Source organism: Mytilus edulis, chromosome 7 (assembly GCF_963676685.1).
Source record: "Mytilus edulis chromosome 7, xbMytEdul2.2, whole genome shotgun sequence".
NCBI lineage: Eukaryota > Metazoa > Mollusca > Bivalvia > Mytilida > Mytilidae > Mytilus > Mytilus edulis.
The window spans coordinates 57,827,049-57,899,137 of NC_092350.1; the positions used below are offsets into that span (position 1 = coordinate 57,827,049).

General features: G+C 34.0%; 6 protein-coding genes and 1 long non-coding RNA gene across 7 annotated transcripts in view; 5 read left to right on the top strand and 2 right to left on the bottom strand.

Moving 5' to 3' along the window:
- The first annotated feature begins 271 nt into the window (after positions 1 to 271).
- LOC139483248 (uncharacterized) lies at positions 272 to 1,594 on the top strand. Its single transcript, XM_071267278.1, has one exon. It carries the CDS (start codon positions 272 to 274, stop codon positions 1,592 to 1,594), a length of 1,323 nt encoding a protein of 440 aa, XP_071123379.1.
- An 11,528-nt stretch (positions 1,595 to 13,122) lies between these two features.
- On the bottom strand, positions 13,123 to 39,449 carry LOC139481869 (zinc finger protein 721-like). The gene is made up of 4 exons (XM_071265381.1): positions 39,316 to 39,449; positions 24,546 to 25,189; positions 20,878 to 21,147; positions 13,123 to 18,870 (listed from the first exon to the last, which is right to left on the bottom strand). Exons 2-4 carry the CDS (start codon positions 24,736 to 24,738, stop codon positions 14,348 to 14,350), a joined length of 4,986 nt encoding a protein of 1,661 aa, XP_071121482.1. The 5' UTR covers positions 24,739 to 25,189; positions 39,316 to 39,449; the 3' UTR covers positions 13,123 to 14,347.
- A 3,383-nt stretch (positions 39,450 to 42,832) lies between these two features.
- LOC139483249 (uncharacterized) lies at positions 42,833 to 43,648 on the top strand. The gene has a single exon (XM_071267279.1). It carries the CDS (start codon positions 42,833 to 42,835, stop codon positions 43,646 to 43,648), a length of 816 nt encoding a protein of 271 aa, XP_071123380.1.
- A 1,427-nt stretch (positions 43,649 to 45,075) lies between these two features.
- On the top strand, positions 45,076 to 45,594 carry LOC139483250 (uncharacterized). Its single transcript, XM_071267280.1, has one exon. It carries the CDS (start codon positions 45,076 to 45,078, stop codon positions 45,592 to 45,594), a length of 519 nt encoding a protein of 172 aa, XP_071123381.1.
- A 1,021-nt stretch (positions 45,595 to 46,615) lies between these two features.
- On the top strand, positions 46,616 to 47,893 carry LOC139483251 (uncharacterized protein F54H12.2-like). Its single transcript, XM_071267281.1, has one exon. The coding sequence runs from the start codon at positions 46,616 to 46,618 to the stop codon at positions 47,891 to 47,893; it is 1,278 nt and encodes a 425-aa protein (XP_071123382.1).
- Positions 47,894 to 58,769: 10,876 nt separating this feature from the next.
- On the top strand, positions 58,770 to 59,712 carry LOC139483535 (uncharacterized). Its single transcript, XR_011655020.1, has 3 exons — positions 58,770 to 59,028; positions 59,180 to 59,296; positions 59,573 to 59,712. It is a non-coding gene; the product is annotated as an uncharacterized lncRNA (long non-coding RNA).
- Positions 59,713 to 67,734: 8,022 nt separating this feature from the next.
- Positions 67,735 to 72,089, bottom strand: part of LOC139481870 (zinc finger protein 208-like) — a 14,302-nt gene continuing 9,947 nt past the window's right edge. The window contains exon 4 of the mRNA XM_071265382.1: positions 67,735 to 72,089. This exon is cut by the window's right edge and continues 1,645 nt beyond it. Coding sequence (XP_071121483.1) covers positions 67,949 to 72,089 — 4,141 coding nt within the window. The 3' untranslated portion in view covers positions 67,735 to 67,948.

The following is a 72,089-nucleotide window of genomic DNA, read 5'->3' on the forward strand; positions in this document are numbered from 1 at the left end:
AAATGTAGGGATCGATGTCCTGTGTTTTGAATGTACAGATCCTCCCAAAGATCAAGCCATGTCTCGACATTTAGTAGAGATGGATAAAATAACAAAAACAGTTAATCTTTCCAATAATTGTTCAAAGCATCAACATTTGCCTTTTGACTATTTTTGTGTCTATCATGATGTAATATGTTGTAAAGGTTGTTTGCCAAAAAATCATTCAGCATGCAAGAACATCACATCAATTGATATTGCGTCAAAGAATTCTAAACAATCGCAGTCGTACATGGATTCACAAGAACAGTCGCGCTCTATCTTAGAAGCTTTAGAAAAACTAATAAACAACCGCAAAGAAAACTGTAGTCGATTAGAAGAAGAAGAAAAGAATATTCTGAAAGAAATAGCAACAATTAAACAAAACGCTAACAGTCGTTTCGAATCTTCAAAAGACACACTTGTAAAGCAATTATCCGAACTGAAAGAAAAATACGAAGCAGGTATAAAACGACAAGAGAAAGATCTAGGTGATTTGGTAACATCTACAAAAGGTGTGAAGGAGGAATTGGCATTTGTTAAAGATAACGGTTCTGACCAACAAGCGTTTGTTTCAATTCATTCATTCAAACCAGTCCTTGATGAGATGGAATACAAAGTTGAGCAGCTAATCGAATCATTTGAAGACGTTTGTCTAGTGTTCGTCGAAAACATATCGAAGGAAAGAAATACAGATATCGGATCAATTGAAATGAAGGAAACACCCCTTTCTTTTTCATTCATCCCATATAAGCAGCGGCAGGCACAGGTACCAGTCACTGGGAGACGTCAGATTTCATCCTTCACCCATCTCTATGACATTGACATGAAAAAAGAAAAGTTGGGCGGAGTCACCGGCATCACGATATCAGATAATAACACATTGATTTTCTGCGATTTGAATACAAGAAAGATTTATTTTTGTGACGAATACGATATTTATCAATCATCTATCAAGTCTCCGTATGAACCATGGGATATAGCTGCAATACCAGAAACAAATATGGCGGTTATATCTGGTAGAAAAAATCCTTACATACAGTTCCTAGATATTGGAAGACGTATGATAACCAAGAAGGTAAAAATGGACCAGAGCGGAAGTGGTGGTATTGCCGTAACAAAAGATAACATATACATAACAATAAAACATAAGATACAGGTTCTAGACTTGAATGGAAAACTGAAAAGAACAATAAATCTTAAACAAGAACAGAATATAAATTGGTATATGTCTGTTTGCCCAAATGAGAACATTTGTTATTCTAATGAAAATGCAGTTCATTGCATTACATCAGATGGATGCCCAATGTTTTCATATGCTTCATCTGATATTCGTTATGCCAGAAATACGATAACAGATGATGTTGGTAATATATACGTCTTGGATTACTATTCACGTAACATACATAAACTTTCGTCTACCGGAATTTTAGTTGACAACATTTTCAATGATCGTTTGTCCGGAACTCTTGTGTTTTGTTTCAGTAGGGACTTTCCAAACTTTACATTGCAAATGGATTTGGAACCAAAATATCAGTTTTCACAACAAGTTAGTAACGTGTTGTATTTGCTTTGAACGTAGCTTATTGAAGTATGTCAATAAATTGCTTCAATTATAATTTGATTTTAAATTATGATGAGTTGTAAAAAGTAAAAATAAAAAAAAAAATCCGAACTACAAGGAAAATTTAAAACGGAAAGTTTCTTCAAATGGCAACTCAAAAACCGAGTGTCTTTTATGTATATAAATTGGTGGAATAAACCGGATTTTATAGCAAGTTTAACTTCTCAGTTGTAAGATAGTTGCATAAAAATTACATAATATTGACAATGTGTGAACTAAACAAGCAGACACAACAGGAAAAAGTTAATAGTAGAGGGTACGGAAGTAGCACCATGTTATAATTGTAATCATTATAAAAAAAATAAACAAATCAATGTTAATGAAGTAAAACATTTTATACCAGGTCAAGTTTTGTAATTATATAAACCTTTCCAGTAGTATTGTTTTTACACAATCTAGTACTTCAGGACATATTTATTTTGTTTAACATGTTTTTAAAAGTAAATAATTATCAAAGGTACCAGGATTATAATTTAGAACGCCAGACGCGCGTTTGCCTACGTAAAGACTCATCAGTGACGCTCATATCAAAATATTTATAAAGCCAAACAAGTACAAAGTTGAAGAGCATTGAGGATCCGAAATTCCAAAAAGTTGTTCCAAATACGGGTAAGGTAATCTATGCCTGGGATAAGAAAATCCTTAGTTTTTTGACAAATTCTAAGTTTTGTAAACAGGAAAAAATGATTACATTATTGATATTCATGTCAAGGTGTAACACCACTAATTCAGGCCCGGCCAGAAAGCACATACCAGAAAGTAGTACATATTTAACACAAAATAGTTCCTACACATGAGTGTAACTTTCAAAATATGTAGAATATTTAGGTATTTTTGGTATCAAATGAAAGCTGAAGGACTGGTGATCATTGTAGAACACTTTTGGACTTTTAATTTTGAATAGTAAAAAAACTGCACCAAATTTTAAAAAGAGGGTACATTTTGTCTGTTTGTCAGATCTGAAGTACCTGTTTTGGTACATCTGAAGTTCCGGGAACCAGTTCTTTCTTATATGCAATGTAAGGTATGTTGATTTTTTCAGTACAAGACACCATAAAGTGTTGCTTTGAAATGCAATGATTGCCACTTTATTTGAACTTAAAATAAAAGAGGTGTGCCTGCTTGAAACGGAGGAATTTAACATAGAAAGCAATGGGACCATGAATTAGTGGTGTACTTCCTATTACAGAGAATCACCAGAAATCCAATTTTTAGAAGTTGTACCTATTCCAATGAAAATAAGTCAAATAGGATGTTAGTAATCATGTCTAATCATCTTTTTTGGGTCAACCGTCCTGCTTATGGGAAATTTAAGCTCTTAAATTGGCATACTCAAATATGTTAGCCTTTTATGGTCATACAACATGCATGCAGTTAAGACTTGACTCCAAGTTCTCATTTTTGCATTTTTTCTGATTCAAATCAATAAAACATGTATTTTATGACTTGTTTGTGGAACAAAATAGCTCTTGGTCAAAATAATCTCATGATTTTTCAAGTTTTTTTGTTTTTCTTATGGTAGCCTTTTACAATCTAGGCAAATGGTATATACTCATATAAGAATTCTTAAATCTCACTGTACATGCAATTTTGGACCAGTTTAGCAAGTTATCTAGCTGAGGGATATATAAATTGCTCTTATTAATCTATGTTTTACCACAGAATTATAATTCATGCAAAAAAAAAGCCTTTTTTCAATTTCAAGAAAAAAGGGGGGATAATTTCTCATTTATGTCTTAAGTTTGGACTAATGTATTGTTATTTAATGAAGAACCTCTGATAAAAATATGACTATTAGTAAGCACATAGCTTTCCTAATAGAAATTAATAAATAAAACAATGATATTGAGAATAAAAAAAATATATTGGCCAATGGTAATATACATATGCAGTTTTCTTTGAATAACCCATATGTTACTACCAGTCCAATTTGAGCTTTAAAATAATAAAATAGTATTTGGACTAAGGCTTTATATGTTTTTTATTGCTTGAAATAGATCATAGAATGAAATAAAGTAATGCTCAAGTCAATATAGCAAGTTTGGTTCTGTTATAGGTGTAACACCACTAATTCAGGCCCGGCCAGAAAGCACATACCAGAAAGTAGTACATATTTAACACAAAATAGTTCCTACGCATGAGTGTAACTTTCAAAATATGTAGAATATTTAGGTATTTTTGGTATCAAATGAAAGCTGAAGGACTGGTGATCATTGTAGAACACTTTTGGACTTTTAATTTTGAATAGTAAAAAAACTGCACCAAATTTTAAAAAGAGGGTACATTTTGTCTGTTTGTCAGATCTGAAGTACCTGTTTTGGTACATCTGAAGTTCCGGGAACCAGTTCTTTCTTATATGCAATGTAAGGTATGTTGATTTTTTCAGTACAAGACACCATAAAGTGTTGCTTTGAAATGCAATGATTGCCACTTTATTTGAACTTAAAATAAAAGAGGTGTGCCTGCTTGAAACGGAGGAATTTAACATAGAAAGCAATGGGACCATGAATTAGTGGTGTACTTCCTCAACACCGATGTGTTGACAATTGGACTGGTGATAGGCTACATACCAACATATTCGTGTCAAGACAAATGAATTTTATATATATAAGACATTAAAAAGAAAACATAAATATATATTGTCTGTTTCCTTATTTGAATCATTGATAATAACCTTCATATAAAATGACTTTGATGTCAATTGATGATTACGCGTGATATATATAACAGAACAGAAACTATGTTTGGTGCATGTAGCGAAAAAAATCATATACGAGAGAAAAAAAGTAACAACTATGGCGTTATGATTACATTAATTTGGGATGGGTCAGACATTGTTGATTATGTTTTTGTCAAATATTCTAGCTCAGTTCATTATGTTCATTCTTTGTCAAATATTGATGAAAATTACTGAGTTCAAATGTAAAGAAAGTTATTTACCACCTTCTTAACCTACTCCTATCATGTTATCTTAAATACTTTGTCTTCCTAACAAAACTAAAAACGTGCTTTTCATCCCACAAAAAAAAAAACTAATTAAGCAACAAACAATAAAGAACGAGTAGCGTTCAAAGCGGACCCATTTGCTACTAGGAACAACCATATTGAAAAAAAAGAATGATAATTGTGATTCTGTATTACCAACTGGAACTTCAAAGAACCAAAACGGTTTACGGTACACTTTTCCTGACTGTTTTAGAACCTTTATTTATACCAATCGCTTCGAAATTATTAGGCTTTTAATAGACAAGGAAATACTGAAAAAAGAAAAACACAAAAGTTAAATATTAGTCGACGGGAATGAGGGATAACGATCTGAACGGAAACGCACATACATTCAGATGATCACAGATAGGGAGATCACATCCGTAAACTTTCAGCAAGTAAAGTCTGTGTATTTTCATTCTACACACTTGCTACAATCCCCTTCCCTTTCATGAATTTGACCTATCGAATTAGACTATTTACCGGATTTGTTATCACATAAGCAACACGACGGCCGGGTGCCAAATGTGGAGTAGGATCTGCTTACCTTTCCGGAGCACCTGAGATCACCCCTAGTTTTTGGTGGGGTTCGTGTTGTTTATTTCTTAGTTTTCTATGTTGTGGCATGTGTACTATTGTTTGTCTGTTTTTTTTTCATTTTGAGCCATGGTGTTGTCAGTTTATTTTCGATTTATGAGTTTGACTGTCCCTCTGGTATCTCTCGTCCCTTTTAAACGGACGCTGTGAATGAAAAATAATGGAGTCGCTCCCCTCAATCAATCAGGGATTAGAAAACATAGTTTATAATGTAATTTGACTCTTCAAAATTTAAAGAAAATAACCACTCAAACATAAATAATACATTTTCTCCTTTCAAAAAAATGAAAATAACACTTCAGATACTCTGTGCTTCCGAAGCGCTTTACTGGATTTAACCTATAGTAAACTATTAAAGGTAGCACGGTAGTATATTTGCAGTCCAGCATTTAGGTTGCCCTTTTGTGTACCCCACCTAAGTCAATGTAATACTATCTGAACCGTACGATTGGACTAAAATATAGTATTAACTGAAAATACTTTCCTAAACAGAGGGATGAATGAGGTGTTAAAAAATACGAAATATTTTACATATATGCGAAAATGAATTTTTGAGATTTTTTTTAATTTTGTATATTCACTGCATGATTAAAGACCTAAAAGCACTAGTGGCCTTAGGTTTTCAAAGTTATAAAAAAAAGTAATGATACATATTCAAATTCATTTCTGAATAGTATAATGAAAAATTAAACTACTTCAGCATGTTCAGTAAACTGTTTATGTAGAATTTTTTGCAGTTTTAGAAAGTGGTGAAATTGTTTAAAAGGCTATCATTATCCCTTATGGCCAGGAAATACTACCGTGCCACCTAATGCTGAATATTTAAAAAGCAAATGATGTCTATAAACACGGAAACTAGCGATAAGTTTTATATAAAAAAGAAAATGTGGTATGATTGCCAATGAGACAACTATCCACAAAAGACCAAAATGACACAGACATTAACAACTATAGGTCACCGTACGGCCTTCAACAATAAGCAAAGCCCACACCGCAAAGTCAGCTATAAAAGGCCCCGATAAGACAATGAAAAAAAATTCAAACGAGAAAACTAACGGCCTTATTTATGTAAAAAAATGAACGAAAAACAAATATGTAACACATAAACAAACAACAACCACTGAATTTACAGGTTCCTGATTTGGGACAGGCACATACATAAATAATGTGGCGGCGTTAAACATGTTAGCGGGATCCCAACCCTCCCCTAACCTGGGACAGTGGTATAACAGTACAACATATGAACGAACTATAAAAATCAGTTGAAAAAGGTTTAACTTATCAGATGGACAAAAATACAAGTTGATCAACAAGTACATTATCTTTATTTCTAACAAAACTATTCGGAACACCGTACGATCTTCTGTTGGTCTGTTTCTCCATAGCCATGTTGCTCTCAGTTTCTTTTTGACTTATGAGTGTCTTCAACTCTCCTCTATTCAGGGAAATACTCATCCAAATAACAGGTGTGGGAGCTGATATTCATACTTTCAAAATTCATACTGAAATCAATGCCAAATCAAACGTATACGATCAGTTATCTGATTACTCAATGAAATGGAAGAGGTTACATTGTATGGTTGGAGAAAGGAGTAGGAACCAATTGTATACCTTGTGTTAATCTATATAACAATTAATTCCTAAAGATTCGTAAGGGTTCCACGGAACCCAGTGTTTTGTCTACTTTAGCTGGTGTTTATGTTTTCAGTGTGATACGGGAATGCACAAAATAGATTGACAGTTAATGAAATACAAATCCAGGATGGTTTATGAATTTTATAATGATTTAAATACTTTCAATGCAGACTGTTTGTAAAGTTAACTGAAAAAAAAACTAAGTCTATTTATAAGTAATACATGTATACAGAAAAACAGGAAATATATTTTACAAAATGTCCTTCTAGATACTGTCGATAATGATCATTAACAAGCTTCTGTTCAAGTTCAAATCCAGGATCATCGCAAGAACGTTATTAAAATTTCAAAAACTTTAAGCACACAGTGAATGTTTGTAGCCGCCGCCGGCGACACACACGAACAATTTATTATTTTTTTTGGAGCAGTCGAACATTTAAAAAAGGAATATCCCGGTCTTCTTCCCATACAAGAGAAGCTTACGTAAACTAACAACGCCATGACAAAACAAAAAAGAAAACAAACATAAAACAAACAACAGTATACAAAACACATCACACATTTTGTCATAGGAAACTTAAGACTGAATACCAAAATTGCAAACATCAGCAGACGAATATGTTTATATACATAGTCAATCCACAAAAAAAAAAATCCTCCTCCCTCGTCCATGGAAATCAAATGGTCGAACCCTGCTAGCTCTTGAATGATACTGTTTAAGCTCTGTACATTCGAGTACTATACCATAACTCAAGGTGAGGGGTTCGTCGATTGCTTGTACTTTATATATTTGGCCTTTTTAACTTTTTTTATTCGAGCGTCACTGATGAGCCTTTGTAGAACGGATCGCGGTATTGGCGCAAACATAAAATTCCAATCCTGATATCTTTGCTGAGTTCATATGTTGTTGCAGGGAAATCAACCATATCCTCTTTTTTTTTTATTGTGGACTGAGATTGTTGAACACGAAACTCTCTTCCCTTCATCCTTATCGAACTTAATAAATGACACAAATTAATGCTAACATATTGTGTGTGCGAGTTGTGTGTAATAAACTGCTTCGCTGAGCGCAGCAGGATACGCCCACAGAGGTCCAACCCTGAACAGTTGGCGCAAAAATGGACACAATATTCAGGCTTGATACAGGTCTGAATTTGGATTGTAGTTAAATATTAGACATATTATAGGTTTCTGAATAAATGTAGTCAAAAGAACTAGAAATTGATTATATGAATTGAAATTTATATTCAATTAAAGATGTATTGCTGTTATGCAATACACTGTGCTGTCGCGCAATACCTAGTTAATCTGTTGTCAGACTTTAAACAAATAGAGTTCAATTTCTTCTCAATGTCATATTTGAAATTTATGAGAATCAATAGGGAGATTACATCGATAGCTATAAATAATTCACCAAAGTTTCATGCGAACTGCTGAAAGCATTTTTTAGTTCCTTTTTAATGAATAAAACCCCATAACTCAGAAAAGGAAAATATAAAATTTATAAAATTCTTAAGGGAGCTTACATCAACAGATATAAACAATTCGCATAAGTTTCATGAGAACTGCTGAAAGCATTTTTTAGTTAATTGTCCTAAAACTGGAAAATTCCCCTTTTTTATGAATAAAACCCTGTAACTCGGAAACGTAAAATCTTAATTTATAAAAATCGAAAGGGAGCTCATGTCAAACTTAACATTAACCAAGACAAGAGTGCACACACTGATATGTCTCGCCTTCTTTACTAATCATTGATATTATGTTGATAGTCCTAAGTATAAAGCGTTATTACAACTGTCACATAAACTTAACATTAAACAAGATAGTTAAACAAAGACCAATGAACCATGAAAATGAGGTCAAGGTCAGATGAACCATGCCAGGTAGACATGTACAGCTAACAATGCTTCCATACAACAAATATAGTTGACCTATTACTTATAGTTTAAGAAAAATAGACCAAAACACAAAAACTTAACACTGTCCAATGAACCGTGCACTTGAGGTCATGGTCAAATAAAACCTGCGGGACTGACATATAGATCATAATATATTTCCATACACCAAATATAGTTGACCTTTGGCTTATAATATTAGATAAAAAGATCAAAACTTAAAAACTTAACTTTGACCACTGAACAATGAAAATTAGGTCAAGGTCAGATGACATCTGCCCGCTAGACATGTACACCTTACAATCATTCCATACAACAAATATAGTAGACCTATTGCATAAATTATGAGAAAAACAGACCAAAACACAAAAACTTAACTATAACCACTGAACCATGAAAATGAGGTCAAGGTCAAATGACACCTGCCAGTTGGATATGTACACCTTCCAGTCCTTCCATACACCAAATATACTAGCCCTATTGCTTATAGTATCTGAGATATGGACTTGACCACCAAAACTTAACCTTGTTCACTGATCCATGAAATGAGGTCGAGGTCAAGTGAAAACTGTCTGACGGGCATGAGGACCTTGCAAGGTACGCACATACCAAATATAGTTATCCTATTACTTATAATAAGAGAGAATTCAACGTTACAAAAATTCTGAACTTTTTTTTCAAGTGGTCACTGAACCATGAAAATGAGGTCAAGGACATTGGACATGTGACTGACGGAAACTTCGTAACATGAGGCATCTATATACAAAATATGAAGCATCCAGGTCTTCCACCTTCTAAAATATATAGCTTTTAAGAAGTGAGCTAACACCGCCGCCGGATCACTATCCCTATGTCGAGCTTTCTGCAACAAAAGTTGCAGGTTCGACAAAAAATAAACACTGACCAATGAACCATGAACATGAGGTCAAGGTCAGATGAACCATGCAAGGCAGGCATGTACAGCTAACAATTCTTCCTTATAACAAATATAGTTGACCTATTGCTTATAGTTTAAGAAAAACAGACACAAACACAAAAACTTAATATTGAGCATTGAACTGTGAAAATGAGGTCAAGGTCAAGTAAAACCTGTGCGACTGACATATAGATCATAAAATATTTCCATACTCCAAAAATAGTTGACCTGTTGCATATAGTATTAGAAAAAAAGACCAAAACACAAAAACTTAACTATATAACCACTGAACCATAAAAATGAGGTCAAGGTCAGATGACACCTGCAAGTAGGACATGTACATCCTACAGTCCTTCCATACACATAATATACTAGACCTATTGCTTATAGTATCTGAGATATGGACTTGACCACCAGAATTTAACCTTGTTCACTGATCCATGAAATGAGGTCGAGGTCAAGTGAAAACTGTCTGACGGGCATGAGGACCTTGCAAGGTACGCACATACCAAATATAGTTATCCTATTACTTATAATAAGAGAGAATTCAACGTTACAAAAATTCTGAACTTTTTTTTCAAGTGGTCACTGAACCATGAAAATGAGGTCAAGGACATTGGACATGTGACTGACGGAAACTTCGTAACATGAGGCATCTATATACAAAATATGAAGCATCCAGGTCTTCCACCTTCTAAAATATATAGCTTTTAAGAAGTGAGCTAACACCGCCGCCGGATCACTATCCCTATGTCGAGCTTTCTGCAACAAAAGTTGCAGGTTCGACAAAAAATAAACACTGACCAATGAACCATGAACATGAGGTCAAGGTCAGATGAACCATGCAAGGCAGGCATGTACAGCTAACAATTCTTCCTTATAACAAATATAGTTGACCTATTGCTTATAGTTTAAGAAAAACAGACACAAACACAAAAACTTAATATTGAGCATTGAACTGTGAAAATGAGGTCAAGGTCAAGTAAAACCTGTGCGACTGACATATAGATCATAAAATATTTCCATACTCCAAAAATAGTTGACCTGTTGCATATAGTATTAGAAAAAAAGACCAAAACACAAAAACTTAACTATATAACCACTGAACCATAAAAATGAGGTCAAGGTCAGATGACACCTGCAAGTAGGACATGTACATCCTACAGTCCTTCCATACACATAATATACTAGACCTATTGCTTATAGTATCTGAGATATGGACTTGACCACCAGAATTTAACCTTGTTCACTGATCCATGAAATGAGGTCGAGGTCAAGTGAAAACTGTCTGACGGGCATGAGGACCTTGCAAGGTACGCACATACCAAATATAGTTATCCTATTACTTATAATAAGAGAGAATTCAACGTTACAAAAATTCTGAACTTTTTTTTCAAGTGGTCACTGAACCATGAAAATGAGGTCAAGGACATTGGACATGTGACTGACGGAAACTTCGTAACATGAGGCATCTATATACAAAATATGAAGCATCCAGGTCTTCCACCTTCTAAAATATATAGCTTTTAAGAAGTGAGCTAACACCGCCGCCGGATCACTATCCCTATGTCGAGCTTTCTGCAACAAAAGTTGCAGGTTCGACAAAAAATAAACACTGACCAATGAACCATGAACATGAGGTCAAGGTCAGATGAACCATGCAAGGCAGGCATGTACAGCTAACAATTCTTCCTTATAACAAATATAGTTGACCTATTGCTTATAGTTTAAGAAAAACAGACACAAACACAAAAACTTAATATTGAGCATTGAACTGTGAAAATGAGGTCAAGGTCAAGTAAAACCTGTGCGACTGACATATAGATCATAAAATATTTCCATACTCCAAAAATAGTTGACCTGTTGCATATAGTATTAGAAAAAAAGACCAAAACACAAAAACTTAACTATATAACCACTGAACCATAAAAATGAGGTCAAGGTCAGATGACACCTGCAAGTAGGACATGTACATCCTACAGTCCTTCCATACACATAATATACTAGACCTATTGCTTATAGTATCTGAGATACGGACTTGACCACCAAATTTAACCTTGTTCACTGATCCATGAAATGAGGTCGAGGTCAAGTGAAAACTGTCTGACGGGCATGAGGACCTTGCAAGGTACGCACATGCATACCAAACATTGTTATCTTATTACTTGTGATAAGAAAAAACTAACATTACAAAAAATTTTAACTTTTTTTCAAGTAGTCACTGAACCATGAAAATGAGGTCAAGGACATTGGACATGTGACTGACGGAAACTTCGTAACATGAGGTATCCATTTACAAAGTATAAGGCATCCAGTTATTCCACCTTCTAAAATATGAAGCTTTTAAGAAGTTAGCTAACGGCGCCGCCGCCGGATCTCTATCCTTATGTCGAGCTTCCTGCGAAAAAAAGTCACAGGCTCGACAAAAACGAAAGTGAGGCCACTTAAATAGATATAATCAATTCACCAAAGTTTCATGTATATTGGTTTAAGCATTTTTGAGATAATGTCCGACATTTGACGACGGCCGGACGGTCAACGGTATACAATAATACGTCCCGTAAACGGGCGTATAAAAATAGGATACGAGTAGACAAAGGTCCGATTTGTCATGTACCCTTAGGCTATTGCACATTCAGCAAACTCGTTTTACTGTTGCATTATTTTGTCCTTAATATGCATGATATATATGCAACATCTCTTTAAAGTAAATAAGAATCAATCAACCAATCGTGTTTAAAATTTCCGTAAATGTGTGGGTTTTTTTTAATTTATCAAGGTTAGTCATAACATATTACTTTATTTTTCAAAGTTATTTATAATTACTAAAACATAAAGTATATATTTTTAACATTTTAATGTGATAGCACATTTCCTGAAGAAATTACGTGAAGAAGTTTTGTTTTTTTTTTCTTCATTGTTTTGCCATGGTGTTGTTATTTCAATTTAGCCGTTCTTGTACGCGATTATTTCATGCACTTTGTAATTCAGAATATTTGTTTTCATCTTGTTTTTTCGCAAGGTTAATTTAAATGAACGCTGCTTTGCGGTACAGACCATTGAGGAGACCCACACGTAGCCTCTTGCTGTTGGCAATCCTCTTTAAATAAATAAAGAATTAAATTAAATGCGAAGATCCCATATATATACCAAAATGAATTATACTATTATTCATAATCAATGAAATTTTCATACGACATAAACAAACTAAACAGTTGTCAATGTTGTTGCTGAACAATGAAAAAAAGGTCATGAACAATGTCAACAATGAACAAATGTGAGACGGAATCTTTGTAACATAACGTATCTGTGTACAAGGTTTCTACCTTCTGAAAAGTACAGTAAATTTTAAAATACAAATAATTTATGCCGTCCACAAATAATTATAATCCCTAAATCTCAAATTTTGCTGTTCTTGAAGGTGACAGTCAATGTAACACAATAAAACAATGCTTATTCATCCTGATTTTATTGAACTGAATATAAATTGTTATACTAGTATATATAAATACAAAAATGTTCTCTGTAGAAAAAAAAACATGCTATCATTAAAGGGTGAATTGTCAGCTGCTAACTACACAAGCAATATAATTGCAGTAAAACATGTCCATATCAAACTAGGTATATAATAGAAGCCCGTCTAAACTGAACCTAAGAATTTTAAATTCTTTCTTAAGAAACAATAAGTTTATCTTTTTGCCGTAGCCGGCTGTGTAAATTTACTGAAAATAAAACATTGTGTGGTACCATTATTGTTCATATTTTATAAAATAAAATTGAGAATGGAAATGGGGAATGTGTCAAAGAGACAACAACCCGACCAAATAAAAAACAACAGCAGAGGGTCACCAACAGGTCTTCAATGTAGCGAGAAATTCCCGCACCCGGAGGCGTCCTTCAGCTGGCCCCTAAACAAATATATACTAGTCCAGTGATAATGAACGCCATACTAATTTCCAAATTTAATTCCACAAATTTAATCTTCTTCAGAAGAAATGCTGTCAAAACTAGTTTGGTATTACAATGAGTTGACTTATTTTAAGTGACTTCACAAGGTCACTTTTGATTTCTTTTAATAAAAAAAAACTTAATTTAACTAATCAATAATAACTTTAATGAATATTAAAGGGAAGAAATGCAAATATCCAAATCCTACATTATCTTTCAGTAGTTTTTTCCACAAACTTATAAGGTATAAGAAATAACCACAGAGTTATAATTATAGAATATCAAACTTTTTGTATGTGTACTTCTGTGTTCGATGTTAACTCTTTCTTAATTTATAGAATGTAATGTGAAAAAATTATGAAGGGAGGGGGGTGGGGTGAGGGGAGAACCTTTTTCGGGACGTCGGGATCAGGTGTTTTAAGCTCGGGGTTTCGGGATTGACCATTTCGGGTTCCGGGATTTCTTTTTTCGATGTTCGGGATGTCAGGATTTTTTTTTTAAATTAGGGAACTCGGGATTTTATGTTTTTAAGCCCCGGATTTCGGGATCAGGACACCTCCGACCCCCCTCAATTATAAAAATCTCGTTATGTCCTTCCCTATTTTGTATCTTGAAATAATGTTTCTGAATATGAAAAAAATAAAAAAATATTTTCATCCATCTATTTACATAGTTTCTAGATATCAATAAAAGCCGAATTTCATATTATTCTTTTTAAGTTAATACTTCTCATTTGTCATGTAACCGACTATGTGTATGTAGACTAGAGCTCTGGCTGAACCCTTTACCACACTCATGACATTTGTATGGTTTTTCATTGGTATGGACACGAAGATGTGTTTTTAGATTGCCTTTAAAATTGAATTCCTTTCCACAAACATCACACTTAAATTGTTTCTTCTCATAGTGCATCTGTTGATGCACGTTTAAACTACATTTTTGATTAAACATTTTTCCACAGTTAGAACAAGTATACTTAGGTGCTTTAAATTTAGTTATTTGTTTTTGTGTTTTTTTAATTTTCGAAGTTTTTGGAGCCGCTTTCTCATCTGTGACATCTTTTTGTGTTGACATCATCCTTCCATCCATCATTGAAGGAGTTCCTGTATTCTTTAAATTCATTGAAGTCTGATTAACTACTTTAACTTTTTCATGAACGGACTGTGCTTTATCCGATTCAGCTGAGCGGGATTCATTCAGAATCAGGTCTTTCTCTTTATGTTTCCTTGAGTTCAACTCTTTCTTGTGTAATCTGTAATGTGTATTCAAACTACTGCTTTGAGTAAACCCTTTATTACACACTTTACAAGTAAACGGCCTCTCACTTGTGTGTGTTATCATGTGCTTTTCGTAATTACATTTAAAAGTAAATTCCTTCCCACACTGTTCACAAACATATTCTTTAGATAAAGAGTGTGTCTTTAGATGTGTGCGTCGACTTCCTGTCTGGCTGAAACATTTTCCACATATATCACAAGCATATGGCTTTTCTCCAGAGTGCACACGTAAATGATCTATTAGTGATTTTTGTACACTAAATTTTTTGTTGCATAAATCACATTTAAAGGGCTTTTCACCAGTATGGGAACGTTTATGCTGATTTAAATCTTGATTTGACACAAATGTTTTCTTACACATCAAACAAGAAAATGGCTTTATTCCTGTATGAATTTTCATGTGAGATTTCAAAGTATCTTTGAAGAACTCTTTACTGCATGTTTCACACTTCAGTTTATCTCTTTCTTGGTGAGTTTCTATGTGTTTTTTCAAATGTCGCAGTCTCTTATATGCTTTGTGACATATTTGGCACTTGTGTAATTTGATATCCTGATGCAGCGACAGATGAATATTCAAGCAAGATCCTGTGGAAAATTGCAAACCACATACATGACATAAATACGGTTTTTCTCCAGTATGTGTCCTTCTATGGAAAATTAGTGAAGTTAAAGAATTAAATGCTTTCTCACAAAATGAACACACATACGGTTTCTCCCCAGTGTGTATTCGCCTGTGAGTCTTCAAAGAATGTCCTCGACGAAATGATTTACCGCAAACATCACAAGAGAAAGGCTTGACATCTGAGTGTGTTAAAAGATGTATCTTATATCTAGCCATGTAATGAAATCCCTTTCCACAATGTAAACAAACAAACCGTTCTTTTTTCTTAGACATTGCTTCTTTGTTGAGCCATAAACTGGTACTGACTGGTAACTGTTCTCTACTGTTTTTGGATTCATACTGGATTTCTTCATTACATCTCATACTATTTGAAACTTTTGTTTGAGAACATACATGTTTGATGTGTTTATTGAGCGAACTCTTTTCACGAAATCTTTTAAAACAAACAGAACACCTAAATGGTTTTTCACCAGTATGGTCTTTCTGCTTATGGGCCTCTAGTTTACTTCTCTCCTTAAAACTACTATCACACTGGTCACAGTTAAAATAATTCTCACCAGTGTGTATCTGATTATGGTGCTTTAAACTAGATTTGTTCCGAAATCCTTGACCACAGAGATCACAATGTTGAATCTTAAGTCCTGCATGACTGCTCTCGTGGATTTTTAATTTGCTCATGCGATTAAAACCAGCAGTACATTGATAGCATTTAAATTTCCACCTATGTGAATGGGATTTTGAAGGATATTCCTTGTCACTGGTTACTGTTGTCTTTAACATACCAATGCCGCTTCGGCTTAGTTCTTTTTCTCTGTTCCTGATGTTTTTCTTCTGGTTATCTCTTTTAAATGCCTGGTTGTGATTATTCTCTCTCATATGGATATACAAATGCTTTATCAAATGTTTCTCAAAATTGAATTCTTCAGCACATTCATCACAATTAAAAGTCTTAAAATTCACGTGGGTCTCTTCATGAAGTTTTAAGGTGTCCTTATCTTCAAACATAGCATCACACTCTAAGCATTTAAAATTTTCGTTTAAAACATTTTTATCACTAAATTCTGATTGGCTGTCAATGGACTGATCATTCATCCTGATCGCATCTACATTTTTACCAGAATCTTGACATTCTTTTCCTGACTGCCTTCTCTCTGTTTGATGTGACAGCAGGTGAATTTCAAAATTAGACTTTTGAAAACATGATTTTCCACAAAAGGTACAAAGAAAAGTTTTTCTCTCTGTGATATCTTTATGTATCTCTTTATGAAGCCACAAAGAGCTTCCATATCTAAATTTTTTATCACAGAATTCACATTTATATGGTGTTTCGCCTGTGTGAATTCGTCTGTGCAATTTTAAATAGTACAACTTCTTAAATTTTCTAGAACAAAGACAACAGGAGTAAGGTCTTTCATCTGAATGACTTTTCTGATGCTCTCTGAGCCTACACATACGTTTAAACTCTTTGCCACATGGGAAACACCAATGAGTAGTTTTCTGCTTTTGTAAATTTGATCTGACACTTGTGTGAATTCGGGTGTGCGATTTTAAATAATCTAATTTCTTGAACGTTTTGCAACATACATTACATGAATATGGCATTTCCTCTGTATGTATTTTCTGATGTTCTTTTAGCCTACTCATACGTTTATACTCTTTGCCACAAGGGAAGCACCAATGTGTAGTTTTCTGCTTTTGTACTTTTGTTCTATTTGAACTGTGTATTAGGGCGTGCCGTTTTAAACTTCTTGAACACTTGAACGATTTGCAACATACATTACATGTATAAGGCCTTTCATCTGTATGTTTTATCTGATGCTTTTTTAGACTACTCTTAGATTCAAACTCTTTGCCACATGGGAAGCACCAATGTCTTGTTTTAGGCCTTTGTGTTTTTGGAATTTCGTGAGTCTTGGTGTGCTTTCTTAAATGTTGTGACTTGGTGAACCTTTTGTAACATACATCACATGAATATTTGAATTCTTTTCTACATGGGAAATGAAACTTTTGATTTCCTAGTTTGTTTAATTGTTGCCATTTGCAAATGTTTCCTTTCTGTTTCTGGTTATTAACTTCAGTTCTGGAATGGAAAGATTTCATGACTTTGCTAACTTTGTTATATTTTGCTTCTTTGTAATTTGCTCTTAAGCTGTTCAGACTTTCCTCATCTCCATTAAAATCATTACAAGCAGTAACTACTCTTCTATTTGTTGATACAGATGATTGATTGTTTGCAGTGTTCTCTGTTAATTCATTTTCCTTTCCAATGTCTTTTAGAACAACATAACATTCTTTGATGTGTGGGTTTAAATTAATAGTTTTTGCTGTATCTGTCCTACCATACTGAGTATCTTTTAGAATAACATTATATTCTTTATTTTGTGGGTTTTCAATAATGATTTTTTCACTATCTGTTCTACCGTTTTGTATGTCTTTTCGAAGAACATTACATTTTTTGATTTGTGGGTTTAAACTAATGGTTTTTGCATTATCTTTCCTAACGTATTCAGAAGTACCAAATTGACACCTCCCATCATTAATGTTACAGGATGTCTCCCTCTGCTGACAATTAGATTCGGTATCTATAACGCTCAATGTACAGTTTTCAGAATCAACATTATCATCTGATTGGCCACTTTCATTGTTGTTTATTGTAATAGAGTTGAAATTATTGAACTGATCTTCATTCAACTGATATGGTATATTTATTTCAATTTCACCTAATAAATCATAAACAGTGTTTTCTGTTATTCCGGTTTGAGAGTCAGATAATTCATTACAAGGCAAATTTTGAGTTGTGTCTCTCTCGTTTTCTTTAGTTCTTTCTTCAAGATCTTTACTCTCAGTTATCATTGTTAGTTTTTCACTAGTTTGAGTTTTTTTCTTAACACGAGAAGTGCTTGTGTCCCATTCTGTACTATTAAACATTTTCTCTACATTGCCCCTTTCACTCTTACGTGTCAATTTAATATCGTTTTTATTTACATTTTGCTTGTACTTGATTCTTACCCCAGATGTTTTAAATTGTGCTTTCTTATTTAATATATTGACCCTTTTATTCCCCTTTCCTTTTTTACTTGAAATTATCTGGTTTTCTGTTTCATCATTTTCTTTACTTGTTCTACCTAATGCGTCTTGATAAGTAGCACAACTTTTGTTTAGAAGTTGTGATCCTTTTGCTTTATCCCTGACACTATTTGTTCTTCTTTTAACCTCTGCAGTAGTCTCATAAATTGCATGTTCTGGTTTTTCAGAGGATACACTTTTGGTGATCACTGCACAGACATTGTCTTTACTTCTAATGTTTTGATCGCCATTTTTATTTAGGACACTGGCACATGTATCATCATTTTCTGAAATAGAACATGATATTGGATATAAGAAACTTAATAATTAAATATGGCTTCTCAGGGATGTGGAAATATTTGTTGTGGGCACTTGTCCTGGGCAAGTAAAACTGTAAATTTTACTTGTCCGGAAAAAAAATTATTTGCCCTGATGGTCCCAATAAATATTGTAGTATTTTATTGTTAGCTAATATATGATTCTTAGCACTGTTTTGCATCCCAAACAAATCAGTGAAATCAATTGGTTTATATGTGTAAAAAATTTAGGAATGTTGGAAATGGGTTTATAACATCAATGGGACAAAAACTCAGGTTTGCATACTTATTTTTACTCATTTTGGTTTCTTTTACATAAATTAAACATCTTTATACGTTTTGAAATTAATCCTATATTTTTGCTGAATTTGAACTTTGTCTTGTATATCATTTTACTTGGGTAACCAAGACAAAAATAATTACTTGTCCGGGTGTTAAAATGTACGAGTCGGGCGAGTCGGGCATAGCATTTCCACACCCCTGCTTCTTTTTCCTTATAAATTCTCACCTTACTACTCAATCAGTTAAATAACACTTGGCATTAGATGCTTATTGCTCTCTTCTCAGTTCACCATTTAGTGAACTGAGAAGAGGTCAGCTTTTAGTGACCATTCCACATTCCCCTAATTTGACCATCCTTTCTCTCATATGGTATTGAACTCTACTATTTTTGAACAAGTTGATTCTTTTTCTTTTTACAAACAAGAGTGTACACCCTGAAATGTCTCGCCTTCTATACTAATCATTGATATTATGTTGATAGTCCTAAGTATAAAGTTAAGCTTTATAACAACTGTCACATAAACTTAACATTAACCAAGATAACTAAACAAAGACCAATGAACCTTGAAAATGAGGTCAAGGTCAGATGAACCATGCCAGGCAGACATGTACAGCTAACAATGCTTCTATACAACATATATAGTTGACCTATTACTTATAGTTTAAGAAAAAAAGACCAAGACACAAAAACTTAACACAGTGCAATGAACCGTGAAAATGAGGTCACGGTCAAATAAAACCTGCGCGACTGACATAAATATCATAAAATATTTCCATACACCAAATATAGTTGACCTATAGCATATAGTATTAGATAAAAGGACCAAAACTCAAAAACTTAACATTGACCACTGAACCATGAAAATGAGGTCAAGGTCACATGACATCTGCCCGCTAGACATGTACACCTTACAATCATTCCATACAACAAATATAGTAGACCTATTGCATATAGTATGAGAAAAACAGACCAAAACACAAAAATTTAACTATAACCACTGAACCATGAAAATGAGGTCAAGGTCAGATGACAGCTGCCAGTTGGACATGTACACCTTACAGTCCTTCCATACACTGAATATACTAGCCCTATTGCTTATAGTATCTGAGATATGGACTTGACCACCAAAACTTAACCTTGTTCACTGATCCATGAAATGAGGTCGAGGTCAAGTGAAAACTGTCTGACAGACATGAGGACCTTGCAAGGTACGCACATATGAAATATAGTTATCCTATTACTTATAATAAGAGAGAATTCAACATTACAAAAAATTTGAACTTTTTTTTCAAGTGGTCACTGAACCATGAAAATGAGGTCAAGGACATTGGACATGTGACTGACGGAAACTTCGTAACATGAGGCATCTATATACAAAGTATGAAGCATCCAGGTCTTCCACCTTCTAAAATATAAAGCTTTTAAGAAGTTAGCTAACACCCCCGCCGTAGCCGCCGCTGGATCACTATTCCTATGTCGAGCTTTCTGCAACAAAAGTTGCAGGCTCGACAAAAATGCTTGTGTCACATGAAAAACACTATCAAACATTTTCTCTAGATGTTCTTGTTCAATCATATATATCACTTTGATAGCATGCTAATTCATAGAACTTTGGCTTGTGCTTGATAGTTGCCCTAGGATTGTTTTTTTTTAATCTAATACATTGACCTTTATCATGTTTATATTATCCTTACTTTTTTTTCTTGAATTTGTCTGGTTTTCTGTATAATCATTTTCTTTACTTGTTCTACTTGATGTGTCTTGGTTAGTAGCAAGAGCTTTCGTTATTAGTGATGACGCTGTTGATCCATCCCTAATAGTACTAGTTCTTCCTTTGACCTCTGCAACAGCATCATTATTTGCATGTTCTGGTTTTTGAGAAGATGCACTTTTAGTGGTCACTGCACTGACATCATTGCCTTTACTTCCAATGTTAAGGGTGCTGTCACTTGCCTCATCATTTTCTAAAAATGAATAAGATATACAGTAACATGTATTTAAATAATTTTGGATCCTTTCGTCTCCATATTTCTCAAGAAATTCTGCACATTATACTACTCAATCAGTAATAAATATGTATGGAATTAACATATTCCACATCAGATAAGGCTAATATTTACAGTTTTGTGTGGGTTCGTGTTGCTTAAATTTCTACATTGTAAAATTGAGAATGGAAATGGGGAATGTGTCAAAGAGACAACAACCCGACCATAGAACATAGTGTTTTTGAACTTTTGCTTGTCCATTTGTCCGTTTCTTTTTAGCTGTGGCTTTTTTACTTTATTTTCCACATTAATTTGAATGTCCCTCTGGTATTTTTCGTCTCTTTTTTTAAAAGAGGAAGTTAAAACAACAATCCATTTATCCTTGACCATTTATGGATCAAGAGTTTTGAAACAATGGAGATGGGATTTGGTGCCTTGGAGGAATTAGGGAAAGTGTAGTGTTGTATTTTGTGAGGAGATTGGCTCTAATGAGGTTATAGTTACTAAGTAAGCACAGTTAAATTACTCAAGCTACAGTCAATTTATTGATAAATAATTGTAAGGTAAATGTGTTTATATGAGGAGATTATATTAGATGTGTGATACTGTAAACCAACTTATTTTCGCAGATACTTTATTTGGCGTTTTACCCTTTTTGTCCACTTCCCGGCTATTTAATTTCCCGTTTTTCTATATACTTGATGCAGATTGATAAGGAAACCTGAAAGATCCAAGTTTTTACATATTTGCGACGATTTATATTTGTGTTCTTTTTCTACTTGCGAAAGTCTCGAAAATAAGTTGGTTTACAGTATGAAAGTATATAACATTTAGTGAGTAACTCACATTCACTATTCAAATTCAATGAGATTTTCAACCAAATCACCTTTAACATGTTTAAGATCTTGTAAGTCAGTGTTTGTCATCAGTTGATGTGCAACATGTTTGAGTCTTAAGTTTTTTGGTCTAAGACTTCTTGTTTGAATTGAATTACTAATTTTTATGTCAGGTCCTTTTAACCTGCCATTTTGTTTATGGTCTCTACTTCCTAGCTTCTGAGTCATTCGGTCTCTGGTGGATAGTTGAGAGGCCTGATGGGGATTGGGGGGGGGGGGGGTGGACGTGGTCCCATCACGATTCTCAAGTTGATTACTTTGTCAATCACGATTCACAGAAAATAAATTTCCATGATCACAGATCACGAAAAATATATAAACAAACCAGATGCTCCGCAGGGCGTAGCTTTATACAACCGCAGAGGTTGAACCCTGAACGGTTAGGGCAAGTATGGACACAACATTCAAGCTGGATTCAGCTCTAAATTTGGATTGTGATTAAATAGTTGACACAGCATAGGTTTCTGACACAGAATGAATGTGTTCTAATGAACTTAAAATTTTTGTTTCTCTTAGAGCAATTCACTATGCTGTTGAATATTAATCCTCTCAAAAAAATGTTTGAAGAAATTTTCTTTTTTATTTATGAAATTTCAAATGAGAAAAATTGAACCCAATTTTTTTAATCACATCCCCCTTTCCCTTATTCCAAAACTAATCTCAATTAAAATTTCTAATGGAGTTTGCAACAATAACTACTCATTTAAATACATCATAAAATATTAAGATGTAAAAAAACTGCTTGTTATCACTGAATGGTAAAGATTATTTTAATTTATCAGTTGGTAGTAAAAAGTGAATATACATTGTATATTGTATATAAAAAAGATTTGAGTTGATTCTGGACAAAGAAAGATAACTCCAATTAAAAAAAAATCTTGCTATTGCACAATATTTTGCAATTAGATATTTCTTGCTTACTATTCTGGACAAAGAAAGATAACTCTAATTAAAAAAAAAATTGATATTTCACAATGTTGTGCAATTAGATATTTCTTGCCATTGCGCAATACTGTGCAATTGAAAAGACTTGCTATTGCACAATACTTAATATAATAATTTTAGATCCTGATTTGGACCAACTTGAAAACTGGGCCCATAATAAAAAATCTAAGTACATTTTTGGATTCAGCATATCAAAGAACTTCAAGATTTCAATTTTTGTTAAAATCAGACTAAGTTTAATTTTGGACCCTTTGGACCATAATGTAGACCAATTTGAAAATGGGACCAAAAGTTAAGAATCTACATACACAGTCATGACAGTTAGATTCAGCATATCAAAGAACCCCAATTATTCAATTTTGATGAAATCAAACAAAAGTTTAATTTTGGACCCTTTGGGCCCCTTATTATGTTGGGACCAAAACTCCCAAAATCAAACCCAACCTTTCTTTTATGGTCATAAACCTTGTGTTTAAATTTCATAGATTTCTATTTACTTATACTAACGTTATGGTGCGAAAACCAAGAAAAATGCTTATTTGGGTCCCTTTTTGGCCCCTAATTCCTAAACTGTTGGGACCTAAACTCCCAAAATCAATACCAACCTTCCTTTTGTAGTCATTAACATTGTGTTTAAATTTCATTGATTTCTATTTACTTAAACTAATGTTATTGTGCGAAAACCAAGAATAATGCTTATTTGGGCCCTTTTTTGGCCCCTAATTCCTAAACTAATGAGACCAAAACTCCCAAAATCAATCCCAACCGTTCTTTTGTGGTCATAAACCTTGTGTCAAAATTTCATAGATTTCTATTAACTTAAACTAAAGTTATAGTGCGAAAACCAAGAAAATGCTTATTTGGGCCCTTTTTGGCCCCTAATTCCTAAAATGTTGGGACCAAAACTCCCAAAATCAATACCAACCTTCCTTTTGTGGTCATAAACCTTGTGTTAAAATTTCATAGATTTCCATTCACTTTTACTAAAGTTAGAGTGCGAAAACCAAAAGTATTCGGACGCCGGACGACGACGACGACGACGACGACGACGACGACGCCGACGCCGACGCCAACGTGATAGCAATATACGACGAAAATTTTTTCAAAATTTGCGGTCGTAAAAAAATCTGTAGAGAAACAGATCGCGATAACTAAAATGCACCAATCACAAACAACAAAAATAACCCATCAGGCCCCTCATAGTTGTTTCATTGAAATCAAACCTCAAATTATTCTTGCTTAGCATGTGTACGGTAGATGTATTGTATTGTAAGATATAAAATCAATAAAAATATGAAACACATTATATCTTAAATACTTCTTGTTAAATAATAATGTAAATTCAGAAATTACTGCTATTATTATTTCTGTAGTTATAATTGCAATTTTAGAATAAAGCTACATTTTTACCAGATATCAGAATGTTTTCAAAAGTTCTATTTATTGCGACACTCAAGGAGTTGCATTATTGACAACGATGAAAACCTCACAATGATTTCCTAATTTACAATTCACTATAAACATGATAAAACATACTTATTTCTGTACTACAGATAACTTGATTAGAGATGGCTGTTTCAGAGCAAGTTTTCACAGTTTCCTTGTTATCTTCATTTTGCTCCCCAGAACTACAAACTTCAAACCAGAGGGTGTCCCATGTTAAAATTTCACCTTCAACTTTAATCTCATCATTGTTCTCTACAATATCTTCTTGGAGACTCAATTCCATCTTTAACAACTGGCAAGGATGCAAGTAGCAAAATTATTAACAATATTGTTTGTCTGCATTTCTTCTTTCTTATATATATATATATATATATATATATATATGAAATTGGATTATAAATTTTTGGCTTTTTAAAATTATGACACACTGTCTGTCTCTGTCCTTCTAACTTTGTTAGTCAATGCATGCCTTCATTTGTGATATATTTCAGATTTTCAGGAAAACATTGTAAAGCACCTTAAATATTTGTGTTCATTATTCGCTGAGACACAGATATCTTTCCAGCATATTCGGGTAGCTTAATTGCCAATGACGTCATTAAATCTGAGACACAGAGAGTATTGGATATATATTGCATGGAAATCAATTCATTTCTGCTTGGATTCCCACCATGCTATGGTGAATACTGGAAATGATTTTTAGTTCTTCTCAAGAGATTTGCTTGTCTTCTGATCTGAAATAATTGAAACACATATATTAATTGGTTTATTATTACTTATTTAATTTATGTTGATCAATGTCAATGATTGGCATTTTGCTAAAGAGATTCTTCTGTTATCTATTTTTACATATTGGACTCAAACAATTTTCAAACTGAGTTTTACTGTGTGTATTGCTGTGTGGTTGTTTATTCCACATTGGCTAGAGGTACAAGGGGACGGTTTAGATCTCACACAACATGTTAAACCTAGTAGAATGTGTGTGCCTGTCATAAGTCCGGAACCATTAGCCTTTGTAAGTCCTTTGTTTGTTTTTAAATTTTGATTCATTTGTATGTTTCTGAGTTAAGTGTGACATCCATTTCCCAACACATTGTCAGGTACAGGATTTTCAATATGTGTTGAAGAACAATTGCTGGCCTTAGGCTGTTTTCTGGGCTATTGGTACTTTACGGAACGGAACGGAACGGAATTTCATTTAAGGTATCCAAAGGGGGCATTTATCAAAATTTCGAAAAATCTTTAAAACAAAACAAATTTTAAAATTTCTGTGTTTTACGGTTTTCCATATACAAATAACACAAATGTATACTTAATCTCATCTTCACAGGTGAAATGTGTAATAATGTATAACATCGGGAAATATTCTGTAGATGAATATGTCGGATTGTCCTGACTAAATTATCATGAAATTAACGCATTTGCAAGTCATGCATTATGATATCTAGACTGACCTCACGTCGTCCTTGATTAGAGACAGTGATCAAGTTGAATCTGATTTAAAATTTTTAATTTATTTTTCCGTTCCGTTCCGTTCCGCAAAGTACCAATTGCTCTGAGGAATTGGTATTTAACGGAAAAAACGGAAACAGACATCTTTAATGTAATTAAAGCAGTATGATAAAAAAAATTGTCTGACACCTCTTTTTGCATGAGTGGTATGTGTTTTAGATAGCATTTTCGACTTGATCAATAATAAAAAAATTAACACAAAGGCAGGTTACACAAAAAGTCTTTCTCCTTCCATCGGTAATTATATTTTTAAAAAAGAGGCCTTCAACAGCCCGTTCCGACGATGATTAGAGACAGTGATCAAGTTGAATCTGATTTAAACTTTTTAATTTATTTTTCCGTTCCGTTCCGTTCCGCAAAGTACCATTTGCTCTGAGGAATTGGTATTTAACGGAATCAACGGAAACAGACATCTTTAATGTAATTAAAGCAGTATGATAAAAAAAATTGTCTGACACCTCTTTTTGCATGAGTGGTATGTGTTTTAGATAGCATTTTCGACTTGATCAATAATAAAAAATTTAACACAAAGGCAGGTTACACAAAAAGTCTTTCTCCTTCCATCGGTAATTATATTTTAAAAAGGAGGCCTTCAACAGCCCGTTCCGACGATGATTAGAGACAGTTATCAAGTTGAATCTGATTTAAAATTTTTAATTTATTTTTCCGTTCCGTTCCGTTCCGCAAAGTACCAATTGCTCTGAGGAATTGGTATTTAACGGAAAAAACGGAAACAGACATCTTTAATGTAATTAAAGCAGTATGATAAAAAAAAATTGTCTGACACCTCTTTTTGCATGAGTGGTATGTGTTTTAGATAGCATTTTCGACTTGATCAATAATAAAAAATTTAACACAAAGGCAGGTTACACAAAAAGTCTTAAAAATTTCTCCTTCCATCATTAATTATATTTTAAAAAAGAGGCCTTCAACAGCCCGTTCATCCGATGATTAGAGACAGTGATCAAGTTGAATCTGATTTAAACTTTTTAATTTATTTTTCCGTTCCGTTCCGTTCCGCAAAGTACCAATTGCTCTGAGGAATTGGTATTTAACGGAAAAAACGGAAACAGACATCTTTAATGTAATTAAAGCAGTATGATAAAAAAAATTGTCTGACACCTCTTTTTGCATGAGTGGTATGTGTTTTAGATAGCATTTTCGACTTGATCAATAATAAAAAATTTAACACAAAGGCAGGTTACACAAAAAGTCTTTCTCCTTCCATCGGTAATTATATTTTAAAAAGGAGGCCTTCAACAGCCCGTTCCGACGATGATTAGAGACAGTTATCAAGTTGAATCTGATTTAAACTTTTTAATTTATTTTTCCGTTCCGTTCCGTTCCGCAAAGTACCAATTGCTCTGAGGAATTGGTATTTAACGGAAAAAACGGAAACAGACATCTTTAATGTAATTAAAGCAGTATGATAAAAAAAATTGTCTGACACCTCTTTTTGTATGAGTGGTATGTGTTTTAGATAGCATTTTCGACTTGATCAATAATAAAAAAATTAACACAAAGGCAGGTTACACAAAAAGTCTTTCTCCTTCCATCGGTAATTATATTTTTAAAAAAGAGGCCTTCAACAGCCCGTTCCGACGATGATTAGAGACAGTGATCAAGTTGAATCTGATTTAAACTTTTTAATTTATTTTTCCGTTCCGTTCCGTTCCGCAAAGTACCAATTGCTCTGAGGAATTGGTATTTAACGGAATCAACGGAAACAGACATCTATAATGTAATAAAAGCAGTATGATAAAAACAAGTCAGACCCTTCTTTTTTGAATGAGTGGTAAGTGTTTTAGATAGCATTTCGACTTGATCAATATTTAAATAAACAGCTGCGCCATGAGCGCATGATACGCCCGTCGTCTTGTGAAAAAACATAAATCTTTTTTGAATAACACAAGGTTGTACAGGATGTCATGCTTAGTATATCCTGACTCATTCTCATGACGTCTACTGTATGTGTTTAAAAGAATGCTAAAAATATACTATGATTCGTTTTTTGTTGCAGACTCTACATCGACTGTCAAGTAAAGCCCTGTTTAATGCTCCTTTCTGGCATAGATAATAGTTAATAAATTCTATTCTTCAAAAACACATCTACATGGAATGGTAACAATAAATCAAGAGAACAAATCAACTAACATATCATACAAATACGGAATGCAATCCGCAATACGAAAAACCCCATAACTGGTTAAGGCGAGATAACTCTCTTAAAAGGATGTTATCTTTACCAAACGTCTTGACCATACCAAACTGACATATAACACCTGTTCATTGATAATTTGTATTATTCTATGTATTTTTTGTGATTTTGTCCCATGTACATTTTACTTCATAACTCTTTATTAACATACTGTTTGTAGATTTTTTTTACTGATATGTAATAATACGTATCAGTATTACCACCGTAGGTATAGTGTCCGGTTGAGATCGTGTTTTTTCGAGTGATTTGATCGGGTTTTTTCGAGAGCGTCCAGGTTTTTTCGAGAGATTATGACTAAAAATGTAAACAAACAGACATGTTTTCCTTTAACACGTAAAATAAATGCTTAAACTAAATTTACAAGATCAAACAAGTTAAATAAGTATTTGTGATGAAAGGATGTTGCCAACCATACATACTTTGCAGTTAAAAAAGTTTGATTTGGCCTAATAATGCTTTTATGCCAAAATATAGATAAAAGCAATTTCTATACACATACCAATGCAAATTTCAAAGAGCATGCACACATGATGTCTTTATATCCTTACATTTACATATGCTATAACAAAAGTTTTAGTTATTGTAATTAAAAGGCAATTTTAAGGGTATATTCATTTCCATCTGTCCAAGTTTTTTCGAGAGCAGTTCGGGTTTTTTCGAGAACAGTTCAGGTTTTTTCGAGAGATAAACCAATTTCTTACGGTTTAAAATGTGCTATTTAAGTACATTTGAGTTTAAAAACGAATGAAAAGTCATCGGTTCTTTCAAAGTTTATAACTAATGCATTACAGCAGTTTGATAATGTTGCATAAGCACATACATTTCATAAAAAAAAACATAATTTATTTCTATATATTGTTGTTTTGCATTATGAATTGCATGGACACCGGTATGCTTTATACCTATATTATTTGGATTAATCAAATCTACCTATGTCTATAGAAAAAAATGTTCACATCATGCATGATCACTGTATTCAAAGGACACTGGTTAACGTATGGTTAGATCAATCAAACATATTGCCATCCATGTTATTGAAATGACGGAACTAAGCTAGCATGCTGATGTCCAGATAAACATATTGCATAGATCCAAATATACGTATATCGATATGGAATTTATGTGATTTAAAAAATCTGCATTTTAGAGTGCCATGGATTTTAAGCTGAAACTATTCGTAATTTGAACAATCGTTTTGTGGGCACGGTCAAATTTGATTGATATTTAAGTACGCATTGCTTTTGCGCCAATTCTTAAAAGTTGTAGTTTTTCATTTGCGCCAAAAAATGAATATTGCTTCTGCGCCATTGTGCAGGTAAACTAATTAAAAAGTGAAAATATAGAAAATTTAAACAATATCTACGGACACACCAGCTGTCGTCAGGAGATAGGAGAAAAAAAAAAACAGATTAAATACAGAATGCACCTCTAGAACCGAAATTTCCCGCTGATATTATAGTAAGACCTTTGCCTATAGGTTTTGTAACAGAACAGACTTTTAGTTTTTATAAATACTTTGATTAACAGCAGTTATTATTGTGGTTTATGACTTTTAAGGAGTTACCATTTTTTATACATTGTTATAGTGCTTTGATAAATCCGAAAATGTTTTAACAATTTGCAAACATTTTTTTATTATAGTGTAAACCAGTGTTTAGTGCTCATATTTTTATGAAGATATATTTTAAACATATGTTTTAATATTTATGAGACCTTGTTTCTAATATAAAATTGAGAATGGAAATGGGGATCACTGTTTCTAATCATCTTCGGAAGGTCCCTTTTTTAATTTATAATTACCAATGGAAATAGAAAGACCTTTTGTCTAACCTGTCTTTGTGTTATTTTTTATACGTCCGTCAATTTTGACGGGACGTAGTATGGTATACAAATGTCCAGTGTCCGTCCGTCCGTCCGTCCGTCCGTCCGTCCGTCTGTCCGGTGTAAACATGTCGCACCGTAACTTGAGAACGACTTATCCAAATTTCATTAAACTTAACATAGTTGTTTCTTATGATGGTCAAATGATCTGTATACCTTTTTGTGAAAATAAGATTACAACTTTTTGAGTTACGGCACTTTGTAACTAAAACAGGGGTGTGTTTTTTTCACATGTCGCACCGTATCTCAAAAACGATTCTTGATTATGGCTTAAAACTTTAAATACTTCTTAGTTATATTAATCTTAATATCTGTATACTTTTTGGTGATGATTCAAAATTTCATTTTTGAGTTATTGAGTATTTTGTAAAAAAAAAGGGGGGGTTTACATGTCGCACCATATCTCAAAAACGATTTATGATTATTGCTTAAAACTTTACACACTTCTTTGTTATAATAATCTAAAGATCTGTATACTTTTTGGTGATGATTCATTTTTATATTTTCGAGATATTGAGTTTTTTGTAAAAAAAAGAGGTTTTTTTCACATGTTGCGCTGTATCTCTATTGCTTAAAACTTAACAGGCTAATGTTGCGTCGGGTTTCCAAATACATCTTGCACAATCTTCCTATTGAGCGGGAATAAGGAATGAGTCAGGATATACTAAGCATGACATCCTGTACAACCCTGTGTTATTCAAAAAAGATTTATGTTTTTTCACAAGACGACGGGCGTATCATGCGCTCATGGCGCAGCTGTTTATTTAAATATTGATCAAGTCGAAATGCTATCTAAAACACTTACCACTCATTCAAAAAAGAAGGGTCTGACTTGTTTTTATCATACTGCTTTTATTACATTATAGATGTCTGTTTCCGTTGATTCCGTTAAATACCAATTCCTCAGAGCAATTGGTACTTTGCGGAACGGAACGGAACGGAAAAATAAATTAAAAAGTTTAAATCAGATTCAACTTGATCACTGTCTCTAATCATCGTCGGAACGGGCTGTTGAAGGCCTCTTTTTTAAAATATAATTACCGATGGAAGGAGAAAGACTTTTTGTGTAACCTGCCTTTGTGTTAAATTTTTTATTATTGATCATGTCGAAAATGCTATCTAAAACACATACCACTCATGCAAAAAGAGGTGTCAGACAATTTTTTTTATCATACTGCTTTAATTACATTAAAGATGTCTGTTTCCGTTTTTTCCGTTAAATACCAATTCCTCAGAGCAATTGGTACTTTGCGGAACGGAACGGAACGGAAAAATAAATTATAAAGTTTAAATCAGATTCAACTTGATCACTGTCTCTAATCATCGTCGGAACGGGCTGTTGAAGGCCTCTTTTTTAAAATATAATTACCGATGGAAGGAGAAAGACTTTTTGTGTAACCTGCCTTTGAGTTAAATTTTTTATTATTGATCATGTCGAAAATGCTATCTAAAACACATACCACTCATGCAAAAAGAGGTGTCAGACAATTTTTTTATCATACTGCTTTAATTACATTAAAGATGTCTGTTTCCGTTTTTTCCGTTAAATACCAATTCCTCAGAGCAATTGGTACTTTGCGGAACGGAACGGAACGGAAAAATAAATTAAAAAGTTTAAATCAGATTCAACTTGATCACTGTCTCTAATCATCGTCGGAACGGGCTGTTGAAGGCCTCTTTTTTAAAATATAATTACCGATGGAAGGAGAAAGACTTTTTGATTAACTTGCCTTTGTGTTAAATTTTTTATTATTGATCAAGTCGAAAATGCTATCTAAAACACATACCACTCATGCAAAAAGAGGTGTCAGACAATTTTTTTTATCATACTGCTTTAATTACATTAAAGATGTCTGTTTCCGTTTTTTCCGTTAAATACCAATTCCTCAGAGCAATTGGTACTTTGCGGAACGGAACGGAACGGAAAAATAAATTAAAAAGTTTAAATCAGATTCAACTTGATCACTGTCTCTAATCATCGTCGGAACGGGCTGTTGAAGGCCTCTTTTTTAAAATATAATTACCGATGGAAGGAGAAAGACTTTTTGATTAACTTGCCTTTGTGTTAAATTTTTTATTATTGATCAAGTCGAAAATGCTATCTAAAACACATACCACTCATGCAAAAAGAGGTGTCAGACAATTTTTTTTATCATACTGCTTTAATTACATTAAAGATGTCTGTTTCCGTTTTTTCCGTTAAATACCAATTCCTCAGAGCAATTGGTACTTTGCGGAACGGAACGGAACGGAAAAATAAATTAAAAAGTTTAAATCAGATTCAACTTGATCACTGTCTCTAATCATCGTCGGAACGGGCTGTTGAAGGCCTCTTTTTTAAAATATAATTACCGATGGAAGGAGAAAGACTTTTTGATTAACTTGCCTTTGTGTTAAATTTTTTATTATTGATCAAGTCGAAAATGCTATCTAAAACACATACCACTCATGCAAAAAGAGGTGTCAGACAATTTTTTTTATCATACTGCTTTAATTACATTAAAGATGTCTGTTTCCGTTTTTTCCGTTAAATACCAATTCCTCAGAGCAATTGGTACTTTGCGGAACGGAACGGAACGGAAAAATAAATTAAAAAGTTTAAATCAGATTCAACTTGATCACTGTCTCTAATCATCGTCGGAACGGGCTGTTGAAGGCCTCTTTTTTAAAATATAATTACCCATGGAAGGAGAAAGACTTTTTGTGTAACCTGCCTTTGAGTTAAATTTTTTATTATTGATCATGTCGAAAATGCTATCTAAAACACATACCACTCATGCAAAAAGAGGTGTCAGACAATTTTTTTTATCATACTGCTTTAATTACATTAAAGATGTCTGTTTCCGTTTTTTCCGTTAAATACCAATTCCTCAGAGCAATTGGTACTTTGCGGAACGGAACGGAACGGAAAAATAAATTAAAAAGTTTAAATCAGATTCAACTGTCTCTAATCAAGGACGACGTGAGGTCAGTCTAGATATCATAATGCATGACTTGCAAATGCGTTAATTTCATGATAATTTATCAGGACAATCCGACATATTCATCTACAGAATATTTCCCGATGTTATACATTATTACACATTTCACCTGTGAAGATGAGATTAAGTATACATTTGTGTTATTTGTATATGGAAAACCGTAAAACACAGAAATTTTAAAGTTTGTTTTGTTTTAAAGATTTTTCGAAATTTTGATAAATGCCCCCTTTGGATACCTTAAATGAAATTCCGTTCCGTTCCGTTCCGTTCCATTCCGTTCTGTAAAGTACCAATAGCCGTTTTCTGCTCTTTGGTCGAGTTGTTATCTTGAAAGTTGAAAACAAGTTACAAACAAAAAAGTTACATGTAGCCAACATCCTTAAACAGTTAAATGTAAGATTCTTGTAATTTTTTGTTTTGTGATAATTTTTAAAGAAGAATACCTATATTGTACCAGATTTTTTTTTATGGCTACACAGGAAAAATAAGAATGTTTTTTTAATAATTTCATTGAATTTCTTGGACAATATTATTTTATATCATTTCCCATAATTCTAATTATCAGTTGAATATGACTCCACACTTCAGTAATGTACATGTATGCATGTTTTGATTGTAGATACCACATGTACCAAAAGCCAAAAGGGAGTTGTATAAAAACTTTTAAGCATATTTAGGATCTTTTTGATAAAATTACAAACCAATATAAGAAATATTAAGAAATAATGGTTTGACAAATGTACATACCATGTACATGTATATGTAATAAGGTGTGTAATGCTGTAAATTCAGAAATTATTGTGTGCATTTATTATTGTGATTTTTTTATAAATAGACCTAAATTCAAGAATAAATATTGTGATTTCAGGAAAAGCTGCGTACAGATATAGATGCATCAAATATTAGAAACTGATTTCTTATTACTCGGAAACTCGCCCAATGGCAATATTTGCATTACAAAAAAATGCAATAACTTCTTAATTTAAAGTAGACATGGTAGACTTTTATTTTATGCATATTTTTCACACACTTGACCTTCAAATATTGTTGAGGTCGAATTTAAATCCCGGAATCCCAAAATTAAAAAAAAAGAAATTCCTGGATCCCCAAAGGATCAATGCCGAAAACAATCAAGAAATCACGAGCTTAAAAACACCCGATCCCTGTGTCCCTATAAAGGTCCTACCCCCCACCAACTACATAAAGTTGTAATTGAAATGTGTTATAAAAACTTTCCTGGCAAAGTTATAAGAGAGGGAGTCCACTATAACAGTAGAAAAATCCATAAAATTAAAAACAAAAATGTAATTTCCAATGTACATGATGTACTAATGAACTCTCTTTCTTCTGGTCTCGTTTGTCATGAGACTATTAGTAACAACAGAACCAACATCAGAAACATTACAGTATTTCCATTTCTTTTTGAACATTAAAATATGCTAGAATTAAATAAATGTAATTGATACGGACTGCGTCCACTTTCGCAGTTAAAGCCTGCCTGGTATTATCAATGATTATAAGCCCCCTTCTTACTTAATTTGAAAAAAAACATACTTGACAGGACTGGTATAAATGATTTTCTGCAAGCCGAAACACACAAAAAAAAACAAAAACAGAAGCCATATGAATTACAATTTTTGCTTTATCCTATATATTAATCTTTTGATGTTGTCCCTAAACACTAAAAGTCTTACACTGAATCTATATATTTTGCTTTTTGACCAAAATATTGTCATTGAAAAAAACTATTAAAATACAACGCATGTTTCATGTTGTGTTTCAGATTAATGTTGAGTTCACACGTAATTCGAATTTGATTCGCATTAACTAATTCAAATTAGTTTAATTCGCATTCGAACGTTTAATTAATGTCCTAACGTCAATTCTAATTCGAATTGGAATGCGCGTCAAATTTGCTTTACTGTCCTAACGACGTTAACTTTTAATTCGGATTAACAAAAACGTATTTCTAATGCGAATTAGTTAATTCGAATTAGCCAATTCGAATCAATTCGAATTAAAAAAGAAGAGTGTGTGAACGTGATTAGGGAATTGGATTCGCATTCGATTCAAATTCGATTCGAATTAAAGGTACGTGTGAACGAGGCAGAAGAAACAGTCAGGGGACTTACTTAAATAAGTGATTTTCTAAATCACTGATTCAAGTAACATTATTTCCATAAAGCTTGGAAGTTAGAGTTGTCTTTCTTTAATAATCACTTATTTAAGTAGTACAAATTAATCACTACAAGAAGTGATTTAATTTTATTGTAGCTTTAAATATAGAATACTAATGATCCAGGGACTAATTATGTTTCTAAACTTATCAGAACCAACATTTGTGTTGTCTAGGATGACCAGGTCATTTCAGGTGATGACCTTGTACTGTATCTAGGATAATGACATAAAAATCACTTATTTAAGTATCCAGGGGTGTGAAAATATTTGCTGTGGGCACTTGTCCCTGGGCAAGTAAAACTGTAAAGTTCACTTGTCCGGAAAAAAAGTTACTCGCCCAGATGGTCCCGATAAACATTGAAGTATTTCACTGTAGTTAAGATATGATTCTTAGCACTGTTTTGCATCACCAAGAAATGAAATCCATTTGTTTATTGTGTGTAAAAATTTAGGAAAGTAGGTTAACATCTATGGGACAGAAACCTTACAGCAAACCAACAAATGAAATGACATGTAAAGGTAATTTTTGCAGCAGTTTTTGAATAGAATTGTAGCTAGTAGGTACATATAATGATATACTAATTTAGAGGACAGTGAGTGAAGAAATGGAAATTAAATAATGGATAAACTATTGACTTTTTTGCTGTTTCTCTTAACTGATACACTTGTTTTTTTGTTTTTTTTTATAATTGTCTTGATGGGCAATTAAACCGTCCCTTCTATTTACCACTCTGACAACAAATAATGTTGACCTTTGATCTATAAAAATAAAGACAAAAGAATTATTTATTTTCCGAATTTCCATCCTAGATAGTCAGGTGCAATCTGATATTCACGATGTATGAAATTCTAGCTTCCGTTTTTTTTTTTAATACTCCTTATCCTCCATTTGCATTTTAGGTTTTTTACTCGACTCATTATTCTTTTTGTCTTGCTTGCCCAGTGTTTTAAAAGTATTTATCAATCTGAATCTCGATACAAAATCATATAAAAATGACACTTCATGGATAAAACCTAATCGACGATCCCGTGTCAATGGACAAAACCAATGCAATGTTACGAATACTTATTTTTATTTATTTTGTTAATCGATCTATTTTCGGTTTTATGTAATATTTATCGTCATGAACATTGGTGTTTTTACTCGCTGACCATTGGTTTCTTTTACATAAATTTAACATCTTTATACATTTTGAACATGTTGAAATTAATTCTATATTTGTGTTGGATTTGAACTTTGTCTTTTATATTTTTTTACTTGTCCACGGGCAACCCAGACAAAAATAATTACTTGTCCGGTTGTTCAAATGTACGAGTCGGGCGAGTCGGGCATAGCATTTCCACACCCTTGGTATCAGACCTCAATTTCCTTCCCAAAAATCACTTCTTTAAGTATCATTCTTTTAATAACCCCCACTAATTTCAACACCCCCGAACAGTGAAATTTTTATCGCGAACAGTAGAATTTTATTACATAATCTGAAAGACGAAACCTTGAACTTCACAGGAAAAATACTCCCACTGCTGTGAAAAATCTTTTAAGAAAGTATCAGTTCATTATGTTAAGCCATTATTATAGCATTTTTTCAACTAAAATAGAATTTTCAGCTAAATGATAGCATCAAAGGCATAAACCTTGCTACTTAAAAGAAGCAAAAAGTTCATTTTTTTTAATTTTACTAATTAAAAGATATTATTTAAACCTATGTGTTTAAAATTTTGAAAAAACTACAAAATCCCAATTTGTGACATTTGCTACTCAAATAAGTGATTTAAAAAATTAACTTAAATTTGCTACTCAAATAAGTGATTTAAAAATCACTTATTTGAGTAAGTCCCCTGACTGAGAAAGGGTCTGGGAAATGTGCAGAATGCACAATTTTGCATAATTTTTCTATAGCTTCTTGGGCCCTGCAGCTGCCCCCAAAGCCTTTGCCGGGATTTTATGTTTTCAATATTATTATTTATATAATTATGAAAATAAACAATCAGTCCCTTCATGTCCTTCTTTTAATAAAAATGAAAAATCAAGCTTTGACAATGCAGAAAATAAATAATCTGTCCTTTTAGTTCATAAAAATAAATAACGGATCCAAAACAAATCCTCCTCTCCCCCCCCCCCCCCCCCCCAGAATATCAATTGGTTGTTCCCTAAATAGACCCATTTTTAAGAGAGTTTTGTGATTGTTACTCTATTGGGCTTAAATTAAAATATTGTTTGTTTGCCCTTTACCGACCGACCCTATAAATTCGTTCCGCCTGAAAATCTTTTATTTGTATTTACCAGCAAGATTTTATTTTATTTTATTTTTTCGTCCTACCAAAAATCTTATATTTGTATTTCCCGCTCAAAACTTTTTTACCGGAATCCTCGGGTTTTATCTTTATCGTATAAGGTCTAGTCCGTTTGGTATCACTTGAGCGTTTGACATGAACACTTGCATATAGCATGCATAGAGTTTCAAAGCATTTGTTTGAAATCGATGTTAAACGCTGTGAAATAATGATATGACGTATGTTTACTCTGCTTTTTTATACTTGAAAAGCAGGGTTTATTTACAAAAAAGTTTGTTTAATACAAAATTATTAACGTGTGTACAAACTATTTTGTGTAAACGGACGTTGTATTTTATGTAGGGATGGCCTTTTGTGATCCGTATATCAGGATGATTATCATGGTTAACGATGCCTTCGACCAGCATTGCTATATTATTTATATCTGACATGAACCAAAGGTGCAAAAAGCCTGTAAAGTGGAGAATATTTGGCAGTAAAATCGCCAAAGTTTTCCATACAAATCATTTATAAATGCGATGTAAAATACGTGACAATTGAGTTTAAGTTTTGTAGCATTTTTATTGGAAACATGGGCACACACGGAAATTTTAACACTCTAGGGACTTTTTATAATAGTAATGTATGTCTGCCCCGACATATTTAACCAGGACAAAGTTATCTCTTACAGAAAACCTTTAGGTAGAGGTAAGCGCACAAGGTATGTAGTACAGAACATTAGTGCAATTTAAAACTCTTCAAAGTTCCAGGCATAAATAAACGTTGAAAATATGCGACACAGCTCTTTATTTTGATACAAAATAGTAGTGCAAAAAAAAAGCCATATAAATTAACTTCACATTCTACATGATATTTTTTTTTTCAAAACGTTGTCCCAGAAACTTATTAGCAAAAGCAAAACAGACAAAAATGACATTATGCAGATTTTGTATCTATAAAATAAAATATTATACCTACCTTCCTACCCATGAAAAAAAATATACCGAGTCAAGCTATTTTTTTGGGGAAAAAAATAAAATATTTTACCTACCTACATGTACCTACCTTGTTTCAAAACATAGGATCGGAAAAGGGCAAACAAACAATGTTTTAATTTAGGCCTTGGCGGAAAAGTTCCACATTTGGCAGATTCTTCCCAACCTGTTTAAGGCTTAATTTCTATTGAATAGTTTTGAATTAAAATAAGGGAGCTACCATTTCCTTTTTATAGGGGGTGCTAGGATGAAAAATTTTGTCCTGCATTTTTTTTAGCTGTAATCTCTGTCTTGCCTTTTTATTTTTCACTCTGTTCGGCCCTGCCTTTTTGTTTTTTGTTTATCCTGACTTTTTTTTTACCTAAATTGTCGTCCTGACTTTTTTTTTGCCTTTTTTTTACTCAAAACTCTTGTCCTGCTTTTTTTCAAATTTCATTCTAGCCCCATAAAAATCAAATGGTAAAATGTTCATGAATAATAAAACAAAAAATAAATTAAACCCAGTCAGTATTTTACTTAAAATAATAATTTTTTTTGTGATGTGGGCTAAATTCAAAAAATATCTATCCTGACAAAGAATTCGAAAACAAAAAGGATATCATCAGATTTTGGAAATAGTTCCACTAGCTTTACTCTGAGTATACTGTTATATAGTCCGAGATTACTCTGACTAACTGTTAAAGCGAGGTTATAGTAGTCTCAGCTTTACTGAAAAGGAGGCGTTCTGTCCAATATTATCTAAAATAGTAAAGATGGGATATAGCTATATATAGTCTGATCTACACTTCAAATTCTGTGTCAAAACTTGTTATAAAACTTACACCTGGATATGTTTTAAATTCTGTGAAACATTAGCCAGAACTTTAAAATTGGCACACTTTCTGCGTCCTAATTTTTGACATTGATATTATGAGTCGAGAAAAATCATTGGTTGATTTGGAAGAGATTCTAAATATAAAAACTAAAACGGTGATACCCTCGTTTTCTTCCGTCAATCCGCGTAGTATTTCCTGGCCCATAACCTTTTTAGAATTTTCACCACTTTCTCACACTGGTCAAAATTCTACATACACAGTTAACTCACAGGGACTCGGTTAGCAGATTAAAATTTTGTAAATCAATGTTTTTAATTTATTTTTTATTATTTCCTGTCTATTTACATTACTATATTAACGTATTTAACGTTGCCATCACTATTTCTTTGTTTTCTGGCAATGTGCAGTTTACTATCCATATCCATATACTGAAAAAACCTAAAGGGATCTAAGTCGCCATCTTGAATTGCCTTCCCTACTTTAGATAAAAAATAATTAAAAATATTAATAAATTACTATATACCTTACAACAGCCCTCATTTTCTTCCGAAATTATTCTTCTATCACATGCATATTTTGATTTGTGGATTAACAGAACCCTTACGCAGTTTCAGTTGCATTCGTGTCAGAAAATTCAAATTTCCCGGCGAAAGCAACGTATCATTCGGAAACTTCCAGGTTGATGCGTTTACTACAACGATAAATCCTTAAATCGTTAAATACGTTAATATAGTAATGTCAGAGACATATAATACATATGTATTATATGTCTCTGGTAATGCAAATAGACAGGAAATAATAAAAAATAAATTAAAAACATTGATTTACAAAATTTTAATCTGCTAACCGAGTCCCTGTGCTTTCATGATAATATCGAACAAAGTCTATAGACCGGTTGTAGGTACAGGGGCGGATCCAGCCATTTAACAAAAAAAGGGGGGGGGGGGGGTCCCCAATCAGTCCAGAATAAAAGGGGGTTCCAATTATAAGTCCCCATTTAAATGCATTGATCGGCCAAAAAAGAGGGGTTTCTAATCCCCGACACCCTTCACCTGGATCCGCCACTATGATTATATGTTTTCGTTAAGTAATCAAGAAGTTACTAAATATACTGCCGATATTTCAAGTACCCAAAGTAAAAAAAAAATACTTAAAATAAATTAAATGTAAACGATAATATCGATCCTTTAAATAAAATTCAAAAGGTTACCAATTTAATAACAGTTATTAGGCGTTTGAATATGTTTTTATTGGCAGAACTTGGAAAAAAGGCAAGAAAAGTTTTATTTGCTATTAACTCTTACTCATCAGGCTTTGGACAACTTCCTGTGAGAGTGTCTTGCAACCTTTTTGAAACTTTGGTCAAACCTATTCTAACATATAGTGAAATATGTTATATGGACACTTATATTTAATTTTATAGAGCTCAACTCCGAGGTAACAAAAATAACTCAACACCAGATGCTATTCATTTTATTGATAAAATTATTTTAGAAAAAACCCAGCTACATTTTATTAAACAAGTACTGGGGACCAAAAGAAGCTCAACAAATCTAGCTGTTAGAAATAAACTAGGATTTCTACCATTAGAAACATTCATAAAAACCCAAACTATGATGTACCTATCTAGATTAAATATTGAAAATCTAAACCCACTTCTTAATGAAGCCTTTAAATTAACTAAAAGTTTAGATACTAAGGGAACATACTCTTGGTATACTTTTGCAAAAAATGTGTCACAAGATATAAATATTGACATCAAACTTATTGAGGAAACTAAAACTTTAAAACAGACTAAAATGTTAAAACCCAAATTAAAAAAGAGTTATATTAAATATTATCAAACTGTTATTGAGGATCAAATAAATAACTTAAACGAAAATAAAAAAATATATCTATATAAATTTCTTAAATCTAATATAAATAACCAAATGAAATACTACCTATCGCACCCAAGTAAAGAAACAAGAAAAATGTTAACCAAATTTAGAATAAGCGATCATTGTCTCTTAAACGATATACATGTACCTAAATACCACGAAATGAAAGAAAATGTAAAATATGTAATGTCTTGGACGATGAATTCCATTTTTTCTTTAACTGTAAAATAAATAAAAATAAAAGAGAAATCTTTCTAAAATATTATATACAAAAATATGTAAATTTTAATACACTTAATTTTACTGATAAACTCGTGATTTTACTAAATCTATCAACACCAAATGATGTAAAAGCAGTTGTTTCTTTATTAAAGAGTCATTAGAACTGAGGAAAGGAGAACAATAACTGTTTTTATCATATCTCTTATAATATTGTCGAGTTTTCATTATGTTTGATAATGTTTTGTTTTGTCAATGTATTTGCCATAACCAAAATTGTTTTTTGTCTGTTTTGCAAATAAAGATATTATTAATATTGATTTTGATTATCAGTGAATTAAAAGCAAACTAAATATAATTGTTATTATATATACATATACATATGATCTACAATCTGTCCTGTATCTTGGCTTGGCATAATGTTACATGTATGTTTTCGCTGTCTGTTAGTAGAGTAGTGGTTTGTTACACCCCTCCCCAATATCATACATGGGCATGACTCATTAACGGCAGATGTCTTTATTTGGGGTGTATAATATGATGGGGTTTATAGATTTAAGGAATATAATTACCACGTTATAAACACCTGTTGGGGGTTATAATTTTCATGTCATCAAAGTCCGTTGGTTCAAAATACATTTACCTGTGTTTTCTTCTTCTATTAATAGATGTAATCATAAAAATGATTACTATATATAGAAATCAGTCTTTCGTGTTATTTTTTTATCTATGCAATTGATGTAAAATGTCAAACGTTCTTTCAAAAGAAATTAAGAGGGTGAGTAATATATCAATGAAAAAAAAAAAGTTTTCCCCTTCAATATTTTTTTACATTGTTTTGTCTTTATTATTTTTTCTTTTCTAAACTGTGAATTGTAAAATATTTTTTCGCCCCCAATTTAATTATAATAAACATTTTGAAAAATATTTTCCCCCCGTGTTTTTTTTTCTTTGTTTTTATTTTATTTCTTTAGCCGTGGATTATAAAATATCATATGTTGAATATTGTTTTTATTTCGCCCCCAATTTATTATTGTGAAAAAAACTATCTCGCCCCCAAATTTATTATTGTTTAAATCTAATTCTTTGTAGGTTCGCTTTCTATCGGATGAAAAAATTAAAGAAATCCACCCCATGATAGTTTGGTCGTTTGCAAACCGTGAGGCACGAAAGGGGCATTGGATGACATACGCCATTGATGCCGATCGATTCAGGCGACGTATTTTTACAATGGATAAGATATGTACCCCAATTTTATCCCAAGACCACAGACAAAGGGTGTATAAAAACTTACGATCTTCAGATATTATAACCCCCAATTCGTAGATTTTCAGCCCCCTAGCACCTGTTCTCTCAGATCATTATAAATACACGTCTGGAATTGTTCAGGGTATCAGAATAAGAAATACAATCCAATCGTCAACATGCAGGAAGAGCACAGACAGTCCTTAAAGAGAAATTACGTGCAATTGGTAAAAGAAACACCAACAGATCTTGTTGTTGATCATTTGTACCAGAATGGGATCCTGACAGATGAGATGAGGGAAGAAATTTTACAGAATTCAAACTCTTATTCGAAAACTAGACAACTCATTACAACACTTCAGAGAAGGGGCCCAAGGGCATTTGAATGTTTTTGTACAGCACTGACTGATGAAGGCAAGTCAAGTTTAGTACATCTTTTGAAAGAGTCAAAGATTAAATCAGAAGTATCAAAAGATAGAGCCATGTTACCTATAGGAGGAGATATATTTGTCGTCGTCAATGAATGGCGTGACAAGGTGTTGATTCACATCCGTAAATACGAAAAGAATTCAGCAGACGTGTATGTTCCTACAAAAAAGGGAATCGCACTGGATCTGAACCAATGGCAGCTATTAGAAATGTATGTTAACGAAATCGAAGAGGCTATAAGTCAGATGATTGATGACGTTACAGGGGTTCCTGAAATGACTTTTCATCTTGGTAGAGGTGTGTACGTTTCTGTTAACAAAACGTACCCAACAGTTGATGTCAGACAACGCTGGAAGATACCTGAAACCAATCAGATAGTTTCAACAAAGAAGGGCATTTCTCTCACATATGACAAGTGGGAAGCGTTGAAAGGGACATTTCCTGACGTCAGAGAGACTGTTCCTGAAATAGAAACTACGACCCCTTGTATTTTATCAGAAGACCATCAAAACCAAGAAGGGATGCTCATGTGTTCAAACTGTAACCCATTTGCCGAACCTTTATGAAGGACGAGGTATAAAAGCGTTAAACCTGTCTGAGTGATCCATTGCGTCTCCTGTTGGTTCAGAACACAACATGAATTCAAGAGAAATATCGTTCGAGTCTGTAGAACGAAACGAACCTTTCATGCTTAATATGGGGCGTAAAATGCCTTCTCAGTTAAGTTTGGCGTCCAACATTTCCTCTATGTATGAAAAATATGCAATGCATTTAGACGTGATTAAATGGACTGGTGTCGTTGTACTTGTTGCTCTGATGTCATCAAGTTTAGCTGTAACCAGTGAAATGTCCCGGAGAGTATCCAATAACCAGACAGACTGTAAAAGGATTTCGATAGATCATACGAACAGAAATATGATGATGATAAACAATAGGACATGTAGATATTTTGAACAGTTTGATCTCCCGGGAAACTATAAAGTCACTGTATGTTCAATCAGAAAACAAGTCTGGGTGGATGTTAAACATTTTAAAAAGTGCGGTATACAGTTCAACCCTAAACAATGGAAATATTGGCAGAGATTGAAACCAAATATAAACAGTGCTATGAAAAGAGCTGGTGAAGAACTAAGACAAAAGACATGATAAATTTGATTGATTATGATTATTTATGTATTTTTTTATATTATAATAAATAAATTTTGAAAAAAAAGATCAAATGTTTTGTATTTATTGAAACTGTTACGAAAGCTTTGTTTCATTCGGTATAAAAGACAACTGCAGTCACAAAAAAAAACGGAAATCTGCAACCGGAAATTACGAAAAAAACAAAATCGTTATAAATAACAGGTTCACATAAAGTGTATTATTCGATATGAGTTCGTTAAACTACGAGGACTATTTGCAAAAAATATGGCATGACCCTAAACATGCTGCTGCCTTTACGGGTTCTGACAAATTATATAACATAGTGAAACAAGAAGGAAAAATTAAAATAGGAAGGCACAAAATAAAGCAATGGCTACAAGACCAGGACACCTATAGTCTATCACGAAATAATGTACACAAATTTAAAAAAAGTCGATATGTTGTGGATACAATAGATAGTCTCTGGGAAATGGACTTAGCCCAACTAGATAAATTCCAAACCTTCAACTCGGGAAACAAATTCTTATTATTTGTTATTGATTGTTTTTCAAAGTTTCTATGGATACAACCAATTGTGGATAAAACCCACACCAGTGTACTAAATGCCTTGAAAACAATTATGAGTGGAAAAAGGAAGCCTACCTCCATTCGATCAGACTTAGGAAAAGAATTTAAAAACCAATACGTACGGAAGTATCTTTCGAGCCAGGGGGTAAACACGTATTATTCTCTTAACGATACGAAATGTGCAATTGTCGAGAGAAGCATTCGAACTGTTAAGTCGATTTTATTCAGGTATTTCAGACACAACCAAACGTATAAATACGTAAATGTCCTACAAGATATGGTCAAGGGGTATAACGCAAGACCGCATCGTACACTTGGTGGTTTCTCACCGGTTGATGTGACTAAACGCAATGCAGATGAAGTTCGTTTAAGTGCGTATCTTGCCCGAAATCCTAAGAAAAGGGAAAAGAAAGTTATTAAAAAAACAGAGATCAAAAGAAGGAAAAAAAGCTTTAGGTATAAAATAAATGATCTTGTCCGACTTACATTCAAAAGTCATCCATTTCAACGTGGCTATCTACAGAAATGGACAGAGGAGATATTCAAGATTTCTCGTCGGTATTTTCGACAAAATCTTAGTCTGTATAAGGTCGTTGACCTTCAAAATGACGAAATAGAAGGGACCTTCCAAGATAGTGAAGTTCAGAAAGTACGGAAGGATGGCGATACCATATGGAAAATAGAAAAAGTTGTTAAAAGACGACAAAAAAATGGCGTTAAACAGGTATTGGTTCGTTGGCTTGGCTACCCTAAAAAGTTCGACTCATGGGTTCCCGCTTTGGACATCCAGAAGTAAATAAATAACACGACTTCATTTAACACAACGTCATTTTCGTTCAAGATGAGTATACGTATGGTTCTCAAGTCGTCCGATGGTTCCGATTTGTTTGAAAAGAACATGGCTCACGACTTCACTGTACAATTGGATAGGCAAATAAATCTTGAAGCATACTGGGTAGTGGCATTGACAGAAATCGATCTCACTTATAAAAGCTCGTCAAAATATATAGACGATGTTTTCGTCTATTCAAACATTTGTGAAGAGAGTTTTGTAGGATCTTCTGAGAAACCAATCCTTCGAAAAATTTACATCAGTAAAGACGCAACGGAGGCACATGTTATTAACAAGAAAAAACACTACAGGTCACATATCATCTTTAACACTCCTTATTATGTTCCTGTACGTTTGGGACAATTGAACCAAGTTCACATCTATTTAAAAGACGACAAGGGACAACCGTGTTCAGTTGTTAATTTGGACGCCTGTGTAACACTTCACTTAAAGAAGTATTCCTTTCTGTAGAGATGTCTAAATCTCCTTACATCAGTGATGCATTGGTATGGCAAGAGACCATAAATCAAGCCAAACATTTAAAAAAAACCCACAATAATCAATTAGGAAAGGGTTTTCCTAGACGTTACAGCAGACATCGATTTGTCATTCTGAAGAAAAACTTACCTAAAATTGAAACCAAGGTGGAGCAAATAGCCCCAACAGTGGCAATCGAAGAACGTGCTGCTTCAGAACTGAAACAACAGAAGAACGACAAAGACCCTCACGTCCTACAGGGAAAAAAGGCTAAATCTGACGGTATAAAAGGCAGGAAATCAAAACCAAAAAACAGTAAAGTTGGAAAGCTCAAAGAGGCAACAGGTAAAAAACAGAAAGCTAAAAACAGTGCACCGAGCAAGAAAAAACGGGCTACAAGGAATAAACCTCGGAAAATAGATTTCGAAACTGAACCTTCCATTTTTAATAGAGGAGCAGCAAAGAAATGGCGTATTTAAACGACGAAAATAAAGACATTAGCATTCCGATGGAGTTGGATTTGTTTGAAGAACCAAAAAATCAAGTAGCTATTGATCGGATATTTTTTTCGGAAACTAGGCCAATGTCAAACTTTACTTCGCCAGATGTATCTACAGTAGATTTTTTCGTTTCTGGACAAGGTCCCGAATACATGGATTTAAGACGGAGTAGATTATATGTTCGTGCAAAACTTGTCAAGGCCGATGGAACGGCACTTGACGATACCGATACGTCGAGTATTGTAAATTTGCCTCTTCAAGCTATGTGGACACAAATGGATGTGTATATGAACAATAAACTAGTGTCTTTAAATACGTCAAACTACCCATGGAAAGCCTATATTAACACTATTCTTACCAGTGGGACCGATGAACAGAAATCACAACTTCAGTCACAATTGTTCATGAAAGATTCCGGTGATTTAGCGAATACGGATGGAAAAAACGGAGCTAACACTGGATTGATTCTTCGTCGAGATTTTATCAAGAACAGTAGAGAATTTGAAATGGAGGGACCGCTGTTTGAAGACATATTTTCACTGGATCGCCATTTAATACAAGGCGTCGATTTGTATATAAAACTTTACCGTAGTAGCGACCAGTTTTTTGTCATTTCGGGTGAAGACGCCCCCGCCTACAAGTTACAGTTGTTAGATTGTGTTTATAAGGCATGCAAAATTAAAGTCGATCCTGGCATTATTGTTAACCATATGAAACAGATAGAAACCAAACCAGTCCGTTACTATTTTCAAAGGACAGAAGTGAAACGAAACACTATCAATAAAGACTCAAGGGAGTTTATTTGGGACAATATGTTCAACATCCGCCCAAGTACTCTGGTCTTAGGGTTGATCTCACAAGAAAGCGGAAATGGAACGTACGATACTAACCCTTTCTGTTTCAACCATTACAATGCAACTGATGTAGGACTGTACGTAAACGGAGAGAGCGTTCCAGCGAGACCGTTAAAACTTGACTTTGGGGATAATAGACAGTATGCAACGGCATACGCTAATCTATTTGAGGTCTGTGAAAAAATGAATAGAGACGCAGGACTCACCATTACTAGAGAAGACTATGGAAAAGGGTACACCTTGTATGCTTTTCCATTGGACCCGAAAGGACTTGGAGATGACTATATAAACTTGGTGAAGCATGGGAACGTGAGAGCTGAAATAAAATTCAAGACGGGACTACCCTCTGCTGTCACGTGCATAGCGTTTGGAGTATTCGATTCATTTCTAGAGATAGACCATTCCCGAAACGTTCGCTATATACAGTCATGAATGGGAACGAACTAGAATGTGCTATCCGATCCAATTCGTGTATACAAATGCAGGTGAAAGGAGTATTTGCAAGGAACAATTTACCAACAGGAAAAATACATTACCCCAGTGCCTACATCGTCAACAACCATACGAGTGATCTGCCAGGGGAACATTGGATGGCAATTGTGTTAGAAAGTAAATCACATGGGGTGTTTTTCGACAGTTTTGGAAAACCACCGGAATTCTATGGAGAAGAATTAAAACATTTTCTGAACTGTTACGTGAAACAATACGAGTGTTTTAATGTACAAGTGCAACCAAAGTCGTCTTCTCATTGTGGATTGTTTGTGTTAACTTTTCTCATGTTGAATCTATGTTTTAAATATTCATTAAATAGTATTGTCAATATTTTCGATTCAAACGTTTATGCTAACGACCATTTTGTATTTAATTTTGTCAACACTTATTATAGTTTGTGTCAATAAAATATATCATGCGTCCATCGTGTTAAATTATCTGTCCTGTGTCAAATGCTCTCATACCTTATCCGGACGTCAAGATGACAACTTCTCGCGATATTTTACCTTTTCAAAGTCCTTGCACTTTCATGATATCGGGAGCGACTCAAAGTGGAAAGACTACATTTGTAATGAAATTACTAAGGCAAGCATCTGTCATGTTTAATACCCCACCGGTTCAAATAGTTTACTGTTATACGGAGTTTCAACCCATTTTTGACCAAGCTCAACAAACTATACCCAATTTGTTACTGTACGAGGGCTTCCCCACAAGAAGTGACATTATAGAATGGACCAACCCGGACAAGCACACAGTCCTTGTACTGGATGACATGATGAGATTGATCAGTAAGAGTGACGAGGCTTTACACCTGTCAACCGCGCTATCACATCACAGGAACTGTTCGGTAATTTTCATAACCCAAAATCTGTTTGAAAAAGGAACACATTTCAGATCGATAAGTTTGAATACCCATATTTTTGTACTTATGGCCAATAACAGAGATAAAAAACAACTTCTCGCCTTTGCAAGTCAGGCATTTCCCGGTGAGACGAAATATTTCAAAGAGGCCTATGATAAAGCCATCAGTTATGTTTCAGTTGGGGGATATCTGGTATGCGACTTATCCCCTTATACGGATAAAAAGTACCGCTTGCGTACTTCGATATTTCCAACTGATGACGTCACCATTGTATATGCCCCAAAGAAATAAAACCGGAGACAAGCACACCTACACCACCAGTTCACAAGAAAGATGCCGTCAAGGATCACCTCATACAGTACGTTTCTGAAATTCGTATATGATGCTAACCCTAGACAACAGAAAGTGTTAATTCAGGCAGCTTCGAATGATCAAATCGATATCATATCGGAAATAGCATTAAATATATACAGAGGAAGCTTACCGGTGAACCCCTCTCATATAAGAAAGCTTAGATCTTACATCCTTCACATTCGTTCCTTGTCATCCCGATCGATCACATACACACGGAAAAGGAATATTTTAGTGAGACATCCTACTCTGACTTGCCTTTTGATTAAACCGGTTTTGTCACTTCTAAACGAACAGTAATGGCACAAGAGCTCATACTCGTGTCTAGGGAAAGATACGAACGTCTCATGAATCAACCAGAAACTCACCATCAAACAGACTTGGGTGAAAAGGACAGATTGAAAAACGACCACGACGAAAAACCCAAAGCTAACTTTATGCCAATGATAGATCGTTCTTTACCCCAAAAAGTAAAGAAACGCGCGAACGATCTTTACAGATTCGTTTTAGCTCAAGACAACAACCTGTTGAATCATAATGAACAAGGCGAATTATTAGTAAACGGGAAAACAATGACTGGCTCGCACATTGTAGATCTTATTCACCACGTCGTGTCAACACTCCATAGAAAAAAACCAATTGGAAGTTCGGAGTTTCAAGCCATTTTGAGGAAACTGAATGTACCAAAGAGATTATTTGCAGAACGGAGGAAAAAACCTTTAACACAGACGGGAGGCTTATTCGTACAGGGGAAGGGAAGGAGAGACGTCATTCCTGGCATATCACATAAAAAAGAACAGATTCGTTGGATAAAATACTAACTTTATTTTTACAACATATACGATATTTTTTATTCAATAAAATCATCGTGTAATAGTCTTTTTCTTTCTTTTTATATATACCCATAAGGGACGGTATCGTAATTGTCAAGAATAACACGTTTGTCATACGCGAATTTATACTTCTTCTTTTCTTTTCTGCTGAATATTTTTCTCTGGTGAGGTAGTCGACTTATTTTAGTTGGATTAGTTAACGTTTTGCACATGTCCCTGTCCAATATGATCATCTCCCTGACAGCATTAAAGTTAACAATGTTAGAATTTGTAAAATTAAGTGTAAAACCTTTGACTTTACACGTTTCAGTCTTGAGTGTCCGATACGCATAATTTTTCGGTCCACCGGACACAAATTCTACTATATGCCCCTCGTCTGCCGGTATTTCGGAAGTGAGTTCCCCCAAATAATTTCCTAACGACGGTTCAGGTTTTCCCTTCTGGCTTACGTAGATACAGCTATCAGTGTCTGTGTAAAGCACCCTATCATCCAACATGTCTAAAACTTCATACAGTTTTAATCTAGCCCACATCGTTGTGAAAATAGCGATGAAGATGTTGGTCTTTGCATCCACAGGAGGGAACTTAGAGTTTTGTGTCCATTCTAGTTGTATTGTGTCGTTTGAAACAATGTGGAAATTTTCGACTACTTTAGTAGGGTCTGATATGATCTGAAAGAATTTGTCAGCTTCTGCTTCGTGAAAAAATTGGTGTTTTTTCATGAACAGGCGTTGTCCAAATTTCCCCCAGAAACTGTTGAGACACAGTTTGGCAAGACTACGTAAACCTGGATTTACCTTGATGCTGTCGTAATCTAAGTCTATGCCTTCTTTTTCTTTATACAATCGAATGTATTCTCGTTTGTCTTCCTCTGTCTGACAGTGTGGGGGGAAACCACTGGCTTCCTGTTTTATTTTAAGGAACAGCTGGACGTAGTCTGTGAACAATCCTCCGGAATTAGTGTTTTTATCGTACTGTGTATCATCCGGAAAATGCCACACTTCGTACAGTTTTAACACTCGGTACCCTTTTTCTTTCGCTACCATTACTTCAGGTGTAGCATAAGTACCTGTAATACTTCGTTCCTGTTCAGTATGCGTGCATTTACCTTGATATTGTGTATCAGCACATGTTCTACATAGTGGGAAAGTGAGCTTTCCGTGACATCGGTAAGGTAAAACGGCGTGATAAAGGTGTCTGGGTGGTAAAATTTTCACCTTGCATAATCCAAAATATGAACCCAACTCTTCAAAATCTTTAGTAATGATCTCTGGGTGATGCAATGGATAGCGACAGTATTTGTTTGTCCATGGGTATAAAGATGTGAAATCTACGTATTTAATTTTGTCTTCATTTTCAACTTTGTGGTACAGTTTTGTCGTGTCTGTTCGCCCGCCCTGTAAATGAAAAAAAAGATAATAATAATTAAAATGAAGAAAGAAAATAAAAATGGTGACAAAAAGACAAACAATAGAGCAATCAAGATAAATGATTTTTTTTTTCTTATATATTTTTTTTAAATAAGGATGGTATACTTACAAAAAAGGCAAGACGAGGATCAAGACGTTCTTCGATATCCAGATTACCCGCAAATAGTTTCAGTCCCTCGTTTGATTTCAATTGACTAGCGAAATCGTGCTCCCATATCCTGCGATATCTATAGCCAAGTTCTCGTATGGTCTTCTCCCTTTTTTTGGTCACCACATACAGTTCTTCCATCGATTGTTTCGTTAATGATGTTTTCGTTCCGCTTCTTTCACACGGAAAACATTTTTTACAGCCATGCCAAAGACACTGAAACAGAAGATTAAACAGTAAATGACAGTTCACCTTTTGGTAAGAAAAAACGCGTTATTAAGTGACGCCCCCATGGTAACGTTTCCCTCAATACGCGTGTCTAAGTTATCCGTTAAAACGCGTATCAATAATCTGTGCTCTCACGGCGGCGGTGGCGGGCGCGCGGGCGGGCGGGCGGGCGGGCGGGCGGGCGGCCTCCCCCTCCCCCCCTCCGTAACAAAGGAAAAACTTACCCCTAAAAATTCAAAGACTTCGTTGGTTTCTTGACAGTACCCATCGACATGAAACTTTGTTCCAGGAATTTTAAACTCCCCTCGATTCAAGGCATGTTGAATAGACATCTTTTCTTCTTTCATCATCCATTCGAGCCATACTATCGAGCTTTTGCTATGATTGTATCTTTTGGTGTATCCCTCTGATGGTACGTGGGCCAGCGGACTTTTGACGAATTTTCGCTGACCAAATTTACTCTGTGGATTTTCGGAGAGAAATGTTTCGGAAGACTTCCAAGTGTCATGATCTAAAACGTCGAATCCTTTCTCTGTAAATGTCATGGGTATCTGGTCGATATCGTCAGTGTCTTGCCTCAATACTTCCACGTCATATTGTTCTTTTAAAAAATTAGTCTTGTAAACACCCATGCACACACTTGCAATGGTCACATAATCTAAAACATCAACCCCTTGTCCGTGTGTGTTTTTCGTTTTCCCCGTTCCTGTCACCTCCAACATCAAATCACGAAATCTTAACACTCCTTCCCTCAAGATCGTCGTGTCACTGCAACAGTATTCTTTCATTTCTTTAGCAAAGTCAAATACTTCGTTTGTTTTCGTTTTGTACCACGACAAAAAATCACTCCTGTCATCTTTACTCATGTAGTCGCAACCGTAATATGTACTGTCCGGGTATGGGCCAATGTAATTTTGGTTTTCCATTGTATTGAAAAAATGAGGAAAGTAGCCTTTTTTCAATTCCTTTAGTCCAAACGCTTTCGGAATTTTCGATAACTTCATGGGTAAAAAGTTCAACGAATCCAAAACTCGGATGTTTAAACCCCGATTTATCGCCATGTACATGATTTTGGATCCATTGAAGATAACGTCTGGGCGAATAGAATTCTTTATCAACCAGTCAATCAGAAAATAATTATCGTAACCAGATCCATTGTGAGACAACACGACTGCGTTTGTGTACTGCTCCGTAAAAACCCGTCTACAGAATGCATCAGTGGCGTGTTCACCGCGAAATATTTTTTCCCTAAAACCACATGTTTTGAAACATGGTTCTTTCTTAAATTCACACATCGAGCAGCGAACACCACAAAAGTTACATTTTGGTTCATTAGATATCTGTTTGTCTTTACAGTGGTCACATGCTGTTTGCATACAGATGAAATTCACTTTATGTTCTTTTGAACCACACCAAGATTTGCCGCAGTTTTGACAAAGTGTACACTGATTGCACGCTTCCTCTTTGTCTTTACAATTTTGGCATCTCGAAGTGGATGGTAGATTCCCGTTTTCACATTGTAGGAGTGTGTCTTGTGTCGTTTCACAATCGAAGAATATCATTTGTCTGTCGGTTCTCTCGGTATTGATTGCCCTCTGGTAGCATAAATGTTCTTCGGGTTTATAATCATGGCAACACCCACATTTCCATTCTCCGCATTGGTGAAGTTCGGGTGGGCGTTCCTCTCGGACTAGTACTTTTCTACAAGTTTTACACTCGTATTTTTTACCACATTCCGTGTAAGAAATTCCTTTCTTTGTTATCTTTTCCTCTATGTGCCTTTGAAAACAAGCGATGGATCTACACGTTCTATTGCAAGCCCGACAAGACAAACTGTTCCCTGTCAGAACACAATCCAAACTGCAGCATACGGTACAATGCGTTTGGCAAGAATGTTGATCTTTGACACTGTACGGTTTAAGACATGTGCAGTCTGTACAGAAGTAGCTACAAGAAAAGAAGCCCGATATACTCAATATGGCTGCAAAGTGTCCACAATCGTTCTCTTCAATAAGGTAGAGAAATACCTTTTTTCTGTCCGTTTCTCCTTCACCAACACGAATGAATTTGTTACCTAGTTTTGATGAAATGACTAAAATTTGCAAGTCCACCACCTTTTCAAAGCGTTCTATGTCATTAATGCTACATTGTTTTTCCGTACTGACATCGGCTAATACACAGAGACGTTTCGCAAAATTAATACATTCCTTTCTCCCCTTATCAATTACATGATTGTAGAACCATTTCGGGGTGGTTCTGTGTTTCAGAACTTTATCTACCATACACTCTGTGTCGTCTGACGTCAGTGTTCGCCATTCACTAGGGGATACAACGCGACAGGTTTTCAGGAAGCAAAGCGATATTGCCATAGGCATGCACATTGTGTCACTAGGCCTACTGACAATAGAACGTTTACGTTGTAAACTGTTATCGTCACCCGTCAATTTTGTAATATAAACTCGACCACCACCGGACGGAATATCTATTCGCCCTACCGTAACAGAAAAACTATCGTCTACAGGTAGCTCTTCATTGCTTTGCAAGACTTTGCTTATTTCATCCATCACCGTGGAGGCATCCATTGTATTAAGTTCTTGTAAAGGGACGACGATTGGGTCCGTTAAACCATTATGTTCGATGATAAGTCGGGCAAGACTGTTGTCTTGAGATCCTACACGGACTTGACCGAGAACATCGTCGAATACGTTGTGTAAATCGTCGACTATGTCCGTCAGTTTTTTATTCTGCAACTGATTAGAAAATTTAACTTCATATGTAATGTCTGTAGCCCCATTGTTGGCATAGATGCGTTCTCTTTTCTTGTGAAATGTGTGTGTTGTAGGGTTGTCGTCACCGGCACCATACTGGTCGGAGGGGAAACTTGCTTTTTTAGCTGGAGGTGGTGTGTAAACGTCAGATGAATCGGGAATGGAGAAGGTCCTTTTATTAGAGTTGATAGTCGGTTCTATATGATTTTTGTCAGGAGGAGTGTCATCAAATAAACTCAAGTCAAAATCTTGAATTGTCTCGTGATATAACATGTGAAACTCGTAGTTTTCTTGGTTACTTAACCATTCTCCACATGTCATGCATTTGAAATCCATTGGACTGGTTTGTCTTAAATGAGTTAAGCGGAGTTGAACATACGGATCGTTCTCCAAACCATAGGCTTGAACAAAAATCAGCAGTTGATCAGTGGACGTAAAACAGTTTATGATGTCTGTTAGAATCGGACACCCTTCCATCTGAGAAGAGAAATGTGATACAAAATAAGTTAAAAAAAAATAATGATATAAAAGGGGGGGGGGGGCAACTAGCTTCAGATTATAGTAGAGGGAATGTTTCTCAAATCCTGCTTATTTATCATTACTATACCAGATACATGTTGCAGTGATGATATATTCGATCAAGTAAGATGTATAACAACAAAAAGGTGGCAATTGAAGTTCATATATACACATATATATTTAGAGGAGATAAGACAAACCACTAGTTCATATTTACATTTTTATTTTTTTTCAATTTCAACATAGATTTTATAACACTAATAATATTATCTTTCCTACTCTCTTTTATCTCTCAAAACACACACACACACACAGAGATAGTGTAAACGTCTAACAACCCTCACAGATGAAACCGTGCTTAAAGCAATATATATACATTAAATTTACAAAAGTCAAACGTATAACTGGCTATTAAACTTTAAAATTGTAACACTATCAAAAATAAATTTACAAGTCGTAAAAATCCCGTTAACATTTGATTTGAATTAATTTATTGAGTATTAGACGAGAAAATGGGGTATTGTATTTCACTCATTGTTGTTGACCTTAAAGTAGTTTTTTTTAAATAACTGTAAAAGTGTTTACATGTTACGGTTGACAAAACGGTATATAGGATTCACACTAAAAATGTAGCCTTATACGAACAGATATTGAAACTGAAAAAAAAATCATAAAAATAAATGATATAAAAACAATATAACTAATACTACGTTGAAGAAATAAAAACAATAAGTATCAGTTCACACACGGACATTGGGTGTTGAGACGCATCTCAACATCCTACTGTTCGTTGATTCGGACGGATATCGTAACATCCGAAAGTTATCACTGACAGGTGTGTCTACTGGTGTTTCCGGATGCCTTCTTGATGTTCTTGGACGCATCCGGCGTTTGCAATACCATATCAGTAAGGTAAGTACAACCCCGCCCAAGCAGCTCAATAGTTTGTCTGAAATAAAATATAAAAATCATTAGTGAAGAGATTTCAACTTTTGTCACACAAACACACACACACACACACACACACACGTTCATGCTATAACTGTTGAGACCATGTAGTAATATCTAAATTGTTTTCTGTTTCTGTTTTTTTTCAAACAATTGACAATTCCAAATATTAAAACTTTCCAATATTTTATTTTAATTTTTTTCATACCTAGCACATCCATAAAAGTTGTTGTTGCTGCTAGGGGAGGGCATTCGTTCTCCTTCACCGGCACTACAACCCTATTACCCCTTGTAGGTAAAACGGGATGGAGGTTCTGGGGTTCTAATGCCTTTCCTTCTTCTTCTTTTTCTTCTTCCTCGTCCGTCCTCACTGAAAAACAATGTGGAAGTCAAAATTAAAAAGAACGATATCAAGTTTATTATTATTATTATATCTGTTGTCAGCTGGTGTATGTACACAGCATTCACGTAACGAAGTCATGTTTGTAAGAATATTTTTTTTATTTTTTTTGAAACAAAAACAAAAAATGGAACATTTTTCATATTTCGAATGAAATGTGTTAAAAAGGGTTTCACTTGATAATATTTATTTGGGTTCACCATCTAAAAGGCATATTTTAATTTACACAATTTATTTTTATTCGAACAAACTCCTCCCTAATCCTAGTTTCATTTTGATATAATAGTTTATAGCTTCGTGTATAATGTCTGACACATTATATTGCATAGAACGATAGTGCTATATTAACCGGCAGTCTCTGTTACCAATCATTTAACACTGATAATCCTCTTTTATTGCTTTGCGACATTAAATTACTCCTATTAATAAAAAGAGTGTATGAATACTATAGTTTTGGGAAAACAAAGAAATTGACCCCACGTTGACATTATTTTTTTTTTCATTTAACATATTCTCTCCCCCATCAATAGTACCCCCTCCCCCTTTTTATTTCTCTTTTACGATTGTGTTTTATATAGAGTAGATAATATGGTAAATTAATTTGCATATAACTGTGCCTTTTAGTGATACCTTTTTTTAAACAAATATTAAAGTGTCTTTTGAAATAAAACATTTTTATAATAAAGTCTTTGAGTTTCTTTACAGAGTATTCCACCCTTCCCTAATCCGATTCTCTCTTATTGGTTGAAGTTTACATAACTTACCTTCACAATTACGGAGTTCTACGTCTCCTGCCACTTCAATCGTCGTCCCCTTTCCACATTCCACTCTTTTAATGTAGGGAGGAATTTTCACGCACATTCCGGGAAAATTACACTTTAAAAAAGTTGACGATAGTTTTGTGCACCGTGTATGAGACAGGGTGCACAAACTCTCAGTATTTAAAACTATAATTCCAATAAAGACAGTAAAAAAGAAAAAAACGCGTGCAGTCTCCATTACGGTAACTTGATCTGATATGACTAGCGCGGGGTCATCACCTCTAAGAGTTTGAGAAAAAAAAGTTCGAACATAACCACCCCCTCTTGGGATAAAACAAAAGTGGGATGGGGAGGGGGGGGAAGTGAGAGAGGGGTATTCTGATATTATGATTTTTTCACGACCCTTTTCGGGTCATGATTTTTTTTGTTTTTGTTTGGGTGGGTGTGTATACTATGCGCATCATGTCTTTGTAGCATTATTTTTTTTGACGATTACAGGGGTATGCTGTAATTATCCCCCCATCTAGTCTCGTAACAACGAGAACATAAAAGTAAATATAACCAGTAACCATTGAGATTCCAGTGGCTCTTTTAAATTTTTTGAAAAAAACTACCCTATCTGACATGACTGTTCTCTCATAAGGATTTTGCATAGTCAGATGGAGTAATTCTAAAACCCCTTTCTCGTCAAAAAATTTACTCTTAGTCGTGTATACGTGGGTATACACGTGCCTTTCTAAAACATGCTTTGTCAAATGCATAGTGTACACGAAATGAATTTCATCTTTTTCAATTTTGATAGACCTAGTTCGAAATATATGATTATTCATAGTTTTTTGGCGTTACTTTTTGTTACAAAATAAATTTTAAACAATCATTGGTTCTTCTTACTGTGAATGTTGACCACTCAAATTTTTTACATTGATAAGGTGGTGAACATTTTATATAAAAACGAAGATGGCGCAATTTCTTTGGACATCTGCCTCTCTCTTTTAAAACAAAGTCAAGTAAATTATTAATTTTGATTACTTGTTCGTTTGGGAAATAAAGACATGCAACATTAATTTTTTTTAGATGACCAGTTCGGGACAGGTGTATACCGATACATTTCACAATAGTATGCAAGTCCAATACAGAGTTGGGGTCACGGATAGTTCGGTCAACAATATTTAGAACAAAAGGAAATATTGATACCGTAAAGATTTTTTACAAAAGGAACACATCTGCTTTTTTTTTTATTGTCATCGTTTAAGTTACCTTTTTTCTAAAAATAATCATATTAAGTCATTTCTTTCTTCTTCAAATCATATAAAAACATTCGTACTTGTATAGCAACACACACACTCTCCAAAATCGAGAAAATGGCAGAAGAATTTCTTGAAAAGCGCGATCATGATGAATTTGAAAAACTCCTAAGAGAAATAAGTGACGGCTGCGATCTTTTCGAAAAAAGGTACTTATCCCCCCCTCCCCTCCCCCTTAAAGATTATGACTAAAACATTTAATTCGTACCAAATATAAGATATGGAATGATGTGCAAATGAGACGACTTTCCCCCTCATCCAAAACCAAATCTCGTCAAAGTTAATATAAATAACACATTTCACTTTCTGCAAAATGCATACATTCTTTTCTAAATAAGGGCTATTTTACAATTCTGATGAATTCCTTCCTTCTCTTTAGCATGACACCTCCAGTTTGCAATCTTGGTGAAGAAATTGAAGATACCAGGCATTTTAAATTTCCAACTCTACCGAGTCCCGAATACCGTGAGAATGACCCATGGCTACCGTTTAGTACACAGACTGTAAGCTTAACTCCAAGTGTGTAAGTCTCAAAATTAATTATTTACTAGTCAAAATTTTGTTTTATTAACGTGAACATTTTGTTAATGAAAAGATATTTAATTCTCTCTTTAAAGATTATTAGGAAAACGTGTTATTTCATAATACAGTTTATATATTTTTTTGTGTTATAGAATGGTTTCCGAGGGCCCGATTTCGATGGAGACACAATGTCAGTCACCAGATTGGGGTGACACCCATACATTTCCACTTTTTAACTTCTCTGGAAAGACAGTCGGAAAAGGATGCAGGTACGTGTATCATATTTAACACTTTAAGTCTATTTTAATTGTTAATGGATCATTCATTATATGACATGTAATTTGAGTAATCCCTCTTTGTACAGAATATTTAAATGGATTAAATTCCAAAACTGTGGGATTATCGTCAAAATAACACAACAGACATATTATAAATATAGACACACAGGTACATATATATGTATCAACACGCGTATACATGTATATTATTCAAATAACCCCTTTTTTATACATGTTTTTTCCTAATATCACATATTTTTTTTCCAGCTCCGTCCCCTACGATAAAATAGTTAAACTTGAAAAACGAATGCGATGTAAAACTAAGAAGACAAATGAAGGTACAACTTTATTGGAGGAATTAAAAAAAATACAGGGGAAATAGAAGATAATTTAAAGGAGGCCAGCCGCTTAACAGACCAAATAGAAAAAGCAGTGATCGGGAAAAAGTTACATTCTCAAACTTAAGGACAATGTAAAAAAAAACCTGATTGTGTGACTGTGTGTGTGTGCCCAGGATTCTATCAGTATATGGACATACATTGTAATTATGCTATATCTATGGAACTCTTTTAAACAATTATGTAGATTTACTGTAATCAGCAGATTAAATATATTTTTGTCATGTTGTGGTTAATAAAACATATAAATTTTTTCAAAATATTTGAGTTGATTCTTACCACAAATTTCACGTTGAATATTTGAACACAAATAGAGAAATTCTTGTATTAACTGTTAGTCTCTCTAGTCTTTCAAGCTCACATATTTTTGTATTACGTCTTTTAGATTGGATTGAGCTTTTATACCGACCCTCTTCGATAGAAACCCCCCCTCAACATCTGTCATCTATATTATGATACTTTTAAAAATTGGCGGAATATTCCACAAACATTATAAACCCCACACCCTCAAAGAAGCACGAAAGCTATAACACCCCAACACTTGACATTTATAAAGTGATGACATATTTATTTAGTTGGGGTTCAAATATTATACACCCCAAATAAAGACATCTGCCGTTAATGAGTCATGCCCATGTATGATATTGGGGAGGGGTGTAACAAACCACTACTCTACTTCTGTTTATGACGTGTTTGCACTATATCTATTGGATTTTAATTGGATGTGAACTGATTGATAACCAGTGGCGGATCAAGAACTTTTCATAACGGGGTGGGTGGGGTTTGGACTGACCTAAAAAGGGGTCGTTCCAGTCATGCTTCAGCGATTCCCTATATAATCATTTATGGCCCCATTTCCCATGTTATAACAGGAGATCTTAACATCGTTCAAGACCGAGAGTTAAAAATCATTCCTCAGTAAAGGACCTAAATATCGTCCCCCGTCAATTATTAATTGGAATGAGTGTCGTAATATCATCCACGACTCACTCCATACTTACTGTATGAAATGGATAAAACGGGAAAAAGCTGACAAAAAATCTTTGGACTCTTTTTTTAATTCAGTAATGAAGATAGTTGATATACGTATTCAACATTTTAAAGAACATTTTACTATAAACCCTTACAACAATAAACCTATTTCTCGTATCAAACATAAACTAAAAGAACTAGCCAAGGAATTTGTTTTTGTCCCGGCAGATAAAGCTGCTAATAATATTATTATTGTTTGACGTAAATTTTACATTGAGGTTCTGAAAAAGGAAATCACCAATTCACCAACATTCCAACTGACTCCATTTTCAGAAAACGAAATCTGTAACAAACATAAACTTTTAGGCACCGCTTTACAAGCAGAGCCAAATACAATGAAAGTCCCAACTATGTATTGGCTTCCGAAGCTACACAAAACCCCTTACAAATATAGATTTATTTCGTCTTCAAGCCATTGTTCAACTACTAAATTGTCTATTCTTCTTACCAGTACACTTGGTACAATTAAAAACCTGATAATAAATTGTTCAAATAAGGCCTTCGAAAATAGTGGAATAAATTACTTTTGGAGTGTCAAGAACTCGTTGGAAGTACTTGATAAATTGCATGCTTATATTGGTGATTTCAGTGAATCTGTTCAAAGTTTTGATTTTTCTACCCTGTATACCACATTGCCTCACATTCTCATTAAGAAAAAATTCACACACCTAATTAAATGGGCATTCAAAAAATCAGAATGTGAATATATATGTTCAAACTCTTTTAGGTCATTTTTTTAGTAGCAATAAACAAAACAACTATGTTAATTGGACATGCTTTGATACTATATATGCCCTTGAATTTTTACTAGATAACATTTTTGTTCGCTTTGGGGATTCCGTATATCGTCAGATTATCGGAATTCCAATGGGGACTAACTGTGCACCACTTATTGCGGACCTGTTTTTGTATTGTTATGAGTTACAATTTATGACAAAAATAAGCAAAGACCCATCGAAACAACATCTGATAAACAAATTTAATAATACTTTTAGATATTTGGATGATATTTTGGCTCTCAATAATGACGACTTCAGTATGTATATTAATGAAATTTATCCTGTTGAACTTACTTTAAATAAAGCTAATACTAACAATGACCACTGCCCTTTTCTCGATCTTGATATCTATATCACTAATGGAAAGCTGAATACTAAAATTTATGATAAAAGGGATGATTTTTCATTTCCTATCGTTAATTATCCGTTTTTAGATGGTGACGTTCCCTTGTCACCATCTTACGGTGTTTATATATCTCAACTTGTACGATTCGCTCGTGTATATAACAATGTTTTAGATTTTAACGAGAGAAATTTATGTATTACTGAAAAATTATTACACCAGGGTTTTCGATATCACAAACTAGTCAAAACATTTATTAAATTTTATCATCGGTATAAAGACATTATTCGTAAATATAGCTCAACATGCAGACTTTTAATACGTTCAGGTATTTCACATCCAATTTTTTATGGTAATATTCTTTATAAAGCACAAAGGTGTCAGTATTCACCTCAGAAACTTACAAAACCTTTGAATAGACTTATTAAGAAGGGATATAATTACGATACTGTTGTCAAGTCATTAAAGATTGCATATTTTGGCGTTAATATTGAGTCATTGATAAGGTCTTTGCATCGGAACTAAACACATTTATTCTAAAAACAGTTGTTGGCATGACACGGGTTATGTTCTTCTCATATATGTTATGATGGTATGATACTAAACCCCTAACGGGAAGGATTGTGCCTGATGTTCATATGATGAAATCATAATCTTTCAGTCAGTTTAGTTGAAGTCTGGAACTGGCATGTCAGTTAACTGCTAGTAGTCTGTTGTTATTTATGTATTATTGTCATTTTGTTTATTTTCTTTGGTTACATCTTCTGACATCAGACTCGGATTTCTCTTGAACTGAATTTTAATGTGCGTATTGTTATGCGTTTACTTTACTACATTGGTTAGAGGTATAGGGGGAGGGTTGAGATCTCACAAACATGTTTAACCCCGCCGCATTTTTGCGCCTGTCCCAAGTCAGGAGCCTCTGGCCTTTGTTAGTCTTGTATTATTTTAATTTTAGTTTCTTGTGTACAATTTGGAAATTAGTATGGCGTTCATTATCACTGGACTAGTATATATTTGTTTAGGGGCCAGCTGAAGAACGCCTCCGGGTGCGGGAATTTCTCGCTACATTGAAGACCTGTTGGTGACCCTCTGCTGTTGTTTTTTATTTGGGCGGGTTGTTGTCTCTTTGACACATTCCCCATTTCCATTCTCAATTTTATTGACCTATTACTTATAGTTTAAGAAAAATAGACCTAAACACAAAATCTTAACACTGTGCAATGAACCGTGAAAATGAGGTCACAGTCAAATAAAACCTGCGCGACTGACATAAAGATCATAAAATATTTCTATACACCAAATATAGTTGACCTATGGCATATAGTATTAGATAAAAAGACCAAAACTCAAAAACTTAACTTTGACCACTGAACCATGAACATGAGGTTAAGGTCACATATGACATCTGCCCGCTAGACATGTACACCTTACAATCATTCCATACAACAAATAAAATAGACCTATTGCATATAGTATGAAAAAAACAGACCAAAACACAAAAATTTAACTATAACCACTGAACCATGAAAATGAGGTCAAGGTCAGATGACACCTGCCAGTTAGACATGTACACCTTACAGTCCTTCCATACACAGAATATACTAACCCTATTGCTTATAGTATCTGAGATATGGACTTGACCACCAAAACTTAACCTTGTTCACTGATCCATGAAATGAGGTTGAGGTCAAGTGAAAACTGTCTGACAGATATGAGGACCTTGCAAGGTACGCACATATCAAATATAGTTATCCTATTACTTATAATAAGAGAGAATTCAAAATTACAAAAAATCTGAACTTTTTTTCAAGTGGTCACTGAACCATGAAAATGAGGCCAAGGACATTGGACATGTGACTGACGGAAACTTCGTAACATGAAGCATCTATATACAAAGTATGAAGCATCCAGGTCTTCCATAAAATGTGAAGCTTTTAAGAAGTGAGCTAACGCCGCCGCCGCCGCCGCCGCCGCCGGATCACTTGCAGGCTCGACAAAAACCAAATTATAATTTTTTTCCACAAAAACAAAACCTTAATGAACAAAATACTCGGTAAAATATATATCAAATAGTGTTGTCAACGGTATATACTAGACATTATTAAGATGGGCCAGTGGCGGATCCAGAGGGGGGTGTAGAGGGCTTTTTTTTTTTTTTTTTTTTTGTAAAATGAATAATCAGACTAGACTACGTGAACTTTGCCATTTCCCGTGTACTACTATTTAATTTTTATGCGACAATTCTTGACTTATAAAGATATTTTTCGCTGGAATTTACTGATTATCAAAGTCATGTGATTCGCTATGGTGGAGTTGATCTGCAGTGCGTCGAATAAAACGTCTCTCGGTCATTTTGAAATTCAAATTACAGTAACACATTGCGTAGGCTGAGGATGACAATCATGACACCTTCAAAGCGACTCAGAATTTAGCAAGAACATATTGACTTCTATTTCATTATTCCACCAAACAGAAAGTAATGCTCTATAGACTATTACACTCTCATGAAAGAAAAGTTCAAGAGCGATATTATCTAACTACGGAAACATATTTAACTCCAAACGCCCCAGCCTTTTTTAAAATAATATAGCTGAATAATGATCCCCAGTCAGTATAAGCTCTATATAGATTTAAAGTCGTAAGTACGAACCATTTGATTTGAGGAGACAATCTTAAATATTTGAGAGAAAAAAAAATTTACTCTTAAACAAAAATTCTGGACGCAAAACAAAAATCTTGTCCACTTTTTGCTATTAGAAACGATAATTCCCAACAGAATTATTTAGCATTAAATGAACATGATGAATAAAAGCGGGCATATTTTCTTGTTGACACATATACAGAAGTGTGCTCCTAACGCAAAAATTGCTCCAACAAAGTTATGAGGACAGATTATAAATGACACTCCGTAAATTTTATGGACACGGTATTTTTCTATCCATAATTCATATATTTAGTTGTGACAGTATGGAAACAAACCCTTTATATTGTTTTTTTACCTTTATAGAGGGATAATCCTTCTATAGAGGGGTGTTTTTGTTTAGACTGGATTTAAAGCAAAATAGGGCATATTGGCATTTTCTACTTATTATGGCAGTAATTATAACCTGCAACATTTGAAGCACCAATTGATGTACTTGTTTAATAATGTAATGCATTTCGTTTGTTTCCTGTAATTAGCTAATACTTCAGTTTTATCATGTACATCTTTAGTATAGTCATTTTGTAAAATTTACTGTTTGCAAAAGTATGAATTATTCTAAATAATAGGGATGTTCTGGTACCTAACAGAAAACCCTGGCCGTTTTTGGCACAACTTTTTTGAAATTTTGGTCCTCGATGCTGTTCAACTTTGTACTTGTTTCGGCTTTCAAACTTTTGTATCTGGGCGTCATTAGTAAGTCTTATGTGGACAAAATACACTTCTGGCGTATTAAATTTTTTAAACATGTTGCCTTTTGTTAGCTATTATTCGTGCGTTTCTTTGTCAATTGTGTTCTCCTATTTATTTATATTGTAGTCCTGTAATGTTGTGTTGTCATTTTAATGTTATATTTCACATGGCCAGGGGCGGATCCAGGATTTTTGAAAGAGGGGGCGTAGTTTTTAGAGATCGGCGATCGGAGCGAGGCGAAACATTTTTTGGGCCCTTTTTAGGACTTAAACATAAAATAAGTGAAATATGCACTTTTTAAACGGTTCCTGGCGGGGGACATGCATATTTTGTAGATGCATGCTGTTAAGGTGTAAGGGTTGGACATTTTCGATGCTGTATTCTCCCTATTAATTGTCTATCATAAAACGATAGTATGGACCCAAAGCTATATGTACTGATACATTTAATGTTGGATTTGTCAGTAAAACATAGACATGGAAAATTCTCGCACGTATGTTGTGAGTTATGTTAGAACAACCTCAAAGATTTCTTGATGTTAACAAGATATACGCTGGGCTATTCGATTGAATTTGAAATACGACCGACACGAGTTAAAAAAGACAAACAAGCAATTTTTATCTAAATGTTTGGTTGATATGTTTCACCAACAACATTAAGGGAAGTAAAGGGTTCCAAATCAATCAAAGGCTGAGAATGGTCGAGTCTGAAATGATTTATGAATGACAGCCGACAAATGGAGACATAAAGGCCACAACCAGCAGGCAGGTTGCAGTCTGGTCTTGAAAAAAGTATTCCATATATATCAGTTCGGCGAAACAGACATTCCGGTCAGACATGAAAACCCCTGCCACAAGAAAATATGCCCGCTTTTATTCATCATGTTCATTTAATGCTAAATAATTCTGTTGCAAATTTTCTTTCTAATAGCAAAAAAGTGGACAAGATTTTTGTTTTGCGTCCAGAATTTTTGTTTAAGGCAAAAATCAGAGTCAATTTTTTTTCTCTCTCAAATATTTAAGATTGTCTCCTCAAATCAAATGGTTCGTACTTACGACTTTAAATCTATATAGAGCTTATACTGACTGAGGATCATTATTCAGCTATATTATTTTAAAAAAGGCTGGGGCGTTTGGAGTTAAATATGTTTCCGTAGTTAGATAATATCGCTCTGGAACTTTTCTTTCATGAGAGTGTAATAGTCTATAGAACATTACTTTCTGTTTGGTGGAATAATGAAATATAATTCAATATGTTCTTGCTAAATTCTGAGTCGCTGTGAAGGTGCCATGATTGTCATCCTCAGCCTACGCAATGTGTTACTGTAATTTGAATTTCAAAATGACCGAGAGACGTTTTATTCGACGCACAGAAGATCAACTCAACCATAGGGAATCACATGACTTTGATAATCAGTAAATTCCAGCGAAAAATATCTTTATAAGTCAAGAATTGTCGCATAAAAATTAAATAGTAGTACACGGGAAATGGCAAAGTTCACGAAGTCTAGTCTGATTATTCATTTTACAAAAAAAAAAAAGGTCCGAGTAAAGGAGGGCGTACGCCCTTTACGCCCCCTCTGGATTCGCCACTGATGGCCATAAAAGAGGGAGGTTTGGCATGCCACAAAACCAGGTTCAACCCACCATTTTTTCCTTGAAAAATTTCCTGTACCAAGTCAGGAATATGGCCATTATTATATTATTTTCGTTATTGTGTGTTACATTTTAACGTTGTGTTTCCGTTGTGTCGTTTGTTTTCTCTTATTTTTGAGTGTGAATTCACATTACTATAAGACGTGTCACAGTATTTATCTATCCCAAATTCATGTATTTGGTTTTGATGTTATATTTGTTATTCTCATAGGATTTTGTCTTCTGCTTAGTCCGTTTCTGTGTGCGTGTGTGTGTGTGGGTGTGTTACGTTTTAATGTTGTGTCGTTTCTATTGTAAGTTTTAACATAAATTTAAAGATCAACTGTCCCTTTTGTTGTTGATCAGGAGTTGATATAAGTATACAATAGAGTTCGAGTTTTGTCACTTTAGCAGAAAACTGGGTATCCCAATTTTTAGTCTAGTGCAATTATTGATGCATATAATGCTATAGATTATAGCCAATATAACTAGAAAATGCCAATCTGCCCTACCTTGCTTTAAATCCAGTCTAAACAAAAATTCCCCTCTGTAGATGAATAATGTGTACATTTTTTGGGTGAACTACAGAAGTCTCACTCTGTCACAACTGTTTATCATAAGGCAAAAATCATTATAATGGGTGTGTATGCTTCCCAATGTTTAATTTTGATTAGTTACTTATTTTTATATACCATAATGTAATGTGAAAAATATCAAAACTTTATTAAGTCTACATATGGATTGTTCTGTGCCAAAACCTGTAATCTTATTTTAAATAGACGTAGAAATGTTTTATACTGTAATTTAAATATTTTTCTTATCAATATGTTTCATATAATAGATGAATTCTTTATATATAATGTTTTTAATGTTATACAATGTAGTTTCTTATAATTCTGTACAGAATGGCTCTCTTTTTGTATCTATATATTTTTACATTGATACTTGAATAAAATATTGAATTCAATTCTACTGTATTCAAGATTATTAAAAACAATCTCTTATTCATAATCATTAATTGCATAGTTCCTACATAATAAATTCACTACTGTCAATTGTTTTACTGTAATGTTTCTGATTTGTCATGTAAACGACTATGTGTATGTAGACTAGAACTCTGGCTGAAACCTTTACCACACTCATGACATTTGTATGGTTTTTCATTGGTATGAACACGAATATGTGTTTTTAGATTGCCTTTAAAATTAAATTCCTTTCCACAAACATCACACTTAAATTGTTTCTTTTCGTAGTGTGTCTGCTGATGCCAGTTTAAACTATACTTTTGAGTAAACACTTTTCCACACGTAGAACACGGAAAATAAGGTCCTTCAGATCTTGTTGTTTGTTTTGGTGCTGTTTTAAAATTCGATGCTTTTGCAGCAACTCCTGAAGAAGACAATGAATTTATCGAACTCGTTGATCTTTGATTTATTTCTTTTACTTTTCCATGAGCAAGCTTTGCTTTTTTGGATTCAGATGAGAGAGATTCATCAAGTTCTTTCTCTTCATGCTTTTTAGAATTCAACTCTTTCTCGTGTAATCTGTAATGTGTATTCAAACTGCTGCTTTGAGTAAACCCTTTATTACAAACTTTACAGGTAAACGGCCTTTCATTTGTATGTGTTATCATGTGTTTTTCGTAATTATATTTAAAAGTAAATTCCTTTCCACATTGTTCACACACATATTGTTTAAATGAAGTGTGTGTTTTTTGGTGTAATTTACAACTTGTTGATTGGCTAAATCCTTTTCCACATGTGTCACAAATGTAAGGCGTTTCTCCGGAGTGCACATGTAGATGATCTCGGTGTGACTTTTGTGAACCATACTTTTTTTGGCATACAGAACATTCATAAGGCTTTTCACCAGTATGCATACGTACGTGACTTTTTAAATTTTGACTTTTCACAAATCTTTTTTGACATATCAAACACGAAAATGGCTTGTTCCCAGAATGAACATAACGTCTGTGAGATTGTAAACCATTTTTACTCTTAAATTCTTTTCTGCATGTTTCACACTTAATTTTATCTCCTTCATGTCCTTTATAATGTTTATTGTGAGTTTCTGTGTGTTTTTTCCAACCCCGCATACTCTTATATTCTCTGCAACATATTTGGCACTTGTGTTCTTTGATATTCTGGTGCCTCAATAGATGATCACTCAAACCACTTCCTGTAACAAATTGCAAACCACACACATGACATAAATACGGCTTTTCCCCAGTATGTGTCCTTCTATGGAAAATTAGTAAAGTTGAAGAAGAAAATGTTTGATCACAAGATTTACATTTGTACGGTTTCTCCCCAGTGTGTATGCGCTTGTGAATCTTCAAATGTCTTGCTCGACTGAATGATCTATCACATACATCACAAGAGAAGGGTTTGACATCAGAGTGCATTACACTATGTTGCTTATATTGAGTCATGTAATGAAATCCAGTTCCACATTGCTCACAAACAAACCTTTCAATTTTTTTAGGCGCAGTTTCTTTGTTCATCCAAACATTGCTACTGAGTGGTGACTGTTTCTTACTATTTTCAGTTTCAAGCTTAAGATCTTTATTACACTGCATATCATTTGAAACTTTTGTCTGAGAACAGGAATGTTTCATGTGTCTATTGAGTGAACTTTTTAAACAAAATCTTTTAAAACAAACAGAACACTTCAATGGTTTTTCACCTGTATGATCTTTCTGTCTATGGGCCTGCAGTTTACTTGCTTTTTTAAAAATTCTGTCACACTGGTCACAGTTAAAATAATTCTCGCCAGTGTGTATTTGATTATGGAGCTTTAGGGTAGATTTATTTCGAAAATTTTGTCCACAAAGATCACAATGATGAATTTTAACTCCTGCATGACTGCTCTCGTGGATTTTCAATTTGCTCATGAGGTTAAAGCCAGCATTACATTCAGAACAATTAAATTTCCATTTATTTGAATAAGATTTTGAAGGTCCTGGCATGGTATGTGTTAACTCATGTGTTTTCAATAAGGCAGGAGAACAGAATTGTTCGTCACATTGGCAGCAGGTATATTTCTCATTTGAATTCAGTGAATATTCCTTATTACTGTTAACCTCAAACATTTTAATGCCACCATTGTTATGTTCACTATCTCTTTTCTTATAAATGTTTCTCTTTTGTTCGTCTTTTTTTGAAACATTGTTGTGATAATAGTTCTCTCTTATATGGATATATAAATGCTTTATCAAATGTTTTTCAAGAATAAATTCTTCAGCACAAAAAACACAATTTAAAGTCTTTAAACATGTTACACGCACATGTGTCTCCCCATGAAGTTTTAAAGTGTTCTTATCTTCAAACATAGCATCACACTCTGAGCATTTAAAATTTTCGTCTAAAAAATTTGTGTCACTAAATTCAATCTTGTTGTCAATAGACTGATCATTCATCCTGATTGCATCTACATTTTTACCAGACTCTTGACAACCTTTTCTTGTCTGTCTTCTTTCTGTTAGATGTGACAACTCGTGAATTTGAAAATTCGACGTTGCACTAAAATATTTTCCACAAAAAGAACAAAGAAAAGGTTCTCTCTCTGTGATATTTTTGTGAATTGGCATATGAAGATACAAAGAGCTTTGATATTTGAATTTTTTATCACATAATTCACATGTATATGGTGTTTCCCCTGTGTGAATTCGTCTGTGCATTCTTAAATGTGATATCCTCTTGAATTTTTTAGAACATAGGCAGCAGGAATAAGGTCTTTCATCTGAATGCATTTTCTGGTGATTTTTTAGCCTACTCATACGTTTATACTCTTTGCCACAAGGGAAGCACCAATGAGTATTTTTCGGCTTTTGTACTTTTGTTCTGACTCTAGTGTGGATTGGCATGTGCTGTTGTAAATGTTGTGATTTCTTGAACTTTTTGCAACAAACATTACACGAATAAGGTCTTACATCTGAATGCATTTTCTGATGACTTTTAAGCCTACTCATACGTTTAAACTCTTTGCCACAAGGGAAGCACCAATGTGAAGTTTTCTGCTTTTGTATTAAAGTTGTATTTGAACTGTGTATTATGTTGTGCCGATCTAAACTTTGAGGACACTTGAACGATTTGCAACATATATTACATGAATAAGGCCTTTCATCGGTATGTTTTCTCTGATGCTTTTTTAGACTACTCTTAAGTTCAAACTCTTTGCCACATGGGAAGCACCAATGTGTTGTTTTCGGTCTTTGTGTTTTTGGAATTTCGTGAAATTTTTTGGTGTGATTTCTTAAAGCCTGTGACTTGGTGAACTTTTTGTAACATACATCACATGAATATTTGAATTCTTTTTCAAATGAGAAACGGAACTTTTGATTTTCTAGTTTCATTAATTGTTGTCCTTTGCAAATGTTTCCTTTCTGCTTCTGGATTTTGACTTCAGTTCTGGAATTGTTGTGATAATAGTTCTCTCTTATATGGATATATAAATGCTTTATCAAATGTCTTTCAAGAATAAATTCTTCAGCACAAAAAACACAATTTAAAGTCTTTAAACATGTTACAGGCACATGTGTCTCCTCATGAAGTTTTAAAGTGTTCTTATCTTCAAACATAGCATTACACTCTGAGCATTTAAAATTTTCGTCTAAAACATTTGTGTCACTAAATTCAATCTGGTTGTCAATAGACTGATCATTCATCCTGATTGCATCTACATTTTTACCAGACTCTTGACAACCTTTTCTTGTCTGTCTTCTTTCTGTTTGATGTGACAACTTGTGAATTTGAAAATTAGACATTGCACTAAAATATTTTCCACAAAAAGAACAAAGAAAAGGTTTTCTCTCTGCGATATTTTTGTGAATTGGCATATGAAGATACAAAGAACTTTGATATTTGAATTTTTTATCACAGAATTCACATGTATATGGTGTTTCCCCTGTGTGAATTCGTCTGTGCCTTCTTAAATGAGACATCCTCTTGTATTTTTTAGAACATATGCAGCAGGAATAAGGCCTTTCATCTGAATGCATTTTCTGATGATTTTTTAGCCTACTCATACGTTTATACTCTTTGCCACAAGGGAAGCACCAATGAGTATTTTCCAGCTTTTGTAAATTTGTTCCGACTCTAGTGTGGATTGGCATGTGCTCTTTTAAATGTTGTGATTTCTTGAACTTTTTGCAACAAACATTACATGAATAAGGTCTTACATCTGAATGCATTTTCTGATGA

Coding starts and splice junctions, on each gene's coding strand:
- LOC139483248 (XM_071267278.1), top strand. CDS start 272: ATGGATTCACAAGAACAGTCGCGCTCTATCTTAGAAGCTTTAGAAAAA.
- LOC139483249 (XM_071267279.1), top strand. CDS start 42,833: ATGCAGGAAGAGCACAGACAGTCCTTAAAGAGAAATTACGTGCAATTG.
- LOC139483250 (XM_071267280.1), top strand. CDS start 45,076: ATGGTCAAGGGGTATAACGCAAGACCGCATCGTACACTTGGTGGTTTC.
- LOC139483251 (XM_071267281.1), top strand. CDS start 46,616: ATGGAGTTGGATTTGTTTGAAGAACCAAAAAATCAAGTAGCTATTGAT.
- LOC139481869 (XM_071265381.1), bottom strand. CDS start 24,738: ATGGAATTGAGTCTCCAAGAAGATATTGTAGAGAACAATGATGAGATT. Junction 21,148..24,545: donor TATCTGTAGTACAGAAATAA/GTATGTTTTATC, acceptor ATTCATTTTTAG/AAAATGATGAGGCAAGTGAC. Junction 18,871..20,877: donor GACAAATTCAAGAAAAAAAA/GTAAGGATAATA, acceptor GTTCTATTTCAG/AAAATGATGATACATGTGCC.